Raw genomic sequence first — 66,885 nt, forward strand, 5'->3', positions numbered from 1 at the left:
GATGGAGGCTCTGCAAGGGCAGAAGGGATTCTCCCCAGCAAGGTTAGGCAGGTTATTATCAGAACTAACTGATATTCCCATAAACAGTCATTACTCGTTGCCCTGCAGGCCCTACAAAGGGCAAGGTTTGTCCCTGTTGTTGAAAACAAAGATAGGAGCATCCGATCTGATTTTTGCAATCCAGAGCCCTAGTGACCCATCTAAGCCCGAGGCAAACACACAGCAGGAAGAAGCTTTGGGAAAACCGGATTGTGTCTGTGGAGCCAGAATCCAAACCAAGATATGCAAAACCCAGATACCTGCCAAGCAACGGACCTGCCCTCTTTTAGTTACACATTTGATAACGATATGCTGAATTCTAAAGATTTTCTTGAGCAAATTTTTGATTTGCCTCCCCTCCCACTGCAAAACTGCAGGTGAAAGACACTTGACACAGCACTTTGCAAGAGCCTCTATGTAACCCAGAGCTGCAGGATTGGGTGTTTTCACACAAACATTCTTCCCCTCACACCTGAGCATCTCTGTGGAGGAAAGTTCAGTTCGCAGAGCCAGAGGAGCTGCCTTGTTGCTTGGTAGGGGTTTGCACAAACCTTATTCTCAATCGACACAGGTTTTCAGTCTCTCAAGCTTTGTTTTGAATTCTGTATTCAGGACAAGTCCAAAACTACAAAGCAACCACAATCTAAAGGGGTAGATTGATCTGCTCTTGCATCAGAGCTGCACTCAAGCAGTAGTTTCTTATAAAGAAAGGTGATCTGACACTGTTCATCCAGCACAGTGGGAACTTGGTTAAAATGCTAATCTGCAGACAGGGCTAAGACTGAACTGTATTTTAATCTGCCATTTTTCAGATGTCACTAAACATGTAAAAAAAAATCCCAGCAACTATGGATCTATCCTGTCAAACTCACAGCTTGCCCATGAAGGAGTCAGTGGGAATCATACGTGCTCAGCACTTCTGGAGAAAGACAGGCAGGCCCTTTAAGTATCTAAGCAAGCAGTAAATCAGCCTACATTGAAATGCCAGGTATTTTCCTTACGCAGAGGGACGACCATGTTGCAAATGGCACCCTAGAAACTTATGCCTTTGTAGCACAGGGAGGATTTCAGTCCTGCCAGCACCGCTTGGATCTGGGCCCAGGTTGTGCACCTTAACAAATCCTCAAAATAAACCATGGGCAAATTCAGCTTTGTAATAAAAACTAATGCTGGCAGAGTTTTGCTTCATTTTCAATGCTGCTGATTTCACTCTTCAAGACCTTGACCAATTGGGAAAAATTGGCAAAGGGCTCGTTTAGTGCTGCGCACATAACTGTGCTCAGTGAGAACATGACACAATGACAATGAATGCAGAAAAGTGCTTCTTAATTATTTAAATACAACCTCTTATGTGGTGCTTTTGCCTAAGAAGAGATAGAGGTCCAGGCTTTCACTTGCACAAAGGTACTGTGAAAAGAACTACCAGAGAAGAGCATCATGCCCAGCACTTGAAGCCTGGAGGAGAAGGTCCTTTCTGGCTGTAATGAACAGAATGTTACTGAAGCACTACACTGGTGTACCTGCTGCTCTGTATTTTGTGGATGGATTTTTTAGAGGTGTTGTGTACCCAGAGCACTCCAAAACCTCTCTTAGTCACTGGCAGAGTATTCCAAACCCTTTAGCCACTAAAGGGTCTTCCCGGATTTCTGTAAATCTGTCCTCTCTTGTGAAGTACATTAAATATTAAATATTCCTGGGCATTTCTGGACTCTCGGTAGCTTCTTAACTTCTGTCAATAATTAAGTTCTGTCCTTTAGCTAGAGGCACAGCACACACCTAAGAGTCTTTGTGGCTTCCAGAGGGGTAGGAGACACCTCCAGTGTCCAACACTGACAAGCTGGCTCAAAACCAAGCAACGTCCAAGAGATGCATGAAGATGTGCCAGGGGAGTTTCAGATTGGATAGTAGGAAAAAATTCTTCACAGAAAGGGTTGTGAAGCCGTGGAACAGGCTGCCAAGGGAAGTGGTGGAGTCACCATCCCTGGAGCGGTTTAAAAGGCGTGTAGATGAGGTTCTTGGGAACTCGTTTTAGTGCCAGAGTTAGGTTATGTTTGTCCCCTATCTGTCTCTATGGTCCTGAGAGTCTCTTCCAACTGAAATGATTCTATGATTCTATGATCCTAAGCAACATAATTCTCTTGCTAATTTACCCTAGTGCTGCTGAGCTCCCCAGGATCAATCTCTTCAGATACCTCACAAGCATTGATATGAAAAAGCCACCTTGCTGCTGATGCACCCAGTTGGCTTTCCACACCACAGCAGGCACTGCTTCTGCCACGAGGTCTCAGACAAAAATGGGCTCCACACTGTCCTCCCCCAGTGTTGCCCCAGAGCTCCTCATTGAAACCCAAACAGTTTTGCCCACTGAGGCAGCATTTCTCATGTTTAGCTGGCAGCAAGGAACTTCCCTGTGCTTGTTGTCCCTCCAAGCTGCTGCCAGGAGTGGAAACATGACCACGGGGTTGTGTACCGTACATCTGCCTGCTCCCAGCCAGGCAAAAACCACCCTGGAGTGTCTCTGAGCATCAACCTGGCTGCAGTGGAGGGTGTGAAATGCAAAGTTTTGACTGAGGGTATGTAGTTCCTCATGTCGCTGGCGAGCAGGGCTCGCTTCTCAAGAGCTCTTTCAGACCCCTGGAAGGAAAAGGTGTCCCACTGGATCTGGTCCCACCTCTTCCAGTTAGTGCTCTTAAGCCAGCACAGACAGCCTTGGCTGTTGGGAAAGCCTTCAAATGACAGTGCCCTAGAGGGTGCTGGAAGGACTTTGGGCTGTCCCCTTGGATAAGCTACAGCAGAAATGTGCAGCCAAAATGTGGGGCCACAGCCATGGGATGAATCACGCTTGCAGGGGCATTACCAGGGGGGCATAAGGAGAGGCAGGGGGTGTCCCAAAGTAGCTCATTGCCACCTGGGTTAGGAGTGTGTATGCCCGACCTCCTCCTTTGCTGCAGCCTTCTCCAAGCAAAGTTTGGGCAGCTCCCTCCCTAGCACAGCCACTCGGCTCAGCATCCCCACCTTACCCTACAGTTCCCAGAGAAAAACCTGAGAGACTTCACACTTCAGGCTCAGTTTCAGCAAATTTGCCCAACCATCCTAGTAACGATGACAAAAGAGCCAAACATACATGATGGTGCAGGAGTCCCAGTGCTGCTGGCCACTGCGTGTGGTGGGGAGGCTTGAGCATCTCCAGATGAGAGGGTGGGAGGATAGGGAACAACTTCCCAGCCTGAAGGGGAAAAGCCTGTGGGACTGAATCCAGTACTTAAAGAGGGCGGTCTGAACCCACTTTTGCTTTAAGCAGTCTGGAAGTTAGCAAAGGGGAAGGAAAGGGTTTTGCTAATTGCTGAGGTGACTGGCAGCAGAGAAACAAATTCTGGCAAGGGAGAATTTATCCTCTAAGCTTGTTATATTGTCAAAAAAGGAAATGAGGTTAGTTGAGGCTCATTTGTTTATGATGAACTCCTGTCTCTTACTGTTTATCACTATATGCAATTACTAGCTGACTTAAGCTGAGTGAATTATAGTTACGACGAGGACAGTGACAATGCAGAGAGGAGGGGACAGGCCCCTAGAGCATCACCTGTCCTCTATCTGTCTCTGCGTCCCCAGAACCCCCCAGCACAGGGTCTCTCCAGGCTCCACCATGGGCCAGAAAAGAACACGGCATCGCTGGCCTTTTCAGAGCAGAGATGTTCAGTTTGCTGCATCAGTCTGAGGATTAGTCTGGGGATGAGCAAACATCTCCTGTATGACTGAGTGCTCTTCAATGTCCCCTCTGCTTCCACAGAGCCCAGGTTTTCCCCTTGCAGACACCAGAAAAAGAAGACGGACTAGATGAATGACTGCACATTTAACTGCCATTGGAGACAGCATAATGGGGACCACAGGCAGTATGTCTAAATTTCCTCATGGAATGTCCAGGCTTGAATATCAAGTACAGCCCTCAACTGAAGATGGCAACATGCTAATGCCGCATGGAGGAAAGCTGCAGAAAGGGAAAGCTTCATTATGAGGGCAGAAAAGCTCCTTCTGCACTGGAGGACATAGGGGCACATGCTGAGGCAGCAACAAGCCCAGTGAGACCAGAATGAAGTTCCCAAGACTTTCATGGTGGGTATCAAACAATGGCAAATCGGAAGATAGGAATATATTTAACAACTGGCTCAGCTAGTTTTGTGGGTCTTCTCTGATGAGATGACACATTTACTTGACACATATCACACCTACCACTTGACTCCAAGGCTGACTCCAAGTCAACTTTAAGGAGGACTGTTGTAAGGAATTTGACATTCCACTGTACAACATGCTGATTAAAAAATTAGCAGTATATAATATCAATAAACTACATGTTAACTGGATTAAACGCTGGCTGACAGATCTTAACAAGTAATTGTCAGTGGTGAATCATCTTCAGATGGGAGTGTTTCTAACAGGGTTCTTCAGGGAGCTGCTTGAGGCCTGACACTTTACAGTATTTTGATCACTGGGAAGCAAATGCAAATCTCAGTGCTGTTGTAGTGCATAAATGACAAAGAGATTCAAAGTGATGGATAATGAGGAGCACAGGGCAACCATGCAAAGCAATCTCTACAGCTCAGTGAGCAAAGCCCACTTATACAAGCAGCATTTTACTGCAGAAAGTTGTTCCTGGAATAAAGAGTGCCAGTCAGACTCCTAGGGTGCCACATCTGGAAAGTTGAGGCTCCGCAAAGGACTTTGGTGAGCATGACAGAATATGAACTAACAGCATAAAGTTGTGGCAAGAGAGTGATAATGGACATATGCTCTGGGAATAATGAGTGAGTCATGTTAGCAAGACAAATCCCAGCTCATTGCTTCTGCTGTGGTGACAACACTCTGAAAAGATTGCTGGAAGAACCTGGTATAGAAGGAGCCAAATTATCTCAGTGCTCCAGGGGGAAAAAACAAAGCAAATGAACCCTTCCAGCAGACATGTAGAGCCCTTGATTTATTTTGTTTATCAAAAAGAAAACCGAGAGTTGACCTCAAGGGAAGGAAGTGGCAGGTTGAGTTGTCAGTGAGGAGGAGCATGGGGAACAAGAGAGGAAAGGTGCAAACGTTGATACAGATGAGAAACTGGAAGTGGACATTTCTAGTGAAAGGCTGATGTGCTCAGGGGGGTGAAAGGGACAGCCAGAGACGCTCCAGACCAAAATTCAGAGGGAGTTGTCCGGATAAAAGAAGGAGCTGGTAGCAGAGGTTTCTACAGGATCTAGCAAGTAGGGGAGGAGGATGAAGTATGGTACTAGAAGACTGAAGAACAACATGTGATGGATATGCAGACACTACATAGCACTAAAGCCTTCCATATCTCATGTGAAGGGAAGGCCCAGATAGTAGACAAAGGTAAATAAAAATCAGAGGCAAGGTGGGTTTTACACCAGGTAAGTAACGTCTGGCACAGATGATACTGCTGTCGTGAAATACTTTCCTAGACAAAGGCGCAGCACTAGATCTCATCTATCTGGACTTCACATAAAGTGTTTGCTAGTGGAAATTAACAGTTAAGCCAGCAAAGCTGAGGTTTATTGCAAGTGCTGGAAGATGAGTAGCAAAACATCTGGAAAGGAGCTGGTAGCAGGCAGCACTGAAAGGAGGACAGGATGAAACTCCTTTCAGTCTGCTGGTTTTCTTGTTTCATGTTTTTTAAACAACCTTAGCACAGAAAAGCCAGGTATATGCTAATGCAATATTTTGGTGACAGAGAGGAGAGCATTGCCATAGGGTGGAATACTGAAACACGCAGGAAGGAATAGATCACTTTGAGGAGCTTGGCAACTGAAAACAAATAAGAGACAACAGCCCAGAAGCTAAGGTCTGGCAGCCAGGAACAAATAGCTTGAATTCCTCTCACTCAGTAGAAAAATTGCTACGGAAGCTGGAGAGAAAAAAAGAGACTAGGGTTCATTACCATGCTTTTTCTCTACTAGTTTCCTAACTGACTTAGTGCTGGGCTGGATGAGACAGCCTGACAAGCAAAGGTATAATACTGATTTAACCTTGCTAAACACAGAGTGAGGCAGTATCCCTTGCCTTCTGCACGCTACCCAGTAGTGTCCCAAAAACTCAACCTCTTTGTGGGCTATTCTCTTGAGACCATGCTTACAGCACCTGGGTTCACATCATATATTAACAAGTCGATTTTCGCTGCAGCCCTGTAAAACAGAGCAGAAGGAGAGAGGGGTGCGACTAAGACACAGATATCTACTAGGTTTGCTAGTACAAAATGCCAAGGTAACGAGTTTTGTTACCTAACACTTGATATATGATAGGACAGGAGGTAACGATTTTCATCTAGAGGAGAGATTCAGGCTAGAATTGAGGAGGAAATTACAATGAATAAATACTGGAATACAATAAAATACTGGAATAAGCTGCCCAGAGAAATGGTAGATGCCCCATCCCTGGAGACATTCAAGGCCAGGCTGGATGGGGCTCCAAGCAATCTGATCTTCTTGAAGATGTCACTGCTCATTGCAAGGGGATTGGACTAAGTGACCTTTGAAGGTCCATTCCAACCCAAACTTCTCTATGATTCTGTGTGAAAGGGGTTGCCGATATGCAGCGGTGGCTGGGAGGGTGTGGGAGAGCAGAGGGGGCCTCCCTGATTGTAATGTGAAGGCCAGAGACAGCAGGCAGCCTGACATGGGACCTGTGGGTGCTGTGACCCATACCACCCACCCAGACTGTCCCTGGTGTTTGGCCAAGCACTGCTACCACACAGTGGGCTCTCTTGTGGGGCTGGTTGCACCTGCAGAAGGAAGCTTATCGCAGCATCTCACTGAGGTTGGAGGTGATGCTTGCATCACATGTGGAGACACAACTCCCAAGTATTTTCCAGGAGTTTGTGGTTGTCAGTGGCAACATCCTGTCATGCTGCTTTTTCTTCCCTGGAATCCCACATCCTGATCTTGTGCTCTTTGGACATGAGTAAGTGTTTTTATTTGGTAGCAATGTGAAGGTTGTCATGTGAAGGCCAGAGTCAGCAGGGAGCCTGACATGGCACCTGTGAGCCCCTATTCTCTGATTCTATGATATGCTCAAACAGCTCCATACTCCTCCAAAGGAGAGCCCAGCATCTCACAGTATCTAAACCTTGATGAGCATGCAGTGCATGCAGCAGAGGTAGCCGGCTGGTCATTGCTTCACAACTCCATGTGGGAAGCAGGCACAGGGCTGACTGCAGGTCTTCACTGGGACTGGAGACGATTGCATTTCTCAAGCATAACAAGACTTTATGAACATATTTTTCCTTAGTCTCACTCTGAGAAATAACTGAACCAATTTTTCTGAAGCTTCTGTTTAAAGGAAAAAAAAATTAGCCTGGGGCAGACATTTGGCATGGAAATATTCAGCTGTGACACTCGGGGTCTGGCAATGCTACGAATGATTGAGGGGAAGGCTTCGGTCAGCAGTGTCTGTCTCCAGCGTTAATAGGGGCACCCCCAGACCTGCCCAGAGCAATGGCTCGGTGCCACCAGGGCTGTGTGGCCGCCACAAGCCCGGAGGCTCACTTGCCCTTTCGTGCCCTTTGGCTGAGACCGGAGCTGTCAGACCGTCAGTGTTGCCTTCTGCCCAAATAATGGCATTTCCAGCAATGCAGCTGCGAGGGGGCAGAGGTCTGGCATTGATCGGGAGATAAGAGCTACTTATTGAATTAAGGCTGTTTCCTGGAGGAGTTTGCTGTGGCAATCCCGGTCCAAGAGCTAGATCTCCGTAATGGACCTGTCTTATGGCAAGGGGCCTCCCACCAGGAACCTTGGGGGTCCAGGCACAGGCACTAAGATCTGAATTTCCAGAGCATTTAGCATTCTGTCCAGTCTTCACTCTTTAAACTCAGATGTTACATCAGCACAAGGCAGTGTGGGAGAGCACGTTGCCCCAGCACACCCGGGGCGAGGATACAGTACTCTCATCCCCTGCCTCCCCGGCACGCAGGAGGTGCAGAGCCAGGAGGTTTCTTGTGCGTGCCCGGGGCAGCCATTTGCTCAGCAGTCTGTGCTGCTGGGGGCAGGAATGGCAGAGCTCTTTCAGAGTGGTTTCCAAGGCAGGATGCTGCCTTTTTTTTTTTTTTTTAATTAGTATTATTTCTAATGATACCCATGTGGCTGTGATTCACAGTCATGTCTGGTCTCTGTTTTGGGAAGAGCACAGTCAAAGTTCAGAGATCAAGAGCTTTAATCTGCCACTACTGTGTTTGGGGGAGCTCTTCCTCTACCCAGCAGATGTAGGAAAGGCAGGATGGCAGCTCATGCCCAGAAACCCAGGTGGATTGCTACCTCCCATACCAAAGCCTCTAACCCCACGACTGCACAATGACCAGTCTGTATTCAGCCAGGACAGCCCTATCTCACTGCATCAATGGGGATGTCCCCTTGGGTCTGAAAAGGGGTAAAGTGGAGTTGGTAGAGCACCACCAAGGCACTGAGGCGAGCAGTGGAAAAGGTAGTTTCCCACCCAGCATACCCTGTAACCAAGAGGTTACAAAGCAAGAAAGAGATCAGTTCATGTTCCCATGTTGAACTCGGGCCAGGACCTTTACTCTGGTCACCAATACTGTCTTCAGCACTCCTGCTTCTGCTCAAGGTTGCACTCCACCAAGCTGTCTGCCTTGAGCCAGTTCACTCCTGTTGCATTTAATAGCAAAGGTAACTTCATCCAGGTTTGCCTGTCTGAAGGGCCATTTTGCTGGCTAACGCATCAAGGGCAGTGGAGGTGCCCTTGTCTGAGGTCGAATGCAAGAAGAGGAGGAGCCAGCCCTGGTGCTGCTTCTTTCCCCATGTTGTGAGTGGGGCCAAAGACCTTTCTCTCTAAATCTAGCCTATAGGAGTGTGACAAATTTCCCTCTTTCACCCAAAATGTAAAAAACCCCAACCAACCGACCAACACCCGCCTCCCCCCAACCCAAAACCAAACAAACACAACCACACACACAAAACCAACAATGACCAACCACCAACAACACCAAAAAACATACCCCCAAACCAAACAACCCCAAACAAATTGCAACACTTTATTCTGAAAGGAATCAAAATTATTTGCCAGCTAAACTTACATTTTTCTGTGAATAAATATATTCCTCATCCCTGCATCTCACCAAAAATCTCCTAAGATCTACCCAGGACTTCTGCTGCAAGGCAATTTGCAGATGTGTTTCCCTATGGAAAAGGAAATGCAACTCATGGGCTCCAGCTGCAGAGCTCCTCACTCTTATGAGCAGTGTTGTGCCTCAGGTCTCAAGGTTTTGAAAAGCTTAAGGCAAAAATCTCAAAAAATCATATAAGAACAAGGCTGTCTAGACTAGGTGAGCAGAAGAGGGAACCTGGAGCCTTTAGGGAGAAAGAGGGAGAGTTTTCCAGCTCTCCTCCCAGATGGTGGCAAGCAGAGCAAAAAATAAAAGCTGTGGGTGGGATGCTGGTCAGGACCTGACACCGATTGTGCACTCATAGCCTATGAGTTCTCCCTTCACTCAGTTTTACAGCAAAGGAATCACACAGCAAAGCAAGGCTGCCCTGCTCCTCCTCACCAAAGCATCAGTGCAAAGCTTGGTGCCACCAGCAGGACTTGCCAGCTGTGCACAGGTTCTTGCCTCTCACCTTGGAGGGATGCAGGAGGGAACAAGGCCAGTGCCAGAGCTGAGCATGGGCTGGCAGGGCTGTTTAACAGTGTGCTTCGATACTGTGGCATGGAGGAGCTGTCTGCCTCTCAGCCCTGGGCTCACTGTCAGGGATGCCCTGGGGAGGAAAGGAACCAACCCTCAGCCAGACATCCTGAGGCACAGGGCAGGTGGGAAGGCTGCCAAGTCATGACAGGGTGATAATTAAAGATAGTAATAAAAGCGGCAGCAGTAACACCTGCTCCTCAGAGCGGATGGCATCCACGCAGGATGTGTCCACCTGAGCAGAGGGACAGGTAATGTCTCCCCTTCTTCATCTACTACAAAGGGGTGAATGAAAGACCCACGTGGGTACGACAGCCAGCAGAGCTGCCAATCCCCTGCGTTTCTCAAGACTTTTCATAAGAGCCAAAATGCACCTCTGTAGCCTGACCCAGAAAACTGTTGTTCCCTCTCTTCCTTCACACTGCTGTGCAGCTGCATGCTGCCCTCCCTCCCAGAGGCAAGCAGGTTTCTGTGCCAGACCTACCTGCTGCTCCTTCTGGACGTTATATGATGGAGTGAGAGTCTGGGGCCCTTTGTGAAGCATTCAGACCTTCTAGAAGAGGTAGTGCTCCTCAGGACTGAGACATTAACCCAAAATAAATTGGTAAGGAGAACAGCAAACTAGCCTGGAGAAATGTTGACATTCCCAAATGCTCATTCAGACAAAGGAACACCTCCTGCCAACTGTTAGCACAGACCTCGCAGGTGAGGGATGTGGCAATGAGTTGGGTTGCTGCACAAACCCAAACTGAAGCAGATGCTCCAGCTGTGGGCCTTGAGGGACTACCTGCACATGCCCACTGCAAAGTCTGGCTGGCTGTTTTCGGGAGACACACACCTTCCCTCACAGGGGAAACCCCACAGCAGACCGGGCAGGTGCTGAGACATGTGCTGCCTGCTCTCTAGCTGTGGGGGCTCGTCCTGGGCTCCTCATTGCCTCCATGGGCCGGTTTCTCCCAGCGTGGTTGCTGTCACTATCTATCTCCCTACTGAGACCTACAGGAGCTGCATGGCTCTGGCATGACAGCTCTTTGACCTGCTTCCCCATAGAGCTGAACTGGCAGTGAAGTGTAGGGAACCCCAGAGCAGCAGGGGCTGAGGCTGGTGAGATGGCTTGCTGCTGTGGGAAGAGCTGCTATATTAATGAGGGAGCTGAGCTGCCATGCTCAAGTCTGCCTGCATCGCAAGGATGCCCCTCACACTCCTCTCTGCAGGGACAGCCTTCAAGTGCATCCCCAGCCCACCTCCTCTTCTTTGGGCTATGAAGCAGCCATCTGACAGCTGGAGCCAGCATTCCCCCCCAACCCATTACTCATTATCCATCATCCCATCAAACCCCACAGGTACCAGCATGATGACTAGAGAGCCTGTTTCCCAGTCCACACTGTTTTTCTATCCATCCAGCCCTATTCCTTTACTCAGGGATGGAGGTCACACCTCCAGCTCTTCTTGAACAACTTGTCTTTTGTCAGGTGCTTGGTGGTGTGAGGATGCAGGCAACACTTTGCCTGAGTGAGACCCATGTGGGCAGACTGCCAGCAGCCACCAGTTGCCTTCCTGGCAGTGGGGCAGCTCCCCATGGGTTTCACCAGGTGAGCACTGCCACATAAGCTGGAAATGCAGGGACCTTCTCTCCACAGAGACTGGCTTCAGCGTGCAGGACTGGGCTTCTTTGCTAGGCACTGGGCCACCCGTTTGCCCTCCAGATCAGGGAGCAGTGGGGTCCCACTGCTCTTACCCCTGCGCGACTCAAACTCCACACTTCAGCTCTAGCACCCTCCGTGCTCCTCCCTGACAAAAGAAATGCAGCCCTTGGCAGGCCCTTGTTATTTCAGCTAAGGCTCATCAACCATCCTTCTGTCACTAAATGCCTTATTATGCGCAATTAATGGACTGACTGAGAGCAGCTACAAAGTCGTTCTCCCTGTGAACTGACGGAGGCAGCTGGGTTACTTCTAGCGACTTTCTAATGCTGCCAGCTTCATTACTAAATGCAGCTGTGCAAGGGGAGGAAGGGAGGGAAGATGAAGCAGATCAGTTAGCTCAAATCCAGCAGTCGTGCCTTTCAAACGCCCCCAGGCACCATGGCAAAAAGCTTCCTGCCATCCTCAGGGCCAGCATGTCCTTTCTGAGGGACACTCAAACACTGGTCACCATCCACAGTTACTTACAGGCAACTGGTGACTCCAGCCCTGCCCCACGCAGATAGGTCTTTACCACCGTCTTTAACTTTTTTTTTTTTTATAATTAATAATACAACAAGAGGAAAGAGAGATGAGAGCAAACTGACAGTGTAGGCTGAAACAGCTAATTTGACTGTAGCCAAACTGCACTCAGATGTGCAAAGCAAGAGAATAATTTCCTCTCTCTGATCTCTCAAAGATCATCCTCTTAGATGTCACGATTACATTTGAAAACAGCCTGACAGTACTTGAAGTCAGTGTCCCTTGACAATTAACCTATATATGCACACACTTCATGACTTCTTGCTACAAGAGAGGTGTGTGTTTTGAGCCACTACTAGATTCCCCACATCCACGACTGACAACAAAAACTAGGTAGAAGAGAGTTCCCAAGCCAATCCCAGACAAAACCACACTGGCCTCATTGGAGCATGCCACTGAATTAATCTGCCTTTAGTAATGCCTTGTTACCAAAAATAAGAGAGTTACAGCTGGCATTTATGCAATCAATTCTTCCACTGTGCTAAGGCAGATTCTAAGAACTGAGTGATAGGGAATTTGTTGTAGTTTATCAAAAAAAAGCCTTTCATGTATTTTAGGCCCCTCTGCTTTACTCTCTTTATGTAGAAAGCCAGGTGTCTTTCTACCAAAGGATCTATCTGGTGGTGGTTTTGTTTGGTTGGTTGTGGTTTTTTTGGTTGGTTGGTTTTTTTTTTTTTTGGAACAGGAAGTACAAAAGAATATCAGACCTCTAGATACACAAATTCTGGGGCCAAATTCATCTCTGAGTGAAACGGCCCTAAGCCCTTTGAAGTAAAGGGCGAGGCAATTGCTTAGATTAATCCTAATGACCCAAGCCAGAGCTCATGGTCAAACCCTTGCAGGGTTTCCAGCTCTTGAGCAAATGTAGTCTCAGCAGCTGCTACATTTTGGAATGCAAAATGAAACCCCAAGGATTTGCCTTAAAGCAATTCACATCCATCCTAACGCCAAAATGCTGTCCTTTGAACATTAACAAAGGGCTGGGCAGCCTGTCACGGCGACAGCTCTGAGGGATGTGAACAGCTCTTCCTCTGCTCTCCTGGGCTTAGACTAAAGACCAAGAAGTGGGGAACGCACCTTCACAAAACTCTAATTGGGACCCTTATTGAGGCCTGGCAGGAGTTAAGGTGGCAAACATGGACTTTTAGAGTAAAAATTTCAAACAAAATCAATAATGAAAACAGAGAAACCACTAGGGAAGTGGTTGTCCCCTGTACTCAGTGCTGGTGAGGCCCCACCTCAAATCTTGTATTCAGTTTTGGCCCCCTCACTACAAGAAAGACATGGAGGTACTAGAGAGAGTGCAGAGGAGGGTGACAAAGCTAGTGAGGGGTCTGGAGCACAAGTCTGATGAGGAGCAGCTGAGGGAACTGGGGCTGTTCAGCCTGGAGAAAAGGAGGCTGAGGGGAGACCTTATTGCTGTCTACAACTGCCTGAAAGGAGATTGTAGCATGGAGGGTGTTGGTGTCTTCTCCCAAGTAGCAAGTGATAGGACAGGAGGAAATGGCCTCAAGTTGTGCCAGGGGAGGTTCAGATTGGATATTAGGAAACATTTCTTCACAGAAAGGGTTGTGAAGCCCTGTAAGAGGCTGCCCAGGGAAGTGGTGGAGTCACCATCCCTGGAGATGTTTAAAAGACATGTAGATGAGGTGCTTAGGGACATGGTTTAGTGCCAGACTTAGGTTATGGTTGGACTTGATGATCTTAAGGGTCTTTTCCAACTAAAATGATTCTACGATTCTATGAAAGACCATGCAAGTACTGCCTGGGGGGCAGTGCTGGGTGATGGGGAGAGGCGCCAGCCACACGGCACAGAGCTGATGGGAACCTGCAGCCCTCTTGACCCTTCCCTCTCCCCACACACCTAGGAAATTCTCTCCCATTTTTGGAGGTGAGGAAAGGAAGCATCAATGAACCTCAGTCAGCCATCTAAGGAAAATGACTGGGGCAAGCAGCTTCCCGGGAGGTTTCAGTGGTGATGTGTCCACCAAGGGCCAGGCTTCACTCTCACACCCAAGTGCACACCAGCTCGCCAACATGGCCAGTCCTTCTCCCAGGTTTGCTCCCAGTTATTTTAGCATGATTCAGGACACAAGCTGTCTGCCTGTGAGGTAGGTGTATAATCCTAGCCCTCTTCTCCCTCCTGCTTCCCTCCTCCACCTACATTTCACCTTTGCTCAGCAAAGAGGACTTTTCACAGCACCACCTAAAAGAGTAGCAAAGGGGCTTTCTGCACATGTAACCCAAAGGAAAACATGAGATGCTATTTTCCACTTTAGCCAAGATGTCTTTTTTAATACTATGCAAGCTGAGAGCATCTTCAAGGCTTTGTTGTTTCTTAGGCAGAGAGGAAATCACTAAAGGTTGAATTTGAACACTAAAAACATTTCTTTGAACTGGCAAGATTTACCAGTGTGCACATGGCTCCCAATGCAGAGGCACGCTTGAAAATAAAATAAAATAGAATGGAAAACACATCTATTCCCCCCCGGTTTCTGTCACCACTTGATTCCACTGCACTGCAGCTTTACCAGGGAAATTACTGGGGGAAAGGGAGTTAGACAGCATTTCCCTGACAGCAGCTTGTCAACCTGTTCTTTGAGCATCAGGAAAAAGAGCTGCATCTCACATGTTTCCAGTGCCATTCTGACACACCAGAAGAAGAAGACACACACACGGCTTCCCTCAGGCCACATGCCTGTCCCCCATTCTCCCTCACCAGGGCTGCTGCCAGCACACATGGCAGACTCACAACCTGCATCCCCCCAGCCACTTGGCTGCCCAGTCCCAGGGCTACCTGTTTTCTCCTTGCTCCGACCCCAACTGACAGCTCCCCACCAGCTGCATCCAGGGGTGCTGCACCTCTCCCGGGGCTGGAGAAGCAGGCAGGGATGCTCAGTGCATTTATTGCTTACAACGCAGTACAAGCTTTTGTCTTCTCTGCTGGCTTGGCCCTGGCAGGCACAGATTGGAAATTGGAGTGAGATTCTCTGACACCCCACTTCCACCTGACAGCACACAGTACATAAAGGGAGAATAAGAAATGTTTCTGATGAGAATAACAGCATGAGGTTCTCTCACTGTGAGAAGAGGCACGTGATCCCTGACAACCCTCTGGGACAACTCAGCACACCCCTTTTTATGGCGGGTCTTAGAGAGGAGACTCCATCTATCTTATCTGGAGTGTACAGCACTGACTCAAGCTTGCAATGCTCTGAGCTGATGGCTCCAGAGAGCCTGAGCATTTCAAACCCGGAGCTGACACTGTACAAAACCCTCATTGACTCTATTCCACGTTATCTGGGCAGGGTCATGGTCCTCCAGCAGCCACTGATAATATCAGAGCACAACAAAACCCTCTGCTGCTGAGCCGTTGCCTTGCACATGCTTCAAACCCAAAGAGAAAGGCCTCCCACATAGTTTCATTTCAGATGGAAGTATTTTCCAGGCTGCAAATAATCTCATTTTTTAAGCCCTTGCTTTTTTAAAATGAAATACCCCAAGCCAAGAGCGGGCAGTTCTGAAAGTGCAGGTTTAACACCAGGAGATGAAGGGATGTAGTTTGCAGCTGCGATCAGGTTATCTTCCGCGATGTTTCCCTGGCAACCAAAAAGCTCAAGGTCTGGGTGACAGTTGCAAAGTATAATAGTTTTTGAAAGCCAAAATATACATATTTTGTCAGTTAGTACTGTGCTTCCCCTGAGATAGGCCAAAGGATCAAAAAGAAACTCCACCGAGAGCTGATTAGCTTCCATGTAAATAGGGCAGACAAGTAACTTATCAACACATCCCAGCACCTGGGGGTTAGCACTATGTTTCCATACTGCTTGCACACCCAGACAGCCACCATTTATTAAGGACCTCAAGATATCATTTAAACAGTGTAATTAAGGAAAACAAAATACACCTGGGACACACTCATGAACTACCATGCAAACACTGGGCTCAAAAGCCAGAAAGAGTGAAGGATGCGGTGGGGGAGACAGGAGGGAAGGCAGAAGACTTGCCTGCAGCAATGGAGTGAGTGAGCAGCAGTTCCTTGATTAAGGCTGAAGGTCTCTTCATCTCCATCATCCTGTAGCCACCCAACAGCTACTGCCATAGTGTCACCCAAAGAGTTTGATCCCCACCCCAAGTGCTCCTGTAGGGCTACACCAGGAACAAACTCACCATAGGTACCAAGGCATCTATACACACCCTTAGCATTGCCTTTCTCTGCCTTATCTTGTGACTAGCTACAGCTGTTGTGGGAAGGCATGCAAAGAAGGTACAAGGCAAATCAACTCCTGTTCCACCCCTTTCCAATTTTTGCTGCAAGGGGTGCACTAAGTTATAGGCAAGAAATAGGTTTGTTTTTTTTTGCTTCCTAATTCTGGCCTTTGTACTGGGAACACTTTAAGGTAGCAGCTCCAAGAGATTTCTAGCTCCGTGTATCTCCAGAGCAACCATGCATTGGGCCATCAGCATCAACGCTAGGCCAGCCTCTTTTAACAGGATAATTTATCTCTGTTTTTTTACCCCATATTCCACTGGAGCTTTGAAAATTATTTTGTAATGTGAATTTTCCCATCTATTTCTGAACAGCGGCAGGTGTGTGAAGAATCACCCTCCAGGTGATGCTGCCCACAGCTTAATAACGGGGTTACGTATGTCTTCTCAGATGAGGTACTGAGGTGTAAGCTGTAGCTTTCAAGACAAGAAATGTTTGTGAAAACAAACTTCTGGTGGTGGTTACATCAAGGGCAAGAAACTCAAAGCTCTCCTGCAGTGTGGGCAGAAGTTGGCGGCTGCAACCTAAACATCTGAGCATGTGTTTCTTTCCCCTCCCGCCCCGTCCCTCTTGCTCACTTCTTATTTGTTCAGGAGGATCTATGAACAAGAGCTCCCAAATTTCTAACGACCTGATCAGGTGCTATTCTGCTCCACAAACATTTGCCTCAGGGAGGATAAACAAGCATATGTCTGGCTCCAAACGAGCCATATCTTCAAGCTGCTGCTTGTGGTTGTGCTGTGTGAAGCCTCAGGTTGGGTGACGCTGAGAATACGCAGCCAGGGGACTCAGCGTGCACCTGGACCCTTGGCTTTGAGAGACTACTGAACAGCAAGGCGTAGACCACCCTTGTCCCCAGCAATGTGTTGGGGTCAAACTGCAGAATTACGGGCCTAACACCAGGGCTGTGCTGCTCACGGTACTTGTGGTCGGCAAAAGAAAAGCAGATGGTGTTGCCTTCCTCCTCAGGTGGGTGGCGGAGGTGCCAGCCGTGCAGTCTGGACAGGACAAGAGGTGCCTCTGGACAAGCACACTGTTCAGGTGCACAGGAGCTGCCGTGTGGTCCCTTTAAGACCATTTTGCTGCTGTGGAAATATTTATAGGAGACTCATCACCATGGTATCTGAGCACTACTGACTAATGGGGTGTAGGAAATGTGCCTGGTTGTGTTTGTTATTAATTTCTTTAAGGGTGGAATTTTTGACATTTTGTTTTTGTTCTCTGCCTCAATTTGGATGTATTGCTTGTGTGCATAACACCTTTCATAGTGGTGTCCCTTGAAGGCACTGTGGAAGAGATGAGCATTGGGAGCAAGGATAATTAAAGGAATCCTGTCAGCCAGTCCCATCCCCAAGGTTTAGACGCCGTTTTAAAAAGGAAAGAGGAGGGGAAAGCAGGGATGGTATTAAAGCCATCAGGAATTAAAATGCTTTCATTGTTTAAAAATAAGAATTTAATGAAATGGGCAAGCCACTGTTTCTCTCCATTCCTGGGATGAAAGGAAGAAGGTGACACTGAGAAGATGGTGACCACTTGGACCAAAAAAGAGTGGAGGGAGGGGAATCAGCAGTGATACCAGCCAGGATGAAGGATGCTTTCAAACTGTATGACTTGAACACACTAGGATTTTTTTCTTTTCATTTTAGCTAAAAAGAAAATATATTGGCAGTGGTCCTAGAGTAATAAGTCCTGATGAAAAAGCAGCATCAAAACTGTGACTTTTCTTTTAATTGACAATTTTACTGGTGCAACTTCATAGAGCTGAACACTTCCGTTAGCCCCTTGGCCAGATCTCGCCAGCTGACAGCTCCCTTTTGCCAAGGAAGCCTTTCATGAAGACAAAAAAAGCATATTGCAAAAGAGAAGTGGTGTAGAGCAAATCCTTGCTGCAAAATCACAGTCACGGGGAAGTATTTTATGGTTTTAGTCTTTCCATAAAGGGTTTGCTGGAACAGGCTCTCGATATGCATCCATGCTTGTGCTGTTTTGTGTGGCGGCCCCTGAGGGCTGTTCCACTAAGCACCTGGATCAAAGCATCCCAGCTATGTCCACAATTCTGAGCTTTGCAGCTCTTCCCAAACACATCCGCATTGCCTCTTCCAGCATTTTCTGTGCCCCTGCCTCACCTACACCACATGCATTTCTGGATGTAGCGTGACTGTCACTAAAACAAAAAAACACTCCTAACAAGAAGTGATGGAGTCAGAAATGCAGAGGATCACTCCATGATTTTGATATTTTCTACCTGCACTAGTACCTAGTAGGCAACAGATGGGCAAATGCCTGCTGCCCTGAGCTTGCTTGAAAGCCCCAGACCTTGGAGACTCCAGGGCTAGAGCACAAATCCTAATCTGTTCCTGGTGTATGATGCAGGGATGAGGCACACTCTTCCTGGGGTACCTGCCCTCTTCCTGGCTCAGACTCAGCAGATCTCAGAACTCTCTAAGTGAGTAAGGCACGTCCACCAGCACAAACCACATTTTATAACCAGGCAAGACTCACTCACTTTGGGCTTGTCTCTCCTGGTTAAAAAACAAGGGGGCAAAGGACCCTGCAGTTTGGAGAGGGAACAGCATGTATGAGCATGCCAACCTGCAGCAGAGGGAAACATTCTACTCATCCCTTCTCCATCCTTGAGCTGCCTAAAACCAATCTCTGGTTGCTTCTTCCTTTGCCTGTGAGCATAGACCTGGCTCTGACTTTCCTTTACTTTCCAGGTGCTATCAGAGTCGCAAATCTGTCAGATCCTGGGGAAATGGGAAGCAATTCTACCTTACTGTAGCCATGGCAGATGGCCAGACTGCCACGTTAGACCTGCAAATTTACTTCTGCTTAAAGCCATTTTCCAGGCTTTCCACAATGGAGTCTTTAACACTGTGTCTGAAAGGTGTAGGAAAGTCAGTCCACATCCTGAGAGGAGCCTGACAGGTTTCTCTTGCTGGGCCACTTGAATGTCCGTGTAATCCCTCAGCTTTTAACAGCAGAAATCAGATCCCAAAATAGACTGGATATAGGCAGACAGTCATTTTTCAGCCCTATTTAAGCCACAAGACTCCTTGCACAATTCCTTACAGTGAAGATCAGGTTGCCTACAGAGTCAAAAACTGCCTCACAAAAGATGAAAATAAGATCCAGCTCACAGACTGGAAAATGAGCTGGGAAAGCTGCAGTGGCACACCTGTGTCACTGGGACTTTTGGAAGAGGCCAGCATGAGCATGAAGGTTGGATTGCCCTAGAGCAACTGTGTCTGGGGATCCACTTTTTGTGTTTCCTCATCTCTTCACTGCCTGCTTGGAGGACCTGCTAGCCAGCATGATCCCTTGGATAACCCCAGGGAAGCTGAGCGACAGGGATGTGGCAGAGCACTTGTGGAAGCCACAATCACAGAATCGTTTTGTTTGGAAGAGACCCTTAAGATCATCAAATCCAACCATTAACCTCACAGTGTCACTAAACGAAGTCCCTAAGGACTTCATCCATGCGTCTTTTAAACACCTCCAGGGATGGTGACTCCACCGCTTCCCTGGGGAGCCTGTTCCAATGCCTGGCAATGCTTTCCATGAAGAAATGGTTCCCAATATCCAGTCTGAACCTCCCCTGGTGCAACTTGAGGCTGTTTCCACTCATCCTATCACTTGTTACTTGAGAGAAGAGACCAACCCCCTCCATGCTACAACCTCCTTTCAGGTAGTTGCAGAGAGAGATAAGGTCTCCCCTCAGCCTCCTGTTTTCCAGGCTGAACAGCCCCAGTTCCCCCAGCTGCTCCTCAGGGACTCTGGCGGGAGCGTTTGAAGTGGGAAGCCTGTACGTGAACCTGGATTACCCCATCATTCCCTCGCCCTTCAGCACGCCTGATGTGCAGCGGAGCAGCTGAAACGAGAGGAGACAGCTCTGACCTGTGGCAGCCGAGGAGCACGTGCGTGCGTGAGAGGCTGCCAGGTCGCAGCTGCCTGCGCCGCGGGCAGCCAGCGTGCCGTGGAGCGCCGTCAGCGAGCGGCTGCCCGATGCCAGGGGAGCCAGAGACTCCACTGCTGCTCCTGCGCCAAGCCCTGAGAGGGCAGCCACAAAGGGGCTTCTCCCAGCTCCAGTGTCCTCCCAACAGCGAACGCTTGAAACTGCAGGGCGGAAAGGAGACTGATGATGCTCTCTGCCTGAGCAAAGGCACTGGCAGATTTCCACGCTCCTTGGCCCAGGGATTATCTCCTACTGTTTTGCCCCAGGAGGAGTTGTCGTTATTACTCTCCGGTCTGATCCTCCACGAGCTCCTTCTTGCGTGTTCCCTTGCTCTTATCTTTATAATACTCAGCTTCTGGTCTTCAACAGCTACGGTTTGAGATTGGGAGTCTTGTAATGCTCAAAATTGTTTTAACTCTTTCTTCCCAACAGAAGGATCATTTTAAGGTGTCTGTGTGACACTGCTAATGGTACCCAAACTCCCCTGGATGCCAAGTACTGCCCCCGCCCTCTGTATAACTCGGCCTGACCAGCACTTCAGGGTGGGTACATGCAGGCATCTTTGCCATTCTCCCTGTCCTTTTCATTTACTTTTATCTTCAGACCTGTTATCTCCATTTCCCTCGCCTTCCCTGCTCTCCCACCTTGTCTGCACCCTAGCCCCCCGCCAAGGACCAGCTCGTGCCCCCTCCTAGGAGCCATTCCCCACATAGGGAGCAAGGCTGACACCAAGGCGGGAGAGGAGTCCTGCCAAGCCCCATGGGGATGACGGCAGGCAGACCCACCATCTCCAAAGAGAAAGGCTGCCGCTTTTCCTCTCAGCTCCCCAGCAAGCTCCAGCATCCCTGTTCCCTCAGGCTCAGGTACCAGGGAGGCAGGTAGTGGTGGTGGCTTGGGGGTCTGAGGTCTCACTTTCAATCTAATCAAATCCATGTTTTGTTTTCCATAACACAGTCCTTCAAGGAGCTCATAACCTGGGGTGGGCTACATTCCTTAGTCAGAGAGGTTATTCCACTTGTGGGAGGGGGAAGAAAAAGTAAAATGCTATTTTGCAGCAACTATTCTAATTCAGCAGATCACTGGTAAAATATTTTCTGATTTGTTTAGTTGTTTCCCAAACATCTTGAAGTGGTGTTGTTTCAAGATGAAGTTCTGTTCTGAAAGAGAAGGAGAGACATCCAAAGAATGCAAACAAATGTTATTTTAATCCTCAGATATGCATTCTATTCAGTCCAAATTTTTAATTTGCTTATCAAACAAAAAAGTAGTCAGGTTTTCATACAGCCTTATTCTAGGAAGGCTAAAGTATTAACAGAGGCAAGACAATTCTGTGCAGCTGTCATACTCACCTTAGTGCAATTCTTTCTTAAAGCACCCAGGACAGATGAAACATATGAATGCTCACAGCACCTCAAACCGGGAATGCGATTAGTAACTGATTTATGTCTTCTGCTAGCCAGGCAAAGGCAACTTGAGCAACAATAAAATCAGGTTCTGTTTGCTAGGTTTATCTGCTCTTTTGCAAATCACACTAGCAGGATCTAATAGCATGGAATTTTAATAATCTATCCTGTGTTCATTGAAATAATATTTTTATTACCATTCATTACACATAATTTCACAATCCTCTTCATCCTGCCACATGGAGAGTGTACACTGCTGACACCACTGCTCCTTTGTATTGGGGATGACATTTTGTTTGGTTCTGCTTCCCATCCTCCAATCTTGTTTGGAAAGAGAAAAGTCTTGCCATGGAAGTGTGTATCTCAAAATCGTTTTCATTGCCTGGGTATGAATTTATTTTCCTACTCCTCCCAAGTTCTGGAGTAGCATCCAGCCCATAGTGCCCTCGAGAAAAACGAGAAGGTACCACAGTGAGTAAACATTAACCTGACAACATTTTGTATTGTTTGAACATATGAACATGTTATCAGCATCCTTTTTTAACCTCTTCCTAAAGCACCTAGTACATTGCACAGATTTTGCCTGCACAAATGTAGCTGTCTGGATAGGAGAGATTTAGTTACAGCAAAACAATTGCTCTGTGGATATGATTTGAATTCTTTTGCTGCCAATCATCACAGGCAAAACAACAGGAATAGCATTTGCGTATTGGTATCAGGCATTTTGCAGCATAATGCATAATTCAGTCGGTTAGGTGTGCGATATTTCTCTCCTGACACTGCTAATTCTCACCAGCAAGATTCACCCTCTCACCCTATGATCTGCTTTTAGCTGCTGCTTCCATCAGGCAGTCCACAAGGATGCAAAGAACATATTAAAGAGCTTACAGTTAAATCAGATCCCACAGAAACAGGCATGCCATGTAATTCCCTCCCACCCCAAATGTGTATTTCATAACAGGGAATGGTATTTCTTAAGATTTTTACATTTTACCTCTCCCCATTCAGTTCCTTTGAAGCTGCTCAGCTTTTTTGGGAGGGTTTCAAACCCCAGAACACTAGCAGGAGTATGTGTTCAACCAATTCAGTGGCCCCCTTGCAAAAGCACTTGGTTGGTTAACAGGGAAGCATGTTTGTTCAGATGCCCTGGGAGCCCACCCTTGTGTGAACCCACCTGGAAGGAAAGTTTATCTGTCTCCTCTGTTGTGTTTGCCTCGCTCCAGAGATAAGCTATCAAAAGCGGTTCCTTTGCTCAGGAAGGAGGGCGAGGAGGAAAGGAGGAGGTAGAAGGAAATCAATAGGGGTATCATTTGTCAAAACATTAGGCCAACTGATGTTTTTTGAAGCACTTGGAAATGCAGGCAGGCTATTGAAAGGCATTATTTTGCAGAACTTTATGATTTTAAATTGAAAAAGACACAACTATGAAACAAGGAACTTCCCCCAAAAAAACAAACAAACAACCACACAAAGACAAAACCATCAAAATCCAAATTAAAAAAAACAAAACAACACCCACTTGTGATCAGGCAAGTGCATGATCCCTCTCTACAGGGTGATGTTCCTCCTCAGTAACATCACTGGTGCCCAGAACACCCAGGAAACCTAAGAGATTTGTGCCTGGTAAGCTCCACAAAAATCACCAAATACAAAGATGGCATGTACAGGGTGCCCCCATTACTTTTGTAATGAAGTGCCACCAGGAAAACCTGCCTTGTGCTCTGCTCCCCACCAGCCAAGGCTCAGAGGCATTACGGTACATTACCCTCATATCACACCAGCAACCCCCACTTGCAAGTGATATGGGGAAGCTCAGTGACATGCCCAGGGCCACACAGGGCACTTGAGGGCAAGTGCCCATGGCCATTGCTTGGTTCTTTCAGTTATCACTAGCTCCTGATGCTTCCCCTTCTCCCAGGGGGGACAGGGCTGCTACAGCATGCTTCATGCAAGGCCAAATGCCCGTATCCAGGACACATGAAGGACAAGCCATCCTTTTCCCCCTGCCCCGGTGGGTGGTGAGCCCTGGTCTTGCCTCCGGCACCAGCGCCCTGCCTGCCCCATGCCGCTCCTTGGCTCTGCCCCTCTGATTTAGGGGAGCCAGAGTGTGCTCTGCTGGCTTCAGTCACCACGTAACATGCTGTGGCTGACACGAGCAATAAGGGACTGGCCTGAAAGCTAGTACATTGTAAATGATTTATTGGTCTAATAAAGAGCCTCAAAATTATCTGCCGCCTCCTTCCTTTCCCCCCTCGCCCCAAGGACCGATACAGCCAGTGTACAAACATTTTCCACCTCACATTATGTAATCTCACAGAGAAGAAAAACAAGTATACAGCCCTCTGGAGAGCCACCCAGCTGGCGGCTCCCCCAACCCCACCAGCAGGCTGGTAGGCAGCAGCCTGCGCTGCCACAGCACGGGCTTCACTGCCAGGCAGCCGGGGCAGACACAGGCCGTGCCGTGCTCAGCCATGGCAACTATTTCACTGCTCTTTTTTTCCCCCACACATAGCATCCCAGATAAAATATGAGTGACCTGCCCTCTCCCCACAGCCTCGCTGTTCCCTTCAGGCTGTTGGCAGCTGCGGTGCCCTTTCCTGCCCGGCCGTGTGGCCCCCACCTCTTGCCCAGCGCAGGGATGGGGCTCTTATACACGAGGGTTTGTGGCTCCAGAGCTGACAAGAGCCGGCTGTGCTGGAGGAACAGCCAGGATGGTGACTAGAAGACCTCAGTTATTTTAAGAATGGAGGATTTTGCCCCCTTGATGTGGGAGCCCTGATGTGAGCTGCTTGTACAGCCTCCTCCTCACCATCCTCATCTCTAATCCATACACTACTCCATCACCATCCTTTTCACGGCAGTAGATACAAATCTTCAGTTGATAAAGTCTGGGAGCTGGTTATCTACTATTACACATGTAGCTATTATATTCAGCTCCTCGAGGACCTTCCCTCCTCCCCATTTAGACTCACCTCCTGTCTGCTCTTGTGCAAACTACTCTAGACAGAGCTATGTCTCCAGACATGTAGCTATACGAGCCATGCTGCACAGTGAGCAAGCACAGGGTCTGTTTCCCACCCCAAGGAGGAAGCCCACCCCATGGTTCAAGCTCACAAGTCCTGCTTCTCCTTCCAGCTCACTTAAACAAGTCACAACTTCTCACCATACGCAGAGAGGGAGTAATAAATTAACCTACTTTAGATGGCTTGCAGGCCTTAACAAGTAACTGTCGCTGAAGGGCTTGCGAAGCCTCGGAAAGCGTCACCGTAAAACAGCAGAATATTATCATCTTCCTCATCATGTGCTATTATCCTGAAGATCGTGAGGTCAGATGAGGTGAACTGAAGACAACAAAACAGTCTTAAATATTAAACATCAAATTATTTGAAGTGTGGCAAAGGAAAATAAAAGGGATAAAGAAAAGCTACAACTAACTTGTTCTTCCAGACACTTCAGCTTCAGCGTGCGACAGAAGCCCCACAACTACGAGGCTGCCCCCTCCCCTCTGCATTCAGCAGAGAGCACAAGAGCTCTCCTGGGCAAGGTGGGCATCCCAGGGCCCCCCACAACTCCCAGGACCTTTACCAGGGCTGACAGCTTCCATGGCACAAACCCTTACCTAAGCCCACAAGGTTCCTCAAGTTGCACTGGGCCAGTAGGACCCAAAAATGCTGTTCACCAGAGAGGAAAAGAAAAAGAAAATATTGGGGGGCGATGCAGAGATCTGGGAACTGAGGGGCCTGAATCACTTGGCCAACATAAATAAGACAACAGAAATGCCGGGAATGATGTTATAAAAGATGTATTTTGGGTACCTACATTCCTCTCAAGGCTGACCTATTTATAAGCCAAGGGACTTTAGCCCCTGGGAAAATTAAAGAATTCTGTTAGAAAACAGGGACTGTAGGGAAGGTCTCTGCTAAATGCACTCTGTGGGTGCCCAGGCAGTTTGTGGGCCACCACACTGACCTGTCTCAGCAGCTGATAATCTTCTCTTACTTTATCCTAAAGGCACACAGCTACACCTCAGCTTGCACTAAAGCCCAGCACAGAAAGTGGGGCTGCCCTCAGGGATGAAATACAGTCAAAGAGGAGACTTAAAAGCCTTTGCCCTGTTCCCTCTAAATAGACCCAGCCCTCCCTGTCTCAGCTACCACACTTGGTGCAAGGGTGTGAGCGGAGAGGGGGGAAACTTGTTTCCAGATGTCTTGGTAACAGCAGATTCTCTATATATAGTTTGTTTGTTTCTTCTTTAGCAACAGGACTGGTGAAGGGACTTGAACATAAGACCTATGAGGAGAGGCTGAGGGAGCTGGGGTTGTTTAGTCTGGAGAAGAGGAGGCTTAGAGGTGACCTCATCACTCTCTATAACTACCTGAAGGGAAGTTATAGCCAGGTGGGGATTGGTCTCTTCTCCCAGGCAGTTTGCAATAGGACAAGGGGGCATGGGCTTAAACTCTGCCAGGGGAAATTTAGGCTGGATATTAGAAAGAAATCCTTTACAGAGAGAGTGATCAGGCATTGGAATGGCCTGCCCAGGGAGGTAGTGGACTCGCCGTCCCTAGAGGTTTTTAAGCTGAGATTGGACATGGCACTTAGTGCCATGATCTAGTAAACGGACTAGAGTTGGACCAAGGGTTGGACTCGATGATCTCTGAGGTCTTTTCCAACCCAGTCGATTCTGTGATTCTGTGATTCGCGTGTTTTCCGTATTTGAATGGGAAGATGACCGAGATACATTTCACCAGCCACACTACATTATGGTTCCTGATGGGCAGGTCCCACGACTGAAAAATCTTCAGCCTGGGAGCAAGACAGGACCACAGGAGAGGCCACATCTGAGCAGCTGGGGGTGAGTCAGAGCACTGCTCCCCAGGCACATGCTCTTCCCCACCGGTAATGGGTGTCAGCTGAGTCTCAGCAGGGGCACCCCAGCTCAGTCCTCTCCCCGCCTTCTCAGACAGACAGCCTTACCCTGCCATGGTGCCACCCTGGCGCCTCAGCCCTGCCGTGGGCCTGCTGGAGCCCACACGTGCGATATCTCCTCTGCTGGTTATTTAAATGAGTTTCACACCTCATTCTGATTTCAGGCGTTTAATAGTGCAAAATGAAATACAGCAGAAGCCTGCTTCCCCTTGGTGGGAGGCCTTGATATGATGGTTTTGGGTGGTGGTAGAAGGAGATGAAGTTTGATTTTCTAGTTCTCTCCTTACCCACTTCCCAAAGCACTTGGTTCTTTTCCAGAGTGGAAAGACATCCACACAGATTCAAAGAAACTCTCCCTCGGGTATCTGCGATAAGACAGGATCTACACCTCCTCTGCTCCTATGTCTCATCTCTTTCACCAGAGAGATGCCAACTCCTACCTTCAACAGCTCATGTGTCATATTTTCAGACACAGTCACTGGTGCTTTCTGTCTTGTTGTCCCTCACACTGGAAAAAGCTTCCATAAACATCTGGAAAATTGCCTCCTCCTTCTCCTCTACACCCCCACTATGGCATACCTGAGAACTGCAAAATACATTACCAGCAGCAGGCTGCAGCTGTGCCAATGCTGCTACATATCATGCTGACCAGTACAGACCCTTTGCCTGCTTGCACTTCTTCCTCCTCTGCCTGGAGTTCTCCTCTCCTGCCTCTCCCATTTACTATGTAGGCACTCTGTGTCAGGAAACACCTTCTCGGGCTTTGATTTCATAGTACCTTGCAGAAATAATCCAATTTCATGTTCTGAAGTACAAATGGCCTCAAAGGCACTAGACAAGTTCATGGAGGCTATTCCAGTGTAGCTATTCCAGTGTGTAGCTATTCCAGTGGAGGGTCTAGGTGTGTCCATTTGCTCAGGAAGCCTTTGAACCAGTTGTTGCCCAAAGATTGGAAGGTTTACCTGAGGACACAACAGCCTGCTTTTGCCCTCTCCATATACTCCTTCTCTAAGCATATCCTATTAGTCCTTCACAGTACAACACAGCTAGTGCAGGGATGCTGAGTTAGTTGTTCCCAGTACGCCCATTTGCATGTTCTTTTAAGTGGGGCTGTAACAAACTGCAAGCAAGAAGTCTGATAATTAATAATTGCCTACACCTGTCTGCTCCCTTCTGTGGTCTGCTGCTGCTCTATGCTGAATAGGTGGAAGAAGGCTAAACTTGCCTAAAGGTATAACAGTAGATTTCAGTGGCTAAACGGCAAAATTTTAGGATGCTGATTTTCCTCTTAACCTACCCCTTTCTCTCAAGGGAGGCACTCAGACTCTAGAGCACAATTTCTTATTGCTTTATAGCTAAAACCGACAGAGATAAACAGAATATAAAAATGCTACCAAATAAAAACACTTACTCATGTCCAAAGAGCACAGGATCAGGATGTGGGATTCCAGGGAAGAAAAGGCAGCATGACAGGATGTTGCCACTGACAACCACAAACTCCTGGAAAATACTTGGGAGTTGTGTCTCCACATGTGATGCAAGCATCACCTCCAACCTCAGTGAGATGCTGCGATAAGCTTCCTTCTGCAGGTGCAACCAGCCCCACAAGAGAGCCCACTGTGTGGTAGCAGTGCTTGGCCAAACACCAGGGACAGTCTGGGTGGGTGGTATGGGTCACAGCACCCACAGGTCCCATGTCAGGCTGCCCGCTGTCTCTGGCCTTCGCATTACAACCAGGGAGGCCCCCTCTGCTCTCCCACACCCTTCCAGCCACCGCTGCATATCGGCAACCCCTTTCACACAGAATCATAGAGAAGTTTGGGTTGGAAGGGACCTTCAAAGGTCTCTTAGTCCAATCCCCTTGCAATGAGCAGTGACATCTTCAAGTAGATCAGATTGCTCGGAGCCCCGTCCAGCCTGGCCTTGAATGTCTTCAGGGATGGGGCATCTAACACCTCTCTGGGCAAACTGTGCCAGTGTTTCATCACCCTCATTGTAAAAAATTTCTTCACCATGTCTAGCCTGAATCTCTCCTCCTTTGGTTTAAAATCATTACCCTTTGTTCTATCGTAACAGGCCCTGCTAAAAAGTCTGTCCCCATCTTTTTTATAGGCCCCTTTTAAGTACCGAAAGGCTAAAATAAGTCTCGCTGGAGCCTTCCTTTCTCCAGGCTGGACAAGATCCCTCACAAAGAGCTGGCTGTCAAAAAAACAGGAACAGAAGATTTTAACTTGAAGTCAATTTAAATGACATCAGCATGAACTACTGCTCTTTGAACAGGCGCTTCATGACAGGCAGCTGACCTACACCACGTGCCCCTGCCTATGTGCAGGGACCAGAAGCTATGTTATCCCCCATGTTCTCCCCAGGTTCCCCTCCATCCTGGTGGCCTGGGGACATCTGTGCATGGGCCCTAGTGCTGGGATGAGTTATGACCCTGCACATGCTGCCAGCCCTACACTCAAATGCACACCAGCCCTGGTGGTGACCCACACGCCAGCAGATTTACAGCCCACAGGAGGCAGCTACACCGGCTAATTGGTCGCCTCCTTGACAGCTCCAGTCTTAATGCTCAGGCTCCTTTACATAACCTGGGTGATATGAAACTTGCTATGACTGGTTTGGGATTGCTAGGAAGCTGGTGCAAGTGCTGGTGGCATTTTATTATTACTGTTATTTGTCATTATTTGCATTATAATAGTACCCTGGGACCTCTGTTAGAATTAGAATGCAGGTGTCCTGGGTGCAGGGAATATTTAGCCAGAGACTTGCAGCTGGGAACAAGGTGTGTGCTTAAACTCCCTTGGAAAAGCACTGCTGTGAATACAAAAGAGTCTCTAGCCCAGTGGGTTTTAGTCTTTCCTACTGCCTTAGCACCTCCTGAGATCCACCAGCCTTAGGAAAGCCTTAGAAAAGCCTTAGAGGACAAGCAGGACTGTTTTATTTCTGATTAACAGAGGATCCTGGCCATTCCCTCACCACCCCCAGGATTAAAAGGCAGTCCAGAAACCAAGGAGACACATGGTAAAGTCTGCCAGGACTCCCAAACCCAAAGAAGAACCACACCCATGTTTAGGTTGGCAGCCCCTCTCTGCCCTGACATGGCAGCAGGAAGGTGGTGGGCACGGCTGGTGGGGAGCAGCTCTTCTCTTGCAGGTCAGCCCATGGGCTCCCAGCCAAACTGCTCCACTCTCAGCATGGCCACGGGGAAGGATAACAGCGTGGGGAGAGCATGATCTGCCTTGGCTGCTGCCCATCTCCTGAGCCTCTGCGTGGGTTGTATGGACAAAACCAAAGCCAGAAGAGCTTGGCAGTTGTTCTCATTTACACAAAGCAAACACTGCAAAGACCCAGAAGCTCCTAAGGCATAATGTGGCAGATACCTAATGGCACCTAGCAGTGCCAGGCAACAGCTTAAGAAATGTGGTAATGATTGTCCTGTTACTTTACGACCACTTTTTGCTATTTATTCAGCCCCATTAGTACTTGTCAGAGCAAATGGAAACCAGTCACTGTCCCAAGGAATTCAGTCTCTTTCAACTGTCTGAATGTAAAAGTTCAATATGTGGGATGTGGGGATAAGAACTGAAATCACAGTTGAGGGTGTGAGGAGATCTGGTGTAATGTGAATGTCATTACATACATTAAACTGACTAGGACATTAGGCTGAACACCGCTGTGTTTAAGACATTGACAAGAGCATCTCTGGTGACCAGGTCTCATTTGGGTCATCCTTTCTCCATTTGTACACCACTACAGCGTTCATTTAGTCACCAGCACTGTCGCTCCTCATAGTGGACAGGACCTCAGCTGGGTAGAGAGCAGAAGAAAGAAGCCTGTAGCTGCTGTGGGACAAGCACAGCAACAAGCAATTCAGTGTCTGCCTTGCACCCAAATGCTGAGCCTGGCCAGCCCTTGTGAACTGTTAAAAAATATGCTGAAGTTGTATCTATGGGAGAGAAAGTTATATCTATGGACTGTCAGTGTGGCTGGCAAAAACTTTCCAGACTGGTTCCAGGTTGCAATCAGACCAACATCTGCAATGTAAATGTCCTGCAGCTGTCCCCGAGCAGACTGAAGTGGTCAGGGTCAGCTAGCAGGGTTGGACATCTTATTTCCCTCTGAACCAAGATACCCCATGCATTCTGTTCCCTGGCTCTGAGAGCAGGTAATTTCTTCTATGATCAGCTGCCATGGTCAGTGCTCTCAGACTCTTTCTTCTTCCACCTGTAGGTCTCCTTCATACCTTTAGGACCAGCAGGTGAACACAGCCCTCCCCACACAAGAGAAGCTCCATCCAGATACCCCAGGCCGCACTCCCAGACACACAGTACCAAGTCTGATGTGACTGTATGCCCCTGGATAAAAGATCATTTAAAATGCTCAGTGCTGTAGGGTAGTCAAGTAAAAAGCTTTCCCATCAGGTTCACTCCACAGTAAATTTATTAGCAATGGGACTTCCTAGATAACATAGGTGGAAGAGGGCAACTTGCTGGTATATGGGTAGAGATGGGTTTCCACTGCTCGATCATCTGGCAAACCTCAGCAGGGACCGTGCCGCCAGCATTCAACAAGCCTGTCTCAGCATGGAGTAAGTGAATCTTGCTGTATTTAAAGAAGTGGTCTCAAGGGTTCCCTTTTAATCTCATCTCTGTTTGCAATTCCCCCTTCTGAGCCTATGAGCAACATTTCTTTCCCCTTCAAGTGCTACTCTGCTCTGTTCAATTTTCTCTTCATCCCTCCCTGCCCTCTCCTTCCCGCCGCTATCCCCATCCCCATGTTTCTTTAATGGAGCTTGAAATTATAATACGGTGATTCAGCTTCCTTTCATGTCTGCCAAGAGTCAGTGATGCAAGCCTGGAAATAAGGCTTGCTGGTTTTCTCAGCCTTGTCTGCAGCAACCTCTTTGCTTGTACCATGAGGCTGGGGACCTTCTTCCTACCACAGGTAGCAAGGAGAGGAATTCCCCTCCCCTCCCCTCCCTTCCCCTCCCCTCCCCTCCCCTCCCCTCCCCTCCCCTCCCCTCCCCTCCCCTCCCCTCCCCTCCCCTCCCCTCCCCTCCCCTCCCCTCCCCTCCCCTCCCCTCCCCTCCCCTCCCCTCCCCTCCCCTCCCCTCCTCTCCCCTCTTTCTCTCCATTTCATTCACCAGCTTCCAGGTGTTCCAGCTTTGGAGTCACAGTGTTGACACTCTCCTGAGAGAGTGTGCAGTCCAGCTCCCACCAGTAATTCTTGCTTGCCTTCATCCTTCCTAGATGAGTGTGTTGTCTTGGCTTTATTTTGTCACCTTCTTTCCCACGTGATTCTCTGCTCAGCCCTTTCTCTTGCCTTTCCACTCAGTGCCCATACTTTCTTACTGCACATTTGTTCATAACCCGTGCTCTAAAAACCCACAACATCTCCTTCCTTTGTACTTCACCCCACTTACCAGACCATTTTCTCCCTTGCACGTTCTTCCTCTGCAGTCTGTTTGCTTTTCTCAGCCCCTTCCACCACAGCATCCATGCTCTCTTTCCCGTCTTCTGCAAGATGAACAGGGATCTTGGGGGGCAAATGCCTGCCCCACTTCTTCCCAAAGCCTGAAGGTGTTGTGCTGGCCTCTGCCTGTGCTCAGTACTGGACGCTTTTGTGGTCCGCTGAAGGGCAGTGCTATGTTCAGGTGTGCTCCCCTGCAGTCCCTAAAATGAATGTTGATGGTTAGCAATAATGAGTTTTACCAAATTCTCCTTCACTTTCAGTGGCAGTGATGTCTGTCATCAGGCAGTTAGCCTTTTCCTCCATGCAGCGAGCAGGAACAAAGAGGCATTATATAGATATGTGTGTGCATGTGGTGACCATTACCTTGAGGATTTCTAGAGTCAAACAGCATGAATTTTTATGGCTCCAGCCTGAAAGCTGGGCTGCCTGCTAGAGAACAGGCACACGTCCCCTGTGGGTCAGCTGCAGGCAGGGAATCAGCAGCTGCTGAGCCATGAGTTACGAGTGCACATGGGGCAGTAGGGATGTATGGAGTGAATGTATACGTGCTGAGTAGGAAATGTCATTCAGTGGGCTGTCAGTGTGGCTGGGACCACACGGGAAGCAACGAGCATGTCTGTGGGTACCGTGCTGCTACCCACAGCAGAGACCGCAGCCGTGTGTGAATGTGTGTGCACGTGCTTAGAGCAGCCTGGACATGTCTTCTGGCCTTTCAGGTTAATTGATTTAGGAAGTAGTTAGGTTTTTCCTCCATTAGTGAGGCAACCGTTTCTCCCCAGAGCTTACCCAGGGACACTTTCCAGTAACTGTTCAGATAACAATAAATGATGCATGAGCTAAAGATACGACGTCAATAAGGAGAGGCTGTATAATAAACAGGAATTACATGAAGGGAATGGAAAATAAAATCCCTAATTCAATTCATGAAAGTTAAATCCTCTGGATAAAAGGTAGAAAGCCGGACCGTTTTGAAGAACTGGTCGTTTTTAAGAAGCATCAGTAATTAATCTCAACTATCTTTTCTTAAAAATTTTATATAACGGTAGCTCAGCCAAGGTAAGACTGTGGGCGACATACAGGAATGTGGGCAGTATAATTGTGGATCGACTCAGAGCCCTATAGCATCCTTCAACATCTCCTATGTGCCAGAAGCCATTGGAGCCCCCCCAGGTGTGTGCACCTGCCAGCAAAGGCAGAGAGAGCAAGACCCAGTTGTGCCCCTATGTAGGGAGAAGCCATTGATGTGAAAGGACCAGCATATCCTACACTGGGCTCTCTGATCACCAGACTACCCTTGCTCCCCTGTATGTGCCCTGAAGAGGGGAGTTTGCCATGTGTACTCAGGGTTTCCAGGCCTATAGCATCTGTACCAAAAGTCTGGGTTGTAGCTAAGACCAGCCCCAAATCAACACACAGTTACAGAACATGTCCTCAGGATGTACCAGAGCAACAGCATGGAAATGCCAGCAGAGGTGTCTGTAGTCACAGCCTGTGACTCCCTGTACTACACAACACAAGGTGCAAGGAAAGTGGCAGTGCGCAGAAATCCAGACATGAGGATTGATGGTTATGCTACACTAGAAACAGAAACATTAAACTAGTATATCAAAAAGTGCCTTTTGTTCCCTCCTTCAATCCCATGCAGAACCCTTCTTTATAGGGGAACACAAAAGAAGGCAAGAGTGGCAAATGCATATGCATTTACTCTTCCCTCTGGAGCTGCAATCCTAAGGCCTGGCAGTTCAAACCGCCCCTCCCCCCCCCCCCCCCCACCCCCCCCCGATGGTTTTAATTGCAGGCAGAGTTGTTTTAAGGTAGAGTGTCAAATGGCTGCTGAACACTAAGGTCATGTTTGCATGAGACAGGTGCTCTGCTTTGGCTTGCTTTCCTTGTTGCAATACACAATTTGCTTCACATGAAAGTATCACCTTCAGCAATCTTGGTGTGATCCAGGGGTGGAGTGATGGGGGAAGCGGGGGGAAGGGAGTCCCTGTCCCTCGGAAAGCCTGCAGTGCAAGAGACTGAAGAGTCTGTTCAGCCTCCAAGAGATGCTTCTTTCTCATGCAAGCTCAGCTAGCCTGAGAAACAGAAGGAACCTCCCTGCCACTTATTTCTTACTCCACTTCTTCACAGCTGCTAGGAAGACAGCCCTGTTCCTACAGAACCGAGGGCATCTGCCAGAGCGACATCAAGAAGGAATTAATTATGGTGACGATAATTCTCACCACCATATGGTGGTCGGACCTGCTCAGGAAGGGAGGACACCTCTGATTTCTCACCTTTCTTTTGCCCCAGGAGAAGCTTCATTTCTGGACAGTTTACGACAGGGTGACGGCAAGTGTAGAGCCTGCCTTCACACACAGCCCTTCCTCTTCACCCCTTAACATGAAGCTGCTGCTTTCTGGCCTACTGGCTGCTGAGATTTCTCAACATCCCCACTCAGGAGGAATGTGAGATCACAGGTGGCTCATTCCTTCTTGCAGTCCCTTCCTAGGAGGACTTTGCCTTGCCATTGCACTTGTTGCCTTCCTCTTTCTCTCTCCTCCGCTGTTGTTTCAACACTCTCTCCTGCTGTCCTCTCCCTGAAGGAAGTGGGGGAGTCTGGATGGCTTGAACCTCATCTTCTCCTCAGCAAGGCTTAAGAAATCTTCACTGTGGCAAGGGTTGCTTTCCCAGGTCCATGGTGGTAGACTAGCTCCTGACACCATGGCTGGTCTTTGCCTGAGCAATCCTTCTCAAGGAGTGGGATAGAAAATTCTGGCTGCTTTAGTTGTGTGGTGCCATTGTCTCCTTAGCATAACAACATTTGGAAGAGCAAGAAGGTTATTTTCCTACTGTGTAACCTTCTGCCCACACTGTTTTTGCTAACCTGCTTTTCTGTGCTCCAGCTAGGCCAAGATCCATCTTTTAATGTATTCCTCCCTAGTTTCTCATAACCTGCAGCCCAGGGGGCTTTCTGAGCAAGAAGGCATGTTTTTCTTGTGTTTAATAGCCCTAGGAGTTTTTCCTTTAGTTCATCCAAATGCTTTTTGAACCATCTAAACATAAGCCCATACCATACTGTGGCAAGGAGTTCCCCAGATTAACTGTGCGTTGCATTAGGCATCGTTCCCTGTTGTTTTGAATATCCAGCATGCTAGCTTCAGCTAGCGCCACATTATACTTGTAGGATAACAGATAGGGAATGGATGTTCCTTGCTGGCCCTTCTCTGTGCTGCTTCTGATTTTATAGACCTCTATCAAAAACTATTCAGCAAATTCTCAGCTGAAGAATTCAGGCCTTCTCAGGCATTGATTTATGCCAGCTGGGGTCCTGGCCCTCTATCCTTACTGAAAATGCAGGATGGCTTCCAAAGACACGGTAAGATTTGTGAAAACACTTTGTCTGGTGAAGGTCAGTGTCCATCTCAGGCATTTTCTATTCCTGCAACATAGACACTACTACAGTTTTCAGCTCAAAAATCTATTTTCAAGACAAAAATGGTAAAACAAGGAAGGCATGAATCCACTGACCAAGAGCTTGATACAGAGAAATTTGTTCAATGGCATTCAAGGGTTGTTTTGAATGAGATGATCAGAGTAGCTCAGGCTTAATACAGCTTTACATCATTAACAGTTAATGTTGAGCCAGAACAGTGGAGTAAGCTGTACTTACTGCTAGTCAGATAGTCTGCAATGGCCGAGGAGAAAATAATCACTAAAGGCAAGAGGAGATTAAAGTGAGGTGACAATGTCTATGTGCTCTTTTTTTTTTTTTTTAATTGTATATTTACTTGCCAGTGCTCACAGCCCATTTATTCACTAATACTCACAAAAGGAAGGATAAGCTTTTTCCTTCACCAACTTGTTTACAGTAAGCCATCTTCCTTCCTTACCCTCAGCTCGAGTGACTGTGGGCACACGTCAGGAAGGGCCTAGCCTTCTGCTTCGCAGGTGGCACTAGGAATCCAGGAGATGGAATTTCACTTCCCACCAAGGATACGACTCCTGCGTCTTCTGCAACCCAAAGGAAAGAGAGAAAGAGCCACAATGAAAATGTAAGAAAAGCACAGAGGAAATGGTGCTGCAGCTCCCTCCTAGCACCACAAGCTCATTGGACATGTTGCTACAAGCCCCTCAACAGGTCACTGCAGAGGGCATTTGTGAGAAGTGGTGACCCCATCAGCCTCCCAATAGAGCATGGCTCCTAATTCAAACCTGCACATAGATGATGTAATTTGGTCCCAAGATCTTGTGGTAGGAACAGGAGATGCTGCAGCTAATGCTCCAGCTTGCCTTTTTTCTCCAGGGGTAAACCATGAGCCCAAATTCTGCCCTTGTCATGCCCCAACACTGCAGCAGAGAAAATTAAGCTCCTGAGGCTACCAGCTTGCACAATAAACCAAGGGCCACGTCTCTGGCTACCAGCTGCTCTGCCATGCAGATACCTGTACTGCTGGAGAACAGGTTACTCTGGGTACCAGGGCTGGAGTTAATTTGCAGTGCTGGCAACAGAGAGAGTCCCTAACCCATGGGTGAAACCTGACACGTTTTTTGATTAAAGCAGTCTCTGAGCATGGCAGGTTTTTGTGCTAATGATGACAGCCACACACTTGAACAACCACCACCCCCTCTCCTTGCAACAGTCCTTATTTAGAAAATAAAAAGGAAACCCAAAGAGCTCAAAGCCTGGTGATTTTTAGCACCTGTGCTCCTCACCCGCCTCCACAAACCACCACAGTGTTTGACCTCCAGTGAACACTGGCTGTACTGTGCCTAACCACATGTGGTCAAGAAGGGCCTTGTTGACTTTTTTGTGCCAGAAGAAAGATTCAGAAGGGGAAACAGCCCTTCCACTGCATTTGAAAGCACAGCTTAGCCAGCAAACTACACAAATGTGGGTCTGAAAATTAGTGATAGCACCCTACAGCATGGCTCGCAGCAGGTAGCACAGCCAGAACATCCAGAGTGCAGTTCGGGTTTTATCCCTGCAAGCTGGTGAACCCAGGGGTGTACTGAAACCAATCACTCTGCTTACAGCCGAGAGCAGAGACAAAAATCCTACTTGCGAGCATGGCCAGGGTGGCAGATGAGACACGGACTACCTCTACCTGGCCCTGCTTGCCACAAGGGATTTGTGTCCCCTGCATAAGGCTGAGATCCTTGCTTATAAACTACAGGCTGTTCACAATAACATTTCCTGACACTGCCCAGTGTCTCCAAAGGCAGTCTCCAGTTCAGGGCAATTTATCTGCAAGGGATGCATTTATATTTTGAGAGTTACCAAGCAGCATTCTGTCCTATCTCAGGAACTTGAAAAGCTCAGATCTCTTGCAGACTTTGAAGTGGTCCTACAAAGATACAGCCCACTTTGGGAAACGTGGGCTGTGATGCCAAAAAAGCCTGAGGTTCTTGACAGGGATGCAAGAAGACATGGGCTCTCCTAGGCTGGTGGATATTTAGGCTGGGTTGGCATCAGAAATAGAAACTATTGCTTAGTCCCTGCAATCAAAACATCTGCTTCACGCCTCTTGGTTCTGGGACCTTGAGCTCAAATTGAAGTGCAGTTCCCAAAGGCAAGATGGACCTTAGTACCTCTAATAGCAGCAGACAGAACTAGGATTTCTGCATGTACAGGGCATGCACCAACATAATTTTTATTTTGAAAGTGTAAACCTTTCAAAATATCTTACAAGTAAGATACCCAGCAGAAGGATATTTCTATGTGCCCATACTTTGGTGACAGTCATTTGCTCTCCAGCTTTACCCATTAGGCAATCCTCAGATATAACACATCTTTAAGCTACAAAGTTCACACACAAGGGATCTCCTTTATGTGAAAAGAGTTATACTGAGGCCCTTTATCGCTTCACTGATATAAAGTGGTAAAACCAAAGCACTGCTGTTACCTCTTTTAGCTTTTATCCCTTAAGAAGAACCTGAATAAACACAAATTCTGGTATTAGAGTGTCTTGGTTTTTTGTTTTAGCTTATGGAGCTTGTGAAGAGATTTTTGTTAAACTGAAGAAACCTAAACCCTCAGTCACTGGCACCCCAGGATGCAAGAGCTCAGGGTGGGAGATGGGTTGCAGCAAGATAAAACCTCACCTGAGTAGCTACACCTTAGTATCTGGTAAACCTACTGCTATAGACAAGGCCTTAGTTTCAGCACAGGCTTATCTTCTGCAGTTGCATGGTCTCCCATGCCATACTTAACCTCTAGTTTGACGTTTATAAAACTGTCCCTAGACTTACCTCTCCTAACCCATCTGCCCTTCTCTGTTCCCCTACACCCTCTTCACAGAGAAGGTCCTCTGATCTGGTCCTTGTTGCTGTCCACTTAATGTCCACTGCTGCTCAGAAGAGCTTCTGTCCTGTACCATCGAGTTTCTGGTCCTCCTAAAACTTCAACCACTCAAAGCCATTTTTCTCACATGAGTCTATTCTTCGTTTCCTTCCCTTTACCAGGGTCACAGGTGGAGTGAGAGATGCCCAACACACTGAAATACTGGGAAGCCCACAGTGCCCTCAAAGGTCTGGAGAACCCAGTAACACCCAGGCTCCAGCCCCACCTGCCTCCGTCTTTTTGTACTTTTGGGTTGAACACTTGGATCCTCCATCAGATGTCAACGCAGTGATTGAAAGCTGCTTGGCATTATTGCTGTTATTGTTTCACATTGCTCTCCTTGATGGAGCATTAGATCTCGTGCTGAACAAATGCCTCCATGCCTGCCGGAGCCCACGTTCCCTCCTCACAGCCCCCTGCCAGCGCTGGCTTTCAGGGTGCCAGCTGTCACTCATTCTGCATCCTTCCTGCTGAGATGCAGGCGTACCAGAGCAGCAGCAACGGCACACAGGCAGAAAAACAGAGAAAGTCATTTGGAGAGCTGGAGCGGCACCAAGGGAGCGAGGAATAGCAAGTGAGGAGAGCTCTTCAAAGAGGAACATCAAAGCATCAGAGATGGGGAGAGAGCTGGGAATGACAGATCTGGTTTAAAGAGCCATCTATCTCCCAGCTCTTACTATGTAAATTACTCCTGCTCACTGGCTGCTGCTACTGCGGAGGTAATTGCTAATATTTTTTGGAATCACCTTCTCTGTGCCAAGATTCCCAGCCTTCTGCCCTGCTCTGGCAGCAGTGTCAGTGGCAGAGATGTCCCCCACTGTGTGAGAACTATACTGTCCATGGTGTGCCAGGGCATCAAGCTCCTCTTTGGGATGGGCCAGCTGGGCTGGTAAGGATGGGAGGCTAGCAACCCACTCTTTGGTTGCCCCATTCTCCATCTGCCCTCCTTGGCTTCCAACTCTCTTCACAGGCTTCTCATTGTGCTGTTACCCTCAGTCATCCCATCCCATCTGCCCACATTATTGTACCCTCTCCTTCCCATCCTCTTCCATTCCACTCCTCATCCTCCTCTTCTGGGAGCTCTCTCACACACTGGCCCCTTTCCACCTGCCAGGAAGGTGCCTTCTTCTACAGCCTGAACTGCATAGTGGGGAGAAATGGATGCTGGCCAAGGCTGGAGTCAGCAACATTAAAACAGAGACAGTGAGGAAATCTTCCTGGCTTTCTCTTGTGAGGTTTACAGCACTTGAATTTCGCAGTTGAGATGGAGTCAGAACAGAGTATCTAGCCCAGGACCAGGGAGATGGGTGTTGCTTTTTGGAGTCTCTCAGCCTTTTCCCCAAAGCCAGAGCTTGCTTCTTTCAGAGGAGAGCTGAGAGTTTTACTAATGCCACAGCTTTGAAGTGAGCCAAGCCAAAGCTGTTCACCAGAGACCTTCTCTTTCCCTGCCAAAAAGATCTGATTCCAAGACCAACCACACAGCCCCCCAGTGAGTCCCTCTTTTCTCACCACCAAACACTTCTCAGCTCTGGTGTCTTTACTGAAAACTGCATATCTTCTTCCTTCCTCACAAGGGCATGTCCCTATTGTCCCTTTGCCCACTTCCACATCTCAGGCACTCCCAGGCTCAGCATGAACCCTTCTCCTCATGCCTTCTCTTCCCGATGCTCCTCACTAAATATTTCCCATCCTGAGGAGGGCTAAGTATAACTATGAGTTAAAGGAGAAAAGCAAATGAATGTGTGGGGAGGGTGCGAGGCAGAGCATTACTACAGGAGGAGGAGGGAGGACACAAGCCTACTTGATCCTGGAAGTCTCCCCCACTCTTGATAAAAAAATCAGGGATAATGGCTTCATGGAAAGTAGTGATTGTGGATACACTGCCCTCTCAAGTGTTAAGATGCAACACATTTTCTTCCCTAGCTTCATCTGGCTTGGTGGAGGGAACGAGGTCCTGATATTCACCTTACACGTTGAAAACAAGCATGAGAAATTGCAGCCTAAAGGGTCAATTTTCCAGAAATATCTAAGTACCTGGGAAGAGGGGCTCAAAATGAAAGTGTATCTCGAGCCATCTCTTTCCTTCACCGCTGTGGTGTGATAATAAGGTGCTTTTTATGTAAGTGACCTATTTTCCAGGGAAGCCAGTTCTCCGAGTGGGGAATTGGAAAATGACTAGTGCAGCAGTTCCGTACTTTAATATGTTTTCGTTCTCCGTGAGCAACAAGCAGCTACTTTACCCAGAGGATGGAGGAACTGTCTGCTCTCATCAGGGATGCTCCCCGGTGCCCAGCCCAGAGAGGAGGCCAACCCACACTGTGTGTTGTGCAAGCCCCTGCCAGACAGAACTTTCCCCTCCTACCTGCTAACAGAAAAAACCTTTCCTCGCTTCCCAGCCCATCATGGCTATTTTTCTGTAAAAGTCACTAATGTGAGGTTGGGGGAAGAAACTGAGGAGCCAGAAAGTTGCATGGAGAAGGAATGGTGAGCTGGCTGTGGGCTTTGGGATGAGCTGGGAAAGAGGGGTCACCACTGGTGGTGAGCCCTGGCTGTCCACCTTTGGTGGAGCAACGGGGCAGGGAGGGTGGCTGAATGTAAAACGGGGGACGAAGGGGGCTGCAAAGGAGAGGGAGGTATGGACATCCCTGTAGGAGGCTGAGCACCGAAAAGGCACTGCCCATTGGGAGACGGGTAGGTATGCTTTAGATTTGGTATAAGCCCAGAGCATGGCTTTAGGGCATGAAAGGAATTTCTTTCCCAGCTTGAGGAGAGTGATTCCTCAGGAATCAAACCCAACTCGGTGCCCTCATCTCCCAGGAGTCTTGTGTGACGTGAGGGCCACCAAACACCAGAAATATGACCTCTCATGTCCCATGTCCTAACTAAAAACTGCAATAATCAGAACACTGCCCATGAACCAGCTGGGTGGCACAACCCAGCTCACAGGGATGTTGAAGCCAAGCTTCCAAGACATGAGAAGCCCTGTCAAGGCTTGTGTCCATCCCATAGCTGCTAGCAAGAAGGGAAGCGTAAAGGGGAGGGATTGGTACAAAGCCCCTGTGCTGAACACCTGCAGTTCACTCCCACAGCGATTCCGGCTGTGGCATGGCTGCAACCAAATTCCCACACTTCCCCATGCTGTGCCCGTGTCATCAATGCTTTGGGAAGCGCAGTGGACCCCTTCCACTTAGGAGAGGCCTCGCACAAGAGAGGAGGCAACGGTGGTCCCCCAGCATCACCCATCACACCAGTATCACTCCCTATGGCTGTCAGGGAGTTGTGAAGCCCCCCCAAGATGAGGCTTGACCTTCCTTTGCCAGCTGCTTTGTGTAACCCCTGCAGGTCCGTGCCCACTGCTGGCAGATCCACACGGGAGCCGCAGGAGACACAGCACCCAGCCAGGCATGAAAGTGCAATTACACTTTTGTCCAGCAGTGAAATAGTGACAGCATTGTAATTCAGTGTACCCCAAGGAGAAGGGGGAGAAGTACATGTCTCTCTCCCAGGGGAGCTCCCTTCATATTCAAGCAGGCGGCAGCACAGCAGTTACACCCCGCTCACATGCTAAGGGTTTTTCCTTTGCTAAAAACTCACATTTTTAAAAATTAAAAGCCGTGATTCTGGCATGAGAGATGCATTCACCAGGGACAAGCTTCAGCTCACCAAGCTGCTGTGAATCAGTAGACCTCTTCGCCCCAAGGCATCAAGAGAGATTAAAAACCATTAGTACACTAGAAAGACAACAGCGGTTTAATCAAAACATCTTGGGAACAGCTTATGAATACTGTTAGCAGGCAATATTTTCTAGTGTATTTGTCTCTCATTAAGAAGAGCCTAACTTAAGCAGCTTCCTTTTGAGTTTCTGCTTTCTCAGACTTGAATTTGGTTTAATTGCTAGTGCACAGGCCTGGCTGGCCACTTGCTGCCTTCTGTTCCTCCTATATCCATCACTGAAGTTCGGCATTCCTGATTTTTAGCCGGGATGCTGATTACGGCCTCTTTTGTTTATTCGTTTCCTTCCCCTGGTATTTGCAATTCTAAATAAACTGAATATTTATTACCAGCTCATCATTTTATACTAAGGACTGAGGTCCCCCCAACACAACACCCAGACAGGATTCTTGGGGTGAGGGTGCCTTCCTCCACTCTGCTGGGCACTGCCAGCAACAGGGATGCTACCTCTAGATTCACAGGAAGGAAGAAGGTGTTTCCCAAAGAGAGATGGCTAAGATTGCACTCACTGTGTGTGCTGTGGCAGGCTTTGCAGGGATGTCCCTTTCCTGCCTGGTCCTGGTCAGCTGCTACCCCAGAGGTCTGGTGCACCACCACTGACACGAGATGCAAGCAGGCAGGTAGGGCCAGGGGCTGGTCCCTACAGCCTGCAGAGGGCACAGCATCGCTGCTGGACTCGGTAAAGCTGGCTGTTGTGGCAAAGTGTCCAGAAATATAGGGGCTTGCTGCCATCACACAGGGGAGGAGAGTCGGGAACAGGCTGTGTACTGAAGGAGGCTGTTGTTGAAGAGAAAGACCCTTCATTTCCAGTGCTAGGGTTAGTGCTGCCTTTGCTCGCTGGCCAAACGCTTGCTGCTGGCCTCTCCCCCTGGCTGAGCTGATACCAGCTGGTGACATGGCACACAGTCTGGGAAAAGCCATGCTGCAACTATCTGAGAAACAGGGGAAAGTAGGAAAGGTAAGGTTGGTGTGACCAGGGATGGCTTCTCAGGGGAAGAAGACTGGGAAATCCTGATCACTGCAATGTTGCTTCCCTTGTCCACTGTGCACAGCTGTAGAAAACAGCCCTGTCACTATGAAGGGGCTTTCCAGAAGGGCAACATACGGAGGAAACCAGGCAGGACAAAAGGAAGCTGCTGCAGAGCAGCATCCAGCAAGGTGGTACCCACTTTTGAGCTATGCACCATCTGACGGGTATCTGATCTGTGCCCTTCTCTGCATCTGACAACCACAGAGAAGCATCCTTCTGTACCACCTGCACAGAGTGTGTCCATACCTATATATTGTTGGAGGTTACCCTTATGAGTTGTAGATGACCTTCCTGCAGTCCCTCTTGCTTCCATGAGAAAGCGCACAAGCTAAAACTTCGGAATGAAAATATTTCTTTTTGTATAGGATTAACAGCTAAAGAAACCTTCCCTTACTAAACAAAAAAAAAATAACAAACCAAACTTCCTCTTAACTCTCCAAAGGAAAGTAAGAAGCATTCAGAGTAAAATTGCTGAAAATGGAACTGCATGTCCCTCCGTCATCCTTTTTCTTCTGATAAAATTGCTATGATTTTAACACCACTAGGCTAATATACACCATCTAGCATTTGTCCATTTTTTTTTTTAAATAACCCCATAGTGGGGAAGCTTCCATCAGTTTCCTGAGATGCTGTTTTACTGCCCTGATCTTACCACAAAGAAATTATCTCGTTCTTCAGCCTACGTAATGCTATATTTCATTGCCCTGGTTAGTCCACCTGCCAGACATCCAACACACCATCGGAGTGCTGCTCAGTTATAGCACCTTGAACATGCCACCACGTGACTCCTGTGAAATACAGGGCTAAAATTTAATCTGCGTGCCTGTAGCCCAAAGCTATTAAGACCAGGTTGTAGATTTATAACAACACACTTTTTCTCCTTGTCACTGGCCCAAGGACTCAGCGGCTGCACCTGCACTGCTGTGACCCATGGGACCTGGGTTGTCGCTTGCCTACACCGCCTGCCTGTTCACTCGGCTGGGACACAGGAGGAGTGGTGAGGATGGAGGAACCCTGGTAGGTGCCACCTACACTCTGCCAGGCCTGTCCCATCACCCCACACAGAGAGATCAGAGCAACACAACAGCCCAGGGTCCCTCTCTGGCAGGCAGCAGGCACAGAGAAATTTGGGGTCAGGCTGCCCCAAATATGAACAATGCAGCGGTCATATTTTAGGCCACACCAGGACTAAGTCCATCAATATAGTCATGCAGATGGTTGCATGCTTTGTGTGACTAACAGAATCAAGCGTTCACACTGACTTTCCATCCCTGCTGAGAGACTGACCAAGCCAAACGCTTATCTCTCCAGACAGGTCCCAGCTGCATGTCTCCTTCCTCCTTAAAGTCGTAAGACCATGAGAGGTTTGAGAGCCACTGCAATAGCCACATACAGTGTGCGCTGGAGCACGCCAGCAAATGGTGAATGTGGAGGGAAACTGCTCCTCTGACTCCACTCGAAGAGACTCTGGGTATCCAAAGCTCTCAGAGGATGAGCTGGGCAACCTGTTCCCATTGCCTGAGCCACAAATGCCCTTTCCCTGCACTTTCCAGCCTGGCACACCATGGGAGAGGCTGATCACCGTACAGAAAACCCGAGTTATTATATTCATCAAGTTATAACACACTTTCTACTCCTTCATCGGATGCTATTTTAGGAAACCCTCAAAATGCAGATCAGGGTAAGTCCCTCGGCAAAAGCAATACTCCTAAGGCCTTTATACTTTCAGACAGCAGAAGATGGCACAAACATTTCTCTCAAGGAAGCTGCCTTTGTACCAAGTTACATTTTCCTCCCTCCTGAGGAAACATGCAACAGGGAGGAGTTCATCGCCCTGCCTGTGTGTCCCACCACACAATGCCCACCAGACAAGGTGGCATTGGCTTTGCAGGTGAGCCTACACAGCTTGCAAACTTCTAATGGCCTTACAGGCCAGGATTAGCCACCCCTGCCTCACAGCACAAGGTGTTTTGTCTGCAAGCATGGGGAATTTCCAAACACACACAAGAGCCCAGCTCCTTGGAGGCAACATCCAATGTGCACGCTTGGCTGCAGCTCTGGTGCTGATGTGACTACTCCACCCTGCAGACCTCTTCTAATGAGCAAAGCCTTCTGTACATTTCACAGACCCACCACATATAAACAAGTAGGTCATTCCTGTAATCTCTTCAGCTGGGTATTAAAAAACTCATCCAAATTTAAGCTTGGGGTGTGTCAGCCTTATTACTCCCAAGGGCTTCTGTTGTGTCTGACAGAGGCAACACCAAGGCAGCTGAAGTTAATGAGAGCATTTCCAATGGCTGATGAGGGTCCTGCATCATGCTTTCTGTGACTCTCCATAAAAAACACAACTGCAACAAGGCCCAGCTGCCCCAGTTCCAAGCTGGGGAGCTGGGGACTGGGCAAACAGGCTGCTTTTTTCCAAGCCACCGAGTCTACAGCGAGGGATGCCCAGGCTGCTGCCAGGAAGACAGAGAATTTGCTGAAAGAAATACTGCCTGGCATTTAGCTGCAAAGACCATGATTTTATCAGAGAATATAGATGAGTGTGAACATGCGGTGAGTGATGGTATGTGAGAGTGAGAGGGCACTTTGTTAGCAGCCCAGCCTCTGGAAACCAGAGCCCGTAAGGGAGCTGACTGCAGCTCAATATCGCACAGCAAATTGAGGGTGCTTGTTGCACACGATGCAATAATTGTATCTGGGTCTAAATGAACTCAGCAATCACCCCAAGATATAGTTATTATTGTGGTTAACGGGAATCTAACACCAGTTATTGCTCCAAAATGTACTCTCTCCTTGTCTCCTGATTGGATACCATCACTCTCTTGCTCCTAGCAGTGATTGCTTTCCACAGCCTCCATCCATTTCACTTGCAACAAATACAGATGTCTTGGTTTTTGACTCCCTCCTCATTGCATTGATGCAGCTCACATCTCTCTCCCTCTGTCCCACAGGCACCCGTAGGCTCCAAAATGTGAATCCCAGGAAAAAAAAAAATAAAAAAAAAAATCAAAGCTCTAAATTTTACCAGGCAAACATACATCCAAATGCTGTCACTCAAACACAGAGGACATCACATCACTGTGGTCAGATGCCCCTGGTCAAAACCCATTTACAAGCCAGTAAGTGCTTATATCCAAAGAATAAGATCAGAACAGTTTTTCCAACATAAATTTCTTGCTCTGGCATTCAATATAATACTGTTGTAAGTTTGCCTATTGTGGTCTACTGACAGAGTCCAGAGATTTGGCTGCTCTACCATTCTTCACGAGTATCTAGGTCAGTATTAATGTTGCCCCTTACCAAGGAGGAGCGCAGAGCCCCAGACCTTAGCAGCTTTCCGAGAGATGCAAAACAAGCTGGTATTTCAAGCCCTGGACTTTTTTTTTTCCCCTCCAATGCAAAGTCCCACTTGCTACTTTTGAATGTTGACTTTCAAATACAGCATCCCTCTTAAGGAAGAGACAGTTATAGATTTCAGAAATCAACACAAAATACTTTTCATGCTCTGGCTGAGATTCTCCTCTGAGTAATACACTGACCCTGGCTTCACCTTAAACAACATATACATTACTATAAATGTTGCTGTTCGTTTCAGTGGTGCAGAGAGCTGCTTAAAGCACAGGTGGCGGGTTTTGCTCTATTAGGTAGCAACACCACCATGGCTGATGCAAGCCTAGGAGCTGGATGGGTGCATTGGCTGGTGACAGCCCTTGCCCTCCCATTGAAGGTGCAGATGGAGCTGGTGTGAAGCTCACCTCCACAGAAAGGGAGCTGGCTTGGGCACAAAATCATAGAATAGTTTGGGTTGGAAGGGACCTTCAAAGGTCATCTAGTCCAATCCCTCTGCAATGAGCAGGGACATCTGCAACTAGATCAGGTTGCTCAGAGCCCTGTCCAGCCCGGCCTTGAATGTTTCCAGGGATGGAGTATCTACCACCTCTCTGTTCCTGTTCCAGTGTTTTACCACCCTCATTGTAAAAAATTTCTTCATCATGCCTAGCCTGAATCTCCTCTCCTGTATTTTAAAACCATTACCCCTTGGTCCTATGATAAAAGGCTCTGCTAAGAAGTCTGTCCCCATCTTTCTTACAGGCCCGTTGGACTGAAAGGCCACAATGAGGTATCCCCAGAGCTGTTTCTTCTCCAGGTTGAACAACCCCAACTCGCTGTTCCATCCTTCTGATCATCTTGGTGACCCTCCTCTGGACCCTCTCCAGCAGATCCATGACCCACGGCTCACAGCCAGAGGATAGTTTAGGATGTGGATAGCCCCTGCCTCTGAGGCTGGAGGAAAGGAAGGCAAGGAGAACCTTGTCCTATCACCATCAACATACATACTGGGTCTGATGTCCCTGGACCCACTCCTGCAATCTCCTCACAAGGGTTAGAAAGCCAGCAGTGGGCAGGGTGTATGAGAGTATAACCACCTGTCCTTCCCCTCCACGAGCAGCCTGCTCCACACACACATGCAGGGAGCACCTATCTATGTTTGGGGTGCACTGAGAAAGAGCACATTTTGGGCACGGGTAGGGCAACATGGATTTTCTCATAGCCCACATGGGTGGGATGTTGCAGCAGATCGGGCTGTGCAACCCTCTCACTGCTGAGCCCTATGCAAAAGCACCGACTCTTTCTCTGTGTCTGCAGAGCAGAAATTACAAGGCAGAACTCTCAGCCCCATGCGCTGGAGCAGCTGGGAGCGCAAGCAGCCCCGGGGCTGGCAGGGCCGCCCGGCCAGGGCTGCCCATGGAGCTCCTCCGGCTGGTCCCCAGCCAGCCTCGCCTCCGACGGTGCCTCATCGCCCTCTCTTGGCAGCTGCATTTGCATTTCCACGCTTTCAGCTCCTCTGCCTGGAGGAACCACCGGCTCTCCACCGCAAGAGATGGGCAGGGATGCTTGCCGGGACCAGCGGTGAGGACCACAGAGAAACACATATTAAACCAGCCAGCAGGTGGGAATATGTGGGGACCTTTTTTTGAGAGCCGATGGCTACAGCTTGCTGATAGCAACAAAGAGAACACGGTCCTGCGTTTTCCTCTGTTTTGCGTGTGGAATAGGACATTTGAACTAGTATCAGCATGCAGAGTGTTGGCCACACACCAGTACCAGGCAGAGGGACTACGAGGTGAATGCTCGATGGAGAAGGATTAGACCCTCGTAGCTGGCTAGTGAGCCTCTGAGGGAAGTGTGGAGAAAGGAGGAGGACCTTTGTTCATTCTGATATCAGGGAAGGGTTTCCTAAGCTGTTTCTCCTGTAAAGAAGAGCTGTTGTACTGCGGTACCGGCTGACACTTACCCCGCTGGAACAGCCTGCATGCTGCAATTAAAACCCCAGGCTGTCCAAGCAAAGCCCAGCTATTGCTCGGGCTGGGCTGTGCCAGCCGCTGGATCAAGAGCTGCACAGCAGCTCACTGGTGGCTGGGCTTCACCAGAGATTTTGGGCAGTTCTCCACAGGAGCTACCCCAGGCTTACAAGAGGTACAACAAATTAAGGTAACTTGGGTCATCAGCTCCCTCTGCCTACTGGTAGAACAACCCCATAGCGCCAGCAAACCAAGTTAATAAAGAAATGCTTAGGGGGCCAAACGATTTGCACCACTATGATTTGTCTGACTGTATGGGATAGATATGCCATAGATTTGCCCATGGAGGCAGAAAGGAGCCAGGCAGAGAGGGCTGGAAGAGCCCAAGCACAGAGTGAGTCTAAGAGAGAAAAAGAATGGAGAAAAGACTGAGCATTGACAGATGAGGATCTTGACAATGGGGAAAGCAATCACTGTGTATGCTACATGTACCTCATGGCACTGTTGCAAGGCTTAATTAATTAATAAGGGCCCTGGGAAGTTCAGGAACTACAGCAGAGCAAGACAATGGCACTGATCCTGCAACTACCGCCACCTGCAATGTGAGCTGCCTTGGGGAAAAGGGGTAGAAAAAGGTCCATCTTATTTGTACCAGAGTGATGCCAATAGGCTTGACTAATGCAGGAAGAGGTATTGTACCTCTACACCTCTACTTTAGGAATCTTTATCTGTCCGTTTTGGGTACAAATAAGAGTAGACAGATCATTTTGACAGCAGCAGTGAGATTGCTCAGAAAATGGACCTGTGAAAATTGATTTCTGAGCTCTCTGTTAGAGGCGGGGAAAAAAAAATATAATTTCAGGTTGTCCAGAAATGCAGATTTTCCAGTTTGCTTGCTGACACCTACCATGGGAAAAATAAACACCGTGGGTTGGCTAAATCCTTGCTTTTGACACAAAAATTCACTGCCATTTACTGCATTTTCAGGGCTTCTGTTTTGCTTTATGCTTTTTAAAAAAATCATATTTCACAACAGAACATTATTTCAAAATGAAAAAGTGTAATGTTTTGTTTAGAAACTGTGGGAATAAAACATTTAGATTGAAAAAAAGCCACCCTCCATTATTTAAGCCCAAACTATTTGTCGAACTTGACATGCATTTGCAAACAGATTCAGTTGCCCTGAAAACTGAGGGTTTTTTTTTTCCCCTTGCTGATAGCTGCTTCAGGGAATGGAGGGAAAATAGCCAATTTCTGCCTTGGAGTTCATTTGTTCTTGAAGCTCTTTAACTCAGCTGGAGTCAGAAATGTTCATCTTCACTGTGGGAATGACCAGGCTGTGAAATCAGCCTGGAGGCGAGGGTGGCAAAGGTGCATCGCTCCCACACGGCTTCTTGTGCTGTGCTCTGGCAGGGGGGAGGGCTGCAGCCCTTGCTTTTGCTCTGGTGTCCTAACGTCCCAAGACATTACAAAATTTGGGACTGCATGTGGAGACGTGTCAGGAAAGCCCCTGGGAGCTGGTGGTCCCTGAAAATGCTGTTTTGCCACATGCAAAAGCATATTGTTTCCCAATAGAATATCTCATCAGAGCTCCCCTCTGCACAGGGACCCTGTGCCACACCATTCGCACTTGGCTGGGTGGATTTTATTGGCAGAAGCAGCAGCATGTGTGAAACCCAGCTGCAGGACACGGAGATGCAACCCCCCTGCCCCAACACCCTCTCCTACTGGGGGGTAGTGGGGCAGCATCTCTTTTTATGGAAAGAGTCTTCAGCACTTATCCAACATTTCTGCTGTTTATCCTACTTTTGCACTTCAAATTAAACTCCTTATTAAAGCAATTAATTCTCCAAACACAAAACTGCAGTGAGTGAAAATTATTACCAACCAAAGGCTGTTTGGTGGAGTGTGGTAAATGAATCGCAGAACACTGTAGCTTAATCCTTGTCCCCATGGATAAGCATTGTTGCAAGAAAGCCTTCCCCCACTGCTGGAGGGTTTTTTTGCTGGGGCTCAGCAGAGGACAAGGGCAAAGGGAAGCACAGAGACACACCTCCCCTGGGACCAGCACTACAGGAGCCTCCAAATCTCATCCCTGACAACACAGTGTGGGCATCTCTTATTTTGTGAAGTGCTGTGTACATAAGGGTTTAATAATAAGTTCAAGATTTGGGGCTGCATAGCCTGAGGGCTGCTCTTCTACACAAGCATAAGAGCCATGCAAATATTGGACAGGAGGCCATTCCTCCCTCCAGAAGCCATCTCTTCCTCTCCACACCCTTTCTCACCCCAGGCTCACAGTTCCCCTAGAACTCACCCTGGCAATAGCTGGGAAGAACTAAAGCTTCTTCTTGTGATATTTAGATGTGATTACCTTTTACAGCATATGGAATCTTCTCCCTACAAATCTACCATTCCCAAAGGCAGCTGTGATAAGCCCTACTCTTAGCTCTGGTCTCCTCCAAAAGAAAAGCGGCGAGAAAGCAACAGCAACACAGGACGGATGAGAAGTAGCTGGGGCTGAGAAGCAACCCATCTAGCACAAGGAGGAAATTACCCTGTACTCTGACTGTCCTGCTTAGGGCATCCCACGATTTGCCTGAGCAGCAGGGCATTGAAAAACATTTATAATATGGTAAGAGACAAATGTCAGAAAACTCCTTTTCCTGTCCTCGCCCTATCAATATACCCATTCTGTGGTATTCAGAGAGTACCTACCCTTTTTTTAGGGTAGACCCACTTGACCAGCTAAAGCTTGCTTTTTCTCCCTTGAGCATCTTTCCTCCCCACTCCATACCTGCTGGAGTGGGCAGGGCGCCTTTCCAGGCATCCTCATCAAGCATTTGGCAACCACAGTGCCTGTCAACAAAACCAAGAGAGGATGAGTCCCAGCATCAGTGAACCAAAAGCAGTGCCAGCAGCCCTGCTGTCCTTTGACTTCATCCATCCCTTCCTCAAACCTTTAGTTCTCGAGCTCCACCACAGTGTAATTTCCAGTTGGCAAATATCCCTTTCCCACCACGTGGCCCCAATTCCTGGGGGCACGCTCCCTGCTGTGGTTTGGCAGACAAGGCAGTCCCTGCATTGGGAGCTGCCTCAGGGACAGTCTGTTGCTAGTCTGGGGCCAGGTTGCCTGTTCCTGTCTCCAAGCCTCCTGCCCAGCTCTACTTTCTCCAGCGCCTGGACACAAACAGCCTGTAAAGAGACCATTGCCCACATGACTTACCTTGTCACAGCCATGCTTCTGCGCCAGCTCCAGCTCAGGCATTGTGCCACAGAGAGGGGTGGTTGCCACAAAAGATGGCCAGCAAGCAAGCCCTTCCACCAGCTTGGGAGTGTTCTTTTAACTATCAGGCACACAGGGAGCCCTCCCAGACCACTGCAGGAGAGAGAGGTGTGTCTTCTGCCAGGAGCTAGCCACTGCTCCACCTGCATGTGAATAGAATAGCTGGAAGGGACCTACAAAAGATTACCTAGTCCAAGTGGCTGACCACTTCAGGACTGACCAAAAACTAAAGCATATTATTAAGGGCTTTGTTCAAATGCCTCTTAGACACTGGGGCATGAACCAGCTCTTTAGGATGCCTGTTCCAGTTTTTGACCACCCTTTTGGTAAAGAAATGCTTCCTAATATCCGGTCTCAACCTCTCTTGGCACAGCTTTGTAGCAGGCACATGCTTTACACCCAGTCATGCTACAAGCCCAAATACCCTTTAGATTTATTAGAAGGTGCTGGAGATGTCAGGCTTTTTGACGAGAGGGCCTGGGGTACTGCCACACCCAGCACCTACAGGTGAGGTAGGGACCCATCTGTCCTACCTAACCTTGAGCACTCAGTATTTCACAGGAGCTGGGCTTTTCCCCTTCTCCTGCTTTTACCCCAGAAACAAGCACAAAGATACTGTCCTTACCCCACATCACAGCCCCACCACACTGTCACTCTGCCACCAGGACATAGCAAAAGGGGACACATCTCCAGAGATTAACAGGCTCCCTGGCCAGTCAGAAGCAGGTATAGCCCCTACATTTTGTGTAAAAAGCCTTGGAAAGACCCTGCCAGCAGGTAAAATTCTCCTCTGGATTTCTGCTGTCTGAACACTGCCATTCAGGAGGAAACCAGGCTGATTAAGTGACTTTGCACAGCATGGGGAGACAATAAGGTGTGACAGACAGTGCCACTTGCTCCATGGAAGTGGCCCTGCCTCTTGCCCCAAGCACAGAAACAACTCGTATTTATCCATTTTTGTGTCCATTTCTGGGTGCCAGCTGTGGAGCTGTGGCACAAGGGAAAGGCTGCAGAGGAGCAGGCTGCAGCAGGACCAAGAGGATGTCCAGCCTTCAGTGTCCCTCACCAAGTGCTTGTCTCCTGCATCAGCTGGAGGGTTGCAAGGGGGAGCTAAGCCACAGAGAGGCCGCCTGCTACTAATAAGCGTTGCTGCTTTTCATTTGCATTTGGGAGGAAAAAAACTGGTCTGCTACTTCTGCTAGTCACATGCTTTGGACTCCTCAGGCAAACACGAGATGAGAAAGTCTCTGTGGATCAGTAGATGGGAAGCCTGTCAGGCAGCTGTGGCTAGAGCATGGTGAAGGGGAGGATTTGTGAGGCATTAAAAACGTGTTGAAACTTGTCCAATCTGTGGTCATTTGGATCAGCTTGTCACATGCTGGTGTGGTCCTCCAGCCACTGCAAGCAAAAGCGGGAGGGAGGCACCAGGCCCTGGAGCCCTGGCAGCCCCACCGCGCTGTGATACTGAGGTGTCACAAGCCAACTCACAGACAGAGTCCTTAGTTAAGTTTCCCGCTGGCATTCCACGCAGCTGTGGGGGGTCCAGCCGAGACCCCTGCTGCCCACCACCAGCGGCTCACAGAGGCAATCTGTTCTTTCATGACTTGCAGGGGCCACTTCTTCCCAGGAGAGGGGTGTGGGGAGGCTTAACAGGGCCAGCACAGAGGAGCATGACCCTGGCCAGTGCTGTAGGAAAAGGGCTTTGCTCTCCTTCTGTGACTGCAGATACCACAGTCACTAAACGTGCAGACAAAATAGGACAAAACTGAAGCAGCCACAGCTCCAGCTTTCCATACATGGCTCTAGCCAAAGCCAGACCCCTTGTCCATCCCCCAGAGCTTTTCCTTGCACACCACCAAGCAGAGGAACTTCTCAGAAATGCTTTACAAGTGTTTAGTTCACCCACCATTGACTCTGGCTTGTCAGGGACCTGTTTTTCATTGAGGTTTGAGTGACCTCCCAGAGACTTGTTTCCTCACACCAGGCAGAACGCAAGGAGTGCATCAGGGGACCTGCCTGTACTGGGTGCCCCAGAAGTTCTGGGTTCTGCCTGCCTCTGGCTGCCAGGGGTTCCCCATTGCCTGCAGGAGACCTCCAGCCCATCTGGAAGAGGTAAAGCACCAAGCCCTCTGTACCACCATGACAGGCCCTCAGCACATGCCATATGCATCCTTGAGCAGAAAGGTGGCAGGTCCTGATTTGACATCAGTCCAGGGGCCTGTCTGATCTTGCTGGAATTAAAGAGATTGATGCCAGCCAAGGGACTGCCCTGTTGTACGTATCAGTGCTAGGAAAGGTGATGCCTTTCGTTCACCGCCAAAGGGATGACCTCTTTCTAAGGCTGCCACCAGAGAGGCTGGTGCTGGCAAAAACCTCAGCCAAATAATCCCACTCATCTCTCTGTCAAGAGGGGAGAGAAAGCAGAAAAACACTTTGGGATGTCAGCCAGGCACTGTTGTACAGCAAACAGCTGGCTGGCTCTCCCTTAGGCACAAAAACACAGCAGCCTTGGCACAGGAAGCATAGAGGTGCAGTGTAAGCTGAGTGCTGAGTGTTGCTTCGTCCTTGGCGTTTGGGGGGAGGAAGACCATGCTCTTCCAGGTGCTGCTGCACCCCTGAGCAGGCGATGGATCAGAGCTGTGCCCAGCTGTATCCCCAAGAGCGGAGTCATGTTGGCAGCAAGGCAACTCCATCCCTTCTGCCTCACCAATGCATTCTGCAAGGCCTTGGGCCTCCAGTTGCATCTGCAGATGTTAAGAAAGAAGGAAGCAGTGGGCAAGCACCCATGGGGCAAGCAAGCCCCACCAACCCACAGGATCATATCCTCTGGGACATGCTCCTACGTAGGAAATGGGATGGAAGAAAGGTGACCAACCAAACCAGCTTCCATCCTTTTGTCTTCCCTCAGGAGGGGATCTCTCGGGGAAGAGGCAGGAGCAGACAAGAGCTCTACATGTGACTCTGAAGTAAGTGCATTACTATAACCCAGAAATCAAAGAATCGCTAGTTCAGGAGGCAAGGCAATAGAAAGGCACTCATTTTTCATCAGCTTCTGATCTCCCATAGCTCTAATTGACCTCAGCAGAAAACACAGATGTGTTGCCCTTCTAGGAAAAAGAAAAAAATCATGCCTCAGTATTATCTCAGATATTCCCAGGAGAGGTAATAGCCAGAGAAATCTGGTTGTTCACATCTATCCACGGGAGGTTTGTGTCCATAAAGACATTTTTATTGGGTTTCTGGCTGATACCAAATGCATTCTCTTTGATGTGCGTTTTTGGGTCAATGCACATGAACGTCTTCCACTTCCCCTTTTATCCTGAATGAGTTGGAGAACTATTTCTGATGGGAGAACTCATTTAAAAATTACTCCTGAAAGCCAGTCTTTGTCTGTACACTCTACCCCCCGGGGAAATGGCCCCCCGCAGATATCCCAGAAGGTTTGCTGCTGCCCCACGAGCCTGGAGCTGTAGAGGTACGAGAATGATGCTGGTGAGCACTGGGGAGCTGGGGGAGTGGGAGCACTTTGTGGCTCTTGCATGTAGTAGCTGCGCTGGGTCTTCACAGGCTACTCCTTGCACAGATGCTGTAGCAGTACCTCCTGGCTTGTACGCCTCACTCAGTATTTCTTCCCATTGCCTAAGACTTTTCTTCCCTGTTGCAGAGGAGGTTTGCAAGCCTTTCAGCTTTGAGCAGTGCCAGCTGAATATTGAGGCTGATTTTCTTTATATAGATGCTGTATTTCTCTCTCTATAAGTGGTCGCTGGAAGCTCCCAGGCCAATTGTTTGAGAGCGTATTTCATAGCTGCGTGTGACAGTAAGGAGAGAAAATATGCTAATATGCTCCCAGCACGGGAAATGAAACACCAGGTCAGACTGTGGGAATGGCAGCAGCTTCCCAGAGGCAGCAGTCCTGCAAGGAGAAGCAGCTCTGTGCAGGCAAGGTGAGCAGGCCACCCACTGTGCCAGTGGCAAGATGGGCTAGGAAGGGGCCAGGCTTGCAGAGCTTTTCAAGAGAAGCATGGCTTTCCCTCATGCAAAGAGTGGATTTACTGTGAAACGAGGGAGTGGGGAGAGATGGGGGAACCACAGACCCTCCTGGTGAGGTTGCTCGCTCTCCATCCCTCACCTCACCAGCTGCGGGCACTGGAGTGAGGCACAGCTGGGAACATGACAAAGTGAAGACCTCACATTCACAGCTGGGGATGGTACTTGACAGCATTTCAGACTCAAAGGGGAGAAACGCTTATTCTCTGCACCTCAGAAAAGCAGTATAGGGTTGGGGGTAGCTGCTGAGGGAGGATGGCGTCAGAGTTTGCTGGTGTGACTGAAAGTGAGTTAATTTTCTTATGCAGTTAGAAACATTTCTTTTTTTGTAGCTAGCACAGTCATTGTTTGAATTGAGTTTGAGAAAAAAAAGATAACACTCTGGGTTAAACCACAACATGGAGGCAACAGGTTTCTGGACAGCTTTGGGGGTCAGATTACTGTTGGGAGAAGGAAGAGTGTAAGCTGAACTTTCCCCACACCTCTCAGCTGTAGATAACTCAGACAAGCCTGAATCTTTCCACACTTGCCAAACAGATAACCCACGGGTTACATGCATGGAGGAACACTGACTTCTTCTCAGGTTTCAAGCAAGTCAAAAGGTGAAATTGATTCTGCGTGCATTAGGGAGTACTGAGGAGAAGATGTCGTATTTTCAATCACTGCTTATGTCTTGTTTACTGTTCCAGCCCTGGGAAACACAGAGCCTCCTCATTGAAAAGCTTTTTTTCCCTCACATCTTCATTCATTAAACAAGCTGTCGACAGAAGCCTGTAAGCACAAAGCCCAACCACTGCAGTGGGCTTGGGAGATTGTTTTATTTTTAGAAAGAAAAACCTCAAAACTACCATACTTCTCTGGAGAACTAACTCTAGAACCATTTCTAGTAAAAGCTTCCCTGAAATAAAACCATTTTAAATGACGGTATTTAGCAGCAGTTTCAAGACCCGAACACTATTGTAATTTTGTCAGAGGAGAAAAATGCTTTTTAGGGAAGACACCCAGGGCCAGTGAAGGACTGTGAGGTAGGCAACATAACTGGTCTTGGCTCACCCATCACCACTCTGAGCAATCTGTGATGCCTTTGCTCACAGGACCCGGCCTTTCCCCTCTGGCTTTGTGTAATGCACCAAGATCTCAGATTCTTAGGTGGTTTGCAGTGCACAGTCCTTTTTTCTCAGTAACTCTCTCGTTATAGGCCAATTTCAACTTATAAATTCATTTATAAGCCAGTCCATTTGTGCAGACCATCTTGCTGGAGGCAGACTTCTGCCTTATTTCATCTCCCTCCCTTCCCCCCCTCGCTCCTGGGCTCGAGCCCCTAATAAGGACAAGCGTGTGTGAATCTGGGACATCTCTTGCCTATTGCTTACGTGAGGCAAGGGGCCAGCGCAGGGCACAGCTTCATCCAGGAGCTGTGGACAAAATCGGAAAGGTGCAGTGTAGCTACAAGACGAAGCCACTCTTGCTGCCCAACTACCTCAAGGTAAAGGCAGCAGAGATGACGGTGGATTCTGCAAACACAGCCATGCCCAGACCCACACTGCCAGATCACGCAGGCAGGGATGGGTTCCTCCTGCCTGCAAGTGGTGGGCAGGGGGCTGCTCCCACGAACAAGGGGCCTCGAAACATGCTCACCTTGCTGCTGCTCCTTCTCAGCTCACCCTGAGGGAGCAATGCAAGCCCCAGTGCACCCTGGCAGGGGCTCATCTGGAAGAGGAAGCGCTTGCCTTGGTTCACGTCCATCTATCCCAGGATCCTGCTCCCAGTAGCCCTGGGATGCTTTCCCATCGCTAGCACAGCCTCGGAGCACATATCAAGAGCTCTTGGGCAGCAAACCAGGTACTGGGACAGGAGCCACCACCACCATAACGAGGGACAGGAGAAAGGAAACGATACAAGAAAAACTTGGTAGCCAGAAAGCTGACCTTGCCAGGCCTGAGAAAAGGCAGGCATCCTTCTCCAAAGCAAAGGGGCTGCGTGTGGCTGGGCCCCAGCCTCTTGGCTAAGCCAGTCTAATCAGCAATGGATCACTAGGTTGGCCAAAGCTGGCCCTGGGTCTGCTAGGACAGGCCACCAGTCACCTTGGCCACTATGCTACCAAGAGCACATTGCCTGAAAAGTAGTGACCAGGAGGAGGAGGAGGAGAAGAGGGCCATCTCTCCCTCCCCGGCAGGGCCAGCATGGAGACAAGCCCCAGGGAACCACTGCTGCCTCGCTGTCCCCAGCTCTCAGACTGCTGTCCCGGGGCACAGCCGCCTCCCCAAAACTCGCTTAATTTCCCGGGAAACCCCAGCAGATGGTGCCAGACTGTCAGAAACCCTCCGGGAGCCCGGACCCGGCTCAAGCTCCGCTGGGGGCCCTGGCAATTGCTCCCTGCCTCCCCATTCCTGGCTGGCGGTGGGAGGCAAGGGGGAGCAAGTAGCGGTGTGAGATTTTGGGAAGCCCTGCATTAACGGCTAGTAAAAACCCAGAGGCTATGAGAAGGTCAGCACCCACCCCTTTTAATCCAGACAATGCTCCTTGGCCAGCATCTCATTGTTTCCAACGTTCTATTTTCCAGTGCGATGTTTTGTCCTCTGAGTGACCAGAGCAAAGGGAGTTTCCCCCCCTCCCTTCTCTTGGCTGAGGTTGCTCTGAGCAATTTATCTTGATCCTCAGTGTAAAATTTTCCTTTGCACCATTTCATCCTATTATTCCAGAATAAATCAGGATCATTTCCATGTCGAATGCCAGCAGAGGAGCACTAGACAGAGCAAGGCAGGGAGTTTCAGTGCCGACAGCAGTTCAGCCAGTTAGGAGACTTTCCCCTGCACCCAGGCATGGGGACAACAGGCCCTTCCTGACGACCACAACGATCCCTAGGCCCTCCATGAATGCCTGGAGCCCCTAGAGCAGCAGCGCTCTCTCTCAAACCTCTCTCTGAATAGGACTGTGCCAGAGGATGAAGATGCAGCAGTGTGTTAACCTCTAGGACCAGCTCCATGGGAAGCCACACCAAGGTGTTTCAGCGGCAGCCTGAGGGGGTAACTCAATAGCCAGCACTGGTGGGCTGGCCTGGAGAAGCAGCGTCCCAAGGTGAAGAGGTGGGCAGGCAGGTACAGGAACAGGCAGCTCATCCACCCTCCTCCTCCTCCTCCTTCTCTTCCTCCTTGAGAAGGCTGTTTGACTTGGAGGAGGTTTCTAAGTAAAAACACATTGCTGCATGACCCAGGGTGATGTGGGGTCCGTCCTGCACTGAGGGTGGGTCTGTGCCGCACAGTGAGTACTACATACTCGTCAAGCCAAAGGTTTTCAACCACTTGTGGAGCCCAGAGTACTTTCCAGTGGAGGACACATGCCCTTGTGTCAGGAGGACTGCTGGCAGAAAGCAGGGTCCCATGCCTCAGACCCCGAAGAGCAGGACAGGCGTCCGCCAGGAGCTGTACAGCAAGGACTGAAAACTGCTGACCTAGAAACAACCACACTGGCTTTGGTGCTCCCAGCTGGTGGTGATGCAGTCACGGCTAAACAAAAGTCAGCTTTTAAATTACAGAGCAGAGAGCCCACCCGTTTCTCAACTACACCCAACAGCTGAGATTACCCACATGTTATGTAAAACCATGACACCACTGTTCCAGGCATGCTACTGCGACCTGGCGCCTGGGAGAGCTGAGTGAGCCGGGCGCCTCTGGAAAATGGGGCTGGGACTGACAGCCCAGTGTCCTGGGAGGTGACTTATCGCTTGAGCCTGACTGTGGGAGCTACCTGGCAAAGAACTGCCTGCTCAGCTTTGCTTTCCCGTAGCAAATGTTCTTACCTTTCTTACAGTCCAGCTGCTCATGCAGGGCACTGCATCATCAAACCCTGCTCTCTACTCCAAGGGATTTTCCCAAGCCTGGGATGGTCAGATGGACCAGGCGATTTTGTGTGCTGGAGACCTTACCCAGTCTGACACCCAAGCTGCTGCTGCTGCCTAAATGGTCAGGGAGCACACAGCGTGGCCCTCACATACACATATGAGCTGTGCTCCTCTCTCCTTCTTATATGCACTCCCCAAGCAGCACCATCCCAACCTCCTCCTCCAGCAGGCAGCCCAACTCTGTGTCCCCAGCCTTATCCTCAGGATGCAGCAACCTTACCTCTCTCCTGCCCCACAGCCTGCAGGCAGGAGCGTGCATAACTCTTATTTGTGGATTGCAGGTGCTTCAGCCTTGCTTTATAAACATCCCTGTAGCTCTGCTGAGGTTGTGTTGATAGTGCATCTGGCCACTGGGGCTCTCTGCTCCATGGTGGGAGTTTCTTTTTCCCCTTGGCACCTCTCAGCTGACGCAGTTAATCAAGTGCTCAGCAGCTGAAGCATCCTCCCTGCACCACTCCTGGCAGCCTGCATGTGTGTGTGTGTGTGTCACTGCAACCACTGGCCTGGCTGGCAGGGATCTGTCAGCCCACAGGGATCTGGCAGCAGGCAGAGAGGTGTTAGCAGCAGTGCTGCGAGGTGTTAGCAGCCGCCCAGCAGCTGCCAGTCTCAAAAGCGTTCACAGATCGAGCCTCACTCCAGTCAAGGTTCATTTCCACCCGGTTTCTGCTGGAAAGAGGCTTAACAAAGCATTTTGTCCATCTCCCTTGGTGTGTGCTCACTGCCCTCTCTTCAAGTTGCAATGAAATTTGATTGAGAGGGTAGCAGTTCTAGCCATATTAAGATCTTCTTGACTTTATATCCTATACTTCCACAAATCTAGGTGAGCAGATAAAGGATTGAGACCCCATCAGCAGGCTGGCATTTGCTTGGCTGCTACCAGGCAGTTATGGGTCTCTGGGGCATGGTTAGGTATGTCCTCCCCACGGGGGCATTAGTAATCAGAGGCTTCAGCTTGTTTATGTCTCACTGGATTGCTGCCATCAGTGGGACCCTTGGTCACAAACCATGACCTCTCTGTCACATAAAGAGAAGATGAGACATCACCCAGCAGGACGTGCTCCAGTCTGAACATCACCACAGCAGAGAATTCAGAAGCAGAAAAAAAAAAATAAAAAAAAAATCAAGGACTTCAGGATGATTTTGTGTATTTAACCTCCTGATAATTCCCTCTGTCAGCTTCCAAATCCTCATTTTTGCTCAGAAAGAGGGAGATTTCTCACAAGACTTTAATTCTTGGGCTTGGACATCTAGGAAACCCCTGTTTGGGACAGGCCGATGGGCTGTCTAGCCCAGTCTGCCGCTGTGGCCATGGGAGAGCACATGGGGCTGATCACTTGCAGGGTCTATCCCCCCTGTCCTCCCACAGCACCTGTCATCACACAACCAAAGGTGTGAGAGAGATCTTCCCATGCCTTCAGCTACCTCACTCCTGAGCCTGCTGTCAATGAAAAGGAGCCTATAAGAAAGATGGGGCAGACATTTTAGCAGGGTCTGTTATTACAGGACAAGGAGTAACAGTTTTAAACTAAAGAAGGGGAGATTCTGGCTGGACACAAGGAAGAAATTTTTACAGTGAGTGTGGTAAAACACTGGAACAGGTTGCCCAGAGAGGTGATAGATGCCCCATCCATTCAAGGCCAGGCTGGGCAGGGCTCTGAGCAACCTGATCTAGTTGAAGATGACCCTGCTCATTGCAGGGGGGTTGGACCAGATGACCTTTGAAGGTCCCTTCCAACCCAAACTATTCTATGATTTGATAAATGCCGCTCCCCCTGCCCGAGCCTGCCAGTGCAGCTTGCCTCTGTGTCCAGGACATACTGCATGAAGATGTAGCTTTTTGTCAAAGAGGTGTAGGAGTTTCTGTGAGTCGCGCAGTGGCTCTGCTGCAGGGTTAGGTGAACAACAGCTCCCTGTTCACTGCCTCTGTGGTTTCGCAAACCTCATTTGTATTCCCTACCACCATCTTCTGCAAAAACTGAAGTATATTTTCACATCCTTCAGACATCAAAGGACACAGTTAAGGCTGTGGGACCCTAACCTGCATCCTCGAAAGAGCCAATACAGCCACATCTAATTCCATCGCTTCCTTGCTATTCAGGTGGTTGCCCCAGGCTGAAGCCAAAGACATCTCCAAGGGGATCAATGAGAGAAATCTGGGGAGATGTGGGGGGACTCAGCCTGAAGATGAGTATATTAACTGGCATAGATCTGGTATGCACCCATCAGCTTTAACCAGGTGACAGCTGTAGATCTATCCCATAAGTCTTTGACAGCAGGGACATGGAAGTTTTTAAGAGAAGTGAGAAAAAGCCATTCTGAAAACTGCTGCAGGACTAGAAGTGTCTCACGAACAGCCTGTGCTGGTGCAGTGTGGTTTCAGTTGCTCACAGTTTGGGTAGAGGTTTCATATCACACAACGGGACTATCATCTAGTGTAGCCTGACATTTCTAGAGCAGGCAAAGGCAGCAATGAACATCAGTGAATACATAACAAGTGCTGGAGATATTATCTGGATGTCCAGACAGGTTGTGTGAGGCATTTATGAGACTCCAAGGAAAAACAGTGACAAACAAGAAAAAAAAATCAGTAGCTCATCAGCTTTTCCACATACCTCAGGCTTTTGAAGGGACAGAGGTCACTTCACAATGATCCTTTCCTGGATGCTCTTCAAAAGTCTTTGCTCATCCTTGATGAGTTCAGACCTACTGCAATGGTGTCCTTGATAAGGAAGTCAGCTCCATCACCAGCAAACCTCTCTTTCCAGGCTGATATTTAAACAAAGGTGTTTCAAGCAAATGTTGAATACAGAGGAGTTTATGCAAGGCTGATATGAGATCTTTACCCTAGTAGAGAAGATATGAGAGATTTACTCTGGCAGTGAAATTAAATGTGCGTGACACAGCTGAACGCGAGCATGTGTATTAACAGACAAAAACCCCCAGGAACACAAAATGAGATTAAAAGGGAGCTAAAGAAAACAAACACCAAGGAATTCAGACCACTCAAAGACGTGATGTGATCGTATTGCAACCACTCTACCAGCTGCACATCTGTGGACTTCTTTACAGGTAGCCGGGGTGAGACATGACCACACAGCACGACTCTATCAGCCTCATGGCCACATGTGATGAGCCCTCCCACCACCCAACCCCAGCCACCACATTGAGCCTTCAAGGCTGAATCATCACATGTCCAGGGGAAGGTCACCGCAGTGAGAGCTGCTGAGCAGCATGAGACATCGCTCGACAGGCCAGCCAGGAGGGAGAGAAACAACGTCGTGGCAGCTGCCAACCCCCATCCAAATTATGGATGGGCTAGCAAACCATCCAGATTTACTGTGGTGGCCTGCAAAAAGGCCTATGAAAAATCAAAGATTCCCAACTCAAATGCTTTGCTGCCTCCTTTGCTCTGGTCCTGACCACCTCTTTCTTCACTTCCCAGCCTGAGACACAGAGAAGAAGTGTCAGGAGGTTGCAGGTAACACCACTGCATCAGTTTAGTCTCAATGTGTGTTTGAGCTACAGGTAGAAATTTTCCTTGTGATGGTAAAGGCAAGCTGAGGCAGCATCACACAGCACAAATGCACGCTGGAGTATCTATGTGCCTGTGCTCAGTCTCCTTGTCCGCAGCAGGGAAATCCCACCCAGCACTACCTCTAACATGATATACCCTTGGAAAAGTCACACGCTCTAGAGCTGTGCCTCCTCCCTTCGTGCCACTGTTCCCAGGGTGGTCTCACACTTGGTCACCTTGAAACCCTTGTCGGTGGCCCTCGTGACATTCACCTCCTTCCTCTGTGAAAGTAAAAATGTCAGATTTGGACACAGGCACTGCTGAGAACAGAACAACCTTCTCAAGATGAGCAGCAAGGCTGGGAATTGAGTTCCCACTCCCCTGGCAGCCCTGCCTGGTCTCTCACAGCACTGTAACCCCATGGGATAGCGTGGCCCTTCCTTTTTCTCCTCCCATGACACGACATGAAGCAACTCTAGTGATTCCTCTGGGTGGCTCTGCTCCCCAACACGTATTCGCAAGCAATTGCAGTCCTTTCTGAAGGACTAGCAGCCTTCACAGCAGTAAACACCAGGGTGGAAGACAACAGTAACCTTAATCTTCACCCTAAGATATGTCCACAATGTTGCCATGGTGTCCCTACCACAGCCAAAACTGATAAACTTGAAGCAACTTGAGAAACTTGGGAGCAGCAGAAAACCCAGAGCCAAAGCAGAAACATTAAATACAGTTAACCTTGCCCACATGCAGAATGAACTGTAACCCAAGTGTCCCTGCCGAACCCCAGGAGTCCTGATGAGCAGCTCAGGGGAGGGATAACCACTCATTCATGTGCAGATGCAATGCCGATAGAGACAGCAACACCACAGAGGAGGTGGTGAGCATGAGGTGGAAAAAACATTTTTCAGGGCCTTGACAGTGACCCAGCGCACTCCCACTGCAAGAGAAATTTCTTTAAAAAGTGCTCTCACTGGGGATTTATGGGTGAACATGACTGTATATTTTACAGTACACTCTTATGGCCTCATCGGTCAATAATCTGCATTTAACTCAGTCCCTTCAGAGTGTGATGGGCCATAACGCTTACGAAGCAGCTGCTACATGCTGAAATAATAATCAAGGAAGCGGAGAGCAGAGCTGATAATTGACTCTGCTAATGTGCGAGTCGGGACTTTGAGTTATTGATCAGATGTGCTTCAGCGGCTCAGCAAGAGCCTGGTCCTACATGCCTGGAGGTTATTGATTCGGATATTACCAAGAAGGGGGTCCTCTCTTCTCACTGCATACTCCCTTTTCAGATTGTCACCTATTCTAGATTTCTTTCAACATTTCCCCTGGGACTGGCCTAATGTAGACCCCTGAAATTACCCAGCAAAGCAGCTTTTAACCTGAGGGACATAAACATGAAATGCTGAGGACACAGTGACTTTCACCCCTCAGTACCTCTTCCTGGCACCATTCTTGACATAGGTACCTTCTTCCCGTCAACCCCTTTTCCTCCTACCCTCCAAGTGAATCCATCGCTTCCCCCTTCAGGTCTTCTAGCCACCTCTCTGTCTCCTTCTTGAGTGACCCAAGCTTCATTACAGCTTTGGCATGTTTGTCCCTGTCCCCATAGGTTACCATGTCATGGCTGACCAAGGCGCTGCCCTGGCACCTCATCCCCCACACATCACCCACTCACCCACCTTCCAGTCCGTGTTGGAGTTGTAGCAAGAAGCTGCTTCCTGCACTGTTAGCTGGATGTTTGCAGCCATGTCTTGAGTGTGCCCTTGCAAAAAGCCTGCTGAGAAAGCTAAATAAATAATGTCCTATAGTTCTTCTTTCTCAGCTAATTCACTGTCTCATTCAAAGACTCGCAATATTTCAAGAAACATGGTTTCCTTTTGCAGAATCTCTGCAGGTTGCACCTCCGAGCAGTCTTACGCTTGTAAGCTTCACAGCCAATTCTCCCAATTTGCTAGGTATTGCATTCATTTGCATGGATGTTGAACAGGCCTGCAATTCTCCAGATCATCCCACGAGCCATTAAAAATATGAGTAGAACATTCTCCATCCTTATCGCTGCTTTTTCTTCTAGGTCTTGGCGGGGGGGTCGAACAGGGATGGATGGACGGACAGACAGAGCAGGCAGTTCTTCAACAAGAGAAGGAATATTTATTTTTGAGATGCAGCCATTTCATTCTTGTCCTCCCCATGACCTCTTGGCTGTATGCCATCGTGACCTGGCATCTTACTGACACTTACCTAGTCTGGCTGTTTCAGCTCCTCCTTGCTCAATCTCTGATGCTATCTCATCTTGGTCCAGAAAAGAGCAAGGTCTGCGTTAGGACCTTCAAAACCATGTGTGTAGTGGTAACTGATGTATAGGAATTCTTCAGCCCTTCAAGAACATACTTAGTTTCTTTAATTGCTCTTTTTTAACTACAGGAGACTTAATCCTTAAATATTGAAGCAGATCTCCCAGTGTGGGTTGCTTGGGAAATCAATGCTTTTACACCTCTAGGCTTCTGCGTGCTCAAACTCATTTTGATCTTCTAAGACTGGGAAAAATGCTGTCCAGTTAAAGGCATGAAGAACTTAGTCTGGGTTGTCCAAAAGCATTTGTGAGATGCTTTAAGCAGTACTTTCACAAGAGCCTTTAATAATTCAGTGGAGAAAGGTAAAAGAAGAGTCAGTGGCTGGGATTTAGAGCCAGACAAGCCCTCTCAGGGAAAAACCCCATGTGCTCTTAGCTGGGAAGATCATTAACCACTGTAGTTCACTCCAACCAGAGGCCTGGAGCCTCTTCATCTTGATGTCTTCATCACAGCAACATTATTCAGACCTAACACAAGATATCTAGGTGAAAAACTGTCCTGACTGAGGTCAGCCAAAATGTTCTGGCAGCCTTCCTGACTCCAAGTCCCACACATGGCCCCCCCTCAATGCATATCACTGCACTTGGCCCCCGCTCCTTCCAAAACAGCCATGGGAGCAGCCATGCAATGTGATTAGTGGCCACACAGCTCCAACCCAGGGCCTCTCGCTCTCCTACACCACCCTAGAAGTAGCCGAGGAGGGGTGGGTGAGGCATACCCGGCCACCAGTTTGGCACAAGGATTCACTGGAACAGGCTGCCCAGGAAGGTTGTGGAGTCTCCTTCTCTGGAGACATTCAAAACCCACCTGAACACATTCTTGTGTAGCCTCATCTAGGTGTTCTTGCTCTGGCAGGGGGATTGGACTGGATGATCTTTCAAGGTCCCTTCCAATCCGTAACATTCTGTGATTCTATGACTCCCCAGGGTGCTCCATGGGTCCCCATCAGCAGGGGCCAGATAGTGTGCAGGCCGAGCTAACAGAACCACAAGCCACTGGCCATCTGTAAAAGTTTTTAAGAGGTGACTAAGAGAGACGTGACGTGTGGCTGGGTAACGGGGTGGGGAAGCAACCACAGCACTGAGTTCTCTGTCAGGCACCAGCTGCAAGTCACACCACCAGCGAGACCGAGCCGGTGGTTGTGGCAACAGCCAGCAGCTCTGCATGGAAGTGGTTAGGTTAGCTGTGTTTCACCTGCTGGCATGGCACGGCACAGCTGTCAAGGCTGGTCCATCCAGTGGTGAGGTGGCAAGCCCCCCAGGAGCACCAGCCCCTGCAGGGGAAGTGGCCTGAGCAGCACTGCTGGTGTCCAGACACATCTGTGGTAAGAGGTCTCAGATGCTAGCCAGGGGGGTGGGGGACATGGGACCTCTGCCTAGTGAAATGACCATGTGTCTTGTGAATTG

General features: G+C 48.8%; 1 long non-coding RNA gene across 1 annotated transcript; it reads right to left on the reverse strand.

Moving 5' to 3' along the window:
• Positions 1 to 29,736: 29,736 nt before the first annotated feature.
• LOC110365362 (uncharacterized) lies at positions 29,737 to 60,660 on the reverse strand. The gene is made up of 4 exons (XR_010473114.1): positions 59,826 to 60,660; positions 35,851 to 35,971; positions 31,926 to 32,175; positions 29,737 to 31,076 (listed from the first exon to the last, which is right to left on the reverse strand). It is a non-coding gene; the product is annotated as an uncharacterized LOC110365362 (long non-coding RNA).
• Between the last annotated feature and the right edge of the window lie 6,225 nt (positions 60,661 to 66,885).

The sequence above is a fragment of the Columba livia genome, chromosome 1 (genome assembly GCF_036013475.1).
Source record: "Columba livia isolate bColLiv1 breed racing homer chromosome 1, bColLiv1.pat.W.v2, whole genome shotgun sequence".
NCBI classification, from domain to species: Eukaryota; Metazoa; Chordata; class Aves; order Columbiformes; family Columbidae; genus Columba; species Columba livia.